At 36.3% G+C, this 72,089-nt stretch overlaps 1 long non-coding RNA gene across 1 annotated transcript; it reads right to left on the bottom strand.

The window, feature by feature from the left end:
• Nucleotides 1-15,894: 15,894 nt before the first annotated feature.
• On the bottom strand, nt 15,895-62,177 carry LOC131401343 (uncharacterized). Its single transcript, XR_009217647.1, has 3 exons — nt 62,092-62,177; nt 19,865-19,952; nt 15,895-17,369 (listed from the first exon to the last, which is right to left on the bottom strand). It is a non-coding gene; the product is annotated as an uncharacterized LOC131401343 (long non-coding RNA).
• Between the last annotated feature and the right edge of the window lie 9,912 nt (nt 62,178-72,089).

Genomic DNA, 72,089 nt, shown 5'->3' with positions numbered 1-72,089 from the left:
GGAGTGTGTGGGGCTCCTGCTGTGGAGATACTGGGTCCACGTTGGGAGGTCGGGGTGTGCACACAGAGCAGGATTGTGTTGACTGTGTGTGTAGACCTGTGGGCGGCAGGGCTTGTCAGCTGCAGAAGACTTGTGCTTCTCAAACACCCACAGAGGGGGTTTGCCCCACCTTCCAAAGCCTGAAACAATTGGGTGCTGCCATGCTTGAGGCCAGCCCCACCCAGCTGCAATCTTCAGAGAGCTGGCAAGAGACCTAAAGGCTGGAGGCTTATAGCAACTGTAAGGCCCTGAGCCTAACAACCTGCCACGCTGGGGGCCTACTCACTTAAAAGAAATACTGCAACACAAATGTGGTATTAGAACTTGAAGCCAACTGTGCTGGGGCTCCCCACACCTGATTAAGAGACTGAAAGGTCCACAACAGCTACAAACACCTGAGCATTACAACAGCTGACCAGGAGCATAACTCGGCCTCCCTGGGTGCAAACAGGGAGAGCAAACAGGCCACAACAGAAGGACACACGTAGCCCACATAGGAGTCAGCCCTGGAACATTGAGAACTGAAGGAAGCACACTGAAGACCTCCTAAGGCATCGCTTATATAAGGTCACCTGTCCAAGAGCAGGAGACGTAGCTAACCTACCTAAAACGTAGACACAAGCACAGGGAAAGAGGCAAAATGAGGAGGCAAAGGAATACATTTCAAGTAAGGGAACAGGACAAAACCCCAGAAAAGGATCTAAGTGAAACAGAAATGAACAACTTACCCGACAGACAGTTCAAACAAAGAGTGTTAAGGATGCTCACTGATCTGGGGAGAAGAATAGATGAACTCAGTGAGAATGTCAACAAAGAAAGGGAAGATATAAAAAAGAACCAATCAGAAATTAAGAATACAATACTGGAAATGAAAAATTCACTAGAGGGACTCAAAAGCAAAGTAGGGGATACAGAAGAATGGATCTGTGAGCTGGACAAAAGACAAGAAGAAATTACCCAAGGTGAACAGGTAAAAGAGAAAAGAATTAAAAAGAGTGAGGACAGTCTAAGGGAACTCTGGGACAACATCAAGCGCACTAACATCAGTGTTATAGGTGTCCCGGAAGGAGAAGAGCGAGACAAGAGGGCAGAGAATCTATTTCAAGAAATAATAGAAGAAAACTTCCCTAACCTAAGGAAGGAAACAGACATCCAGGTACAGGAAGCACAGAGAGCCCCAAACAAGATAAACCCAAAGAGGACCACACCAAGACACATCATAATCAAAATGTGCAGAATTAAAGATAAAGAGAGAATCCTAAAAGCCACAAGAGAAAGTCAAGTTACATACAAAGGAAACCCCATAAGACTATCAGCTGACTTCTCAGCAGAAACCTTACAGGCTAGAAGAGAATGGCATGATATATTTAAAGTGCTAAAAGGAAAAAATCTTACAGCCAAGAATACTCTACCCAGCAAGGTTATCATTCAAAATGGAAGCAGAGATCAAAAATTTCCCAGACAAGCAAAAATTAAAGGAGTTTGTCACCAAGAAACCAGTGTTCCAAGAAATGTTAAAGGGACTGATTTAAGGGGAAAAGAGAAGACCACAAATAGGAAAATTTATCTATTTCCATGATAAGAGGGTAATGGATACAAATGCACCAAAAAGAGGTTAGATATGATATCAAAAACATAAAAGGAGGGGGGCCGGCCCGGTGGCGCAAGCGGTTAAGTGCACGCGCTCCGCTGCGGCGGCCCGGGGTTCGCTGGTTCGGATCCCGGGCGCGCACCGACGCACTGCTTGGCAAGCCATGCTGTGGCGGCGTCCCATATAAAGTGGAGGAAGATGGGCACAGATGTTAGCCCAGGGCCGTCTTCCTCAGCAAAAAAAAGAGGAGGATTGGCGGATGTTAGCACAGGGCTGATCTCCTCACAAAAAAAAAAAAAAAAAAAAAAAAAAAAAAAAAAACATAAAAGGAGGGAGGAAGGGAGTTATAGAGTAGAGCTTTGAGACAGGGGTCAAACTAAAGAGACCATCAATTCTGTATAGAAGAAGAAAGGAACAGAGATTTAATCCAGGTATGCAGGGATTGTTTAACATTCGCAAATCAATCAACGTGATACACCACATTAATAAAATGAAGAATAAAAATCACATCATCATCTCAATAGATGCAGAGAAACCATTTAACAAGATCCAGCATCCATTTATGACAAAAACTCTGAATAAAATGGGTATAGAAGGAAAGTACCTCAATATAATAAAGGCCATATATGAGAAACCCACAGCTAATATCATCCTCAATGGTGAAAAACTGAAAGCTATCCCTCTAAGAACAGGAACCAGACAAGGATGCCCACTGTCACCACTCCTATTTAACATAGTATTGGAAGTCCTAGTCAGAGCAATCAGGCAAGAGAAAGAAATAAAAGGGAATCAAATTGGAAAGGAAGAAGTGAAACTGTCACTATCTGCAGATCACATGATTTTATACATAGAAAACCCTAAAGAATCCACCAGAAAACTTTTAGAAGTAATAAACGAATGTGGTAAAGTTGCAGGATACAAAATCAACATACAAAAATCAGTTGCATTTCTATACACTAACAACGAAGTAGCAGAAAGAGAAATTAAGAATACCATCCCATTTACAGTTGCAACAAAAAGAATAAAATACCTAGGAATAAACTTAACCAAAGAGGTGAAAGAGCTGTACAGCAAAAACTATAAAACATTTCTGAAAGAAATTGAAGAAGACACAAAGAAATGGAAAGATATTCCCTGCTCCTGGATTGGAAGAATTAACATAGTTAAGATGTCCATACTTCCTAAAGCCATCTATAGATTCAATGCAATCCCTATCAAAGTTCCCACAACATTTTTTCACAGAAATAGAACAAAGAATCCTAAAATTCATATGGAACAACAAAAGACCCCGAATAGCTAAAGGAATCCTGAGAAAAAAGAACAAAGCTGGAGGTATCACACTCCCTGATTTCAAAATATACTACAAAGCTATAGTAACCAAAACAGCATGGTACTGGCACAAAAACAGACACACAGATCAATGGAATAGAATCGAAAGCCCAGAAATAAACCCACACATCTATGGACAGCTAATCTTTGACAAAGGAGCCAAGAACTTACAATGGGGAAAAGAAAGTCTCTTCAACAAATGGTGTTGGGAAAACTGGCTAGCCACATGCAAAAAAATGAAAGTAGACCCTTACCTTACACCATACACAAAAATTAACTCCAAATGGATTAAAGACTTGAATGTAAGACCTGAAACTATGAAACTTCTAGAAGAAAACATAGGCAGTACGCTCTTCGACATGGGTCTTAGCAACATATTTTCAAGCACCATGTCTGACTGGGCAAGAGAAACAATAGAAAAAATAAACAAATGGGACTACATCAAGCTAAAAAGCTTCTGCACAGCAAAGGAAACCATCAACAAAACGAAAAGACAACCTAACAATTGGGAGAAGATATTTGCAAACCATACATTTTTTCACAGAAATAGAACAAAGAATCCTAAAATTTATATGGAACAACAAAAGACCCCGAATATCCCCCGAATTTGGAGATTAATGGCTTAATCTCCAAAAAATATAAGGAACTCATGCATCTCAACAACACAAAACTACCAACCCAATTAAAAAATGGGCAAAAGACCTGAACAGACATTTCTCCAAAGAAGATATACAGATGGCCAACAGACACATGAAAAGATGTTCAAAATCATTAACTATCAGGGAAATGCAAATCAAAACTACAATGAGATATCACCTCACGCCCGTCAGAATGGCTATAATTAACAAGACAGGAAACAACATGTGTTGGAGAGGATGTGGAGAGAAGGGAACTCTCATACACTGCTGGTGGGATTGCAAACTGGTGCAGCCACTATGGAAAACAGTATGGAGATTCCTCAAAAAATCAAGGATAGAACTACCATATGATGCAGCTATTCCACTGTTGGGTATTTATCCAAAGAACTTGAAAACACCAACGCATAAAGATACATGCACCCCTGTGTTCATTGCAGCATTATTCACAATAGCCAAGACTTGGAAGCAACCTAAGTGCCCATCAAGGGACCAATGGATAAAGAAGCTGTGGGATATATACACAATGGGATACTACTCAGCCATAAGAAACGATGAAATCCAGCCATTTGTGACAACATTGAGGGTATTATGCAAAGTGAAATAAGTCAGAGGGACAAGGTCAAATACCGTATGATTTCCTTCATTAAGTAGTAGATAATAACAACAATAAACAAACACATAGAGACAGAGATTGGATTAGTGGTTACCAGAGGGGAAGGGGGATGGAGGAGGGCGAAAGGGATAATTCAGCACATGTGTGTGGTGATGGGTTGTAGTTGGTGTTTAGGTGGTGAACATGATGTGGTCTATGCAGAGGTGATGTGAACCTGAGATTTGTACAGTGTTGTGAACCAATGGTACTGCAATAAACAAAAAATTTAAAAAAAGATAAAAAGAAGATTTAACACTGATCTTTCACAAACTCTTCCACATAATAGAAGAGGAAGGAACAATTTCAGTTTATTCTATGAGGTCAGTACTACCCTGATACAAAAATAAGACTAAACATTACAATCAGAGAAAACTATAAACCAATATCCCTTATGAACATAGAACGAAAATCCTCAAAAAAATATTAGCAAATCAAATCCACCAACATATGCACAGGATCATATGGGAGTGAGGCCAGCAAAATGGTGGAACAGAAACATTGAAAAACAAGCAGGAACCGTCAGAATCAATTTTGTTAGAACTCTGGAAAACAGTCAAAGGTTTGCAGCAAACAAGTGAACATTAAATCAGGAAAAAGCCAATTTAGAAATGGTAGGAAATCTTTTGTCATTTTTCCTTGCCCTTACTCCACCTTCTCCCTGGCTCAGCAGTGTCAGGCCCTTGCACCTGGTTCTGGAGAGAGCAGAGCTGATCTTATTTGCAAATTGTAGTGTTTATCTGTTCTAATCTGCACGGGGCTACCTGAAAGACTGACATAAGTTGCCATCTCTTTTGTGCCCGACTAAAAACTCACTTAGGGGAGAAAAATGGCAGGCATTACTCAAAAACATTGTAAGCCTAAAGAAAAATCCACAGCCAACTGGGGCCATAGCTTACGGTTGCGCATACAATAGACCACCTACAGCCTGGCAGGAAAAATCTGGAGAGAGAGTCCCTTTGGGAAATAAGGACATTCAACAGCACCTGTGTACACATGCACGTCCCAAGACAAGATGCATGCTCAGAAAAGAGGATGACATGATTCAGCTAAATTCTCTGGCAGTATATAAAAAAAGATCATCTTTCCTGTGGTTTCCAATAACATGTTCCTCATTTCCTTCTGAGCCTTAGCCAGAAGTGCCTTTAATGTTCATATTTCCACCAACATTCTGTTTATGATGACAGGCAATATATGTATTTCCTAAGGTGATACAGGCTTTCTCGACCATGTTTCTCATTTCCTCCTGAGCCCTTTCTGGAGGAATCTTTAACATCCTTATTTCTATCAACACTCTGTTCAAGGAAATCTGAGCTTTTTCTATGATGTTTCTCAAATTCCTTCCAGCCTCTACCCACAACTCAATCCCAAAACCACTTCTACAGTTTTAGTATTTGTTAGAGCAGCACTCCATTTCCTGGTACATAAATCTGTATTAGTTTCCTATGGCTTCTATAACAAATTACCACAAACTGCATGGATTATTTAAGAATAAAAAAATTTATCATCTCACAGTTCTGGGGGCCATAAATCCAAAACCAAGGTGTCAGCAGGACTATGCTCTCTCTGGAGGATCTAAGGTAGAATCTGTTCCTTGCCTCTTCTAGCTTCTGGTGGGTGACAGCATTCCTTTGCTTGTGGCCATTTCACTCCAATGGAATCTCACTCTACCTCTCTTTTATAAGGACACTGGTGATGGCATATAGGGCCCACCTGGATAACCCAGGATGAGCTCCTCATCTCAAGATTCTTAACTTAATTGCACCTGCAAAGATCCTTTTTCTAAATAAGGTAACACTTACATGTTCCAGGAATTAGAACCTGATGTCTTTTGGGCCATCATTCAACCTGCTACATTCTTTAAAAGAGGAATCAGCTTTAATTAGAGAGAAATTATAAAGCAAACCCTTGGCCCTACAATCACTTGACCTATTCAGTTTCTCTGTTGTAAATAGCTGTCTCTGAGCTGATAAGCTGAAAGATACAAATTATTTATAATGCGTGGATATAAACAAAAAAATCACTTACTATTAAAATTGAGAAAAAAATTAAAATAAGATTAATTTGGCCTATTATGTGTTCTTAAGTTTACATAACAAATTTCTCTTTACTGAATGTTTGCTAATTGAATGTTTTTGGCATTCAATAAAGTTCTCTTATTGTTAGATTGTTTTACTTCACTTCCTGTCTTTATCCACATGAAACGTAAATATCTAAGCTTTAGTGAAACCAAGGCTATCGGATTGGTTTATTATTTTATTATCGAAAATATGTTTTAGATAATTTTGAAAAGCCATAAAATATGGCTGGTGTAAAAGATAGTAATAGTTCATATATTGTCCCTATTGTTTATCATTTCAGATATATATAAACAGTCTGGTTTTTCTCTCTTCTTGTCTAACTTAAACTGATTTTTTTTGGTTTCATATACTATAAAACTTCAATGTAACTTGTGATTGTTGAAACAGTTATTAAAATTGTTATCTCCCTGCTATTTATAGCTATTGATATGAAGCTTGAATTAAATAAAAAAGAGCTTATGATAGCTTCTAAACCTAAAACAAAACAGGAAGCTTTGTTAAATTTTGACAAATACAGACAGAATTTATGGATTTTCTGCTAGTTCCAGGACACTGGCGGTTTCTCAGGTCATTGCCATCATCTTACTGCTAAACAACAGACAACAGAACTTTACTTAAGGTCTATTTGATAGAAAGGTATCATCACCCAGGACACCCACAAGAATTGAAGAGCAGAGCCGGAAAGTATCGCATAGGACAGGAAAAGGTTATGCACAGGGCAGGGTAGCACACATTGGAAAATGTAGGGTGGGTTCAAGCCAAAGAGAATAAAGAAGGTTTGGAAAAGGCCAGGAAGTGTTGAGCAGGACCTTTTGGTAAAAGTAAAATTGAGAAAGAGAAGGAAAAGGTGGGGTATGGCACAGATGCCTAGGACAAGGAAGAGCTAAGCAAGTTGGAACAATGCAGGACAAAACAGGGCATAGCACAGTATATCAAGGTGAGGTAGCATAAGGTGGGTAGGGCACAGCAGAGAATTGGTCAGGATAGGGTTGAAAAAGTAAAATCTGTATAGTGCTGGGAGGGATAGAGTAGAATAAGGCCATTGTAAAGTTAAGTGTAAAGTGGGTTGTGGTAGGGCACAAACATACCTGACAGAATGGAAAGGCTAAATAGGATAGAGCAGAATGGGGCACAGAAGGCTCAGGTAAGGTGAGACGAGGCAGGGAAGGGCAATAAATAAGTTGTCTGTAAAGAAATCTTGAGTCTATGATGAAACTAAAAAGAGAATATTCCCATTAATTGATTAATAAGAATTATGTGGAATATAGTTGTAATTGATATGAGTTTTCAATATTGGTAGCACATAGTAAACATGTCTAAAGATTGATTATTGCCAATTTTAAGAGTCCTATATCCAGGTGCTCATCAATACTCATGTTACCAATCACAGAATTTTGTTTTACCATTTGTCCTTAAACCCATGAAGTTTGTTTTAATAGTATACTATAAATAAATCCATGTATATTGTCATAGCTAATCTCCATATATTCATAATTTAATAGTGTTTCTCAACTTGAGTGTTAATAATCACATATGGAATTTGTGGAAATGTATATTCTAAGTTTTCTCCTGTAACAACAGGTGTGATAGGTTGGTGCTATATTATTCTCACCATATTTTTGCAATTAGGAAAAGGGAAAACTCATTTTGTTGTGCAAAGGTCTAGGAGGAGCCATTAATATCACATCTGTCATTAGCTACATCTATTACAAAGGAAAGAATGTTCTTCTCTGAGATAGAGAGTTGGAGAATAGGAATATATTCAGTGGGTGAAATTCCCTCTTTCCAACTAGTAGATGTATTTTCCTCTTTTTTAATGTGCCTAGCATTAGGCAACTAATGCTAGTGTACAACTTAGTATAAACCACAAATGTAGGCTACTGCCTTGGTTAAGGACTACATCATCTCATCCTTGGACTATTGTAAAAATGTTCTAAGTGGTCTCCCAGAGTATCATCTCTCTCCCATCTGTTCTTCATAGCACTACTCTGTGTAAAATCTTTCAGTAGCTCCCAGTGCCTACAGGATAATCAAAACACCTTAGAATGGAATGGAAGAGCTCCATTCTAGACGACTAGTTATGCCCCAAAATCTAATCTCCCCTTCTTGGCCAAATGGCCACACACTCAGTAGAATCTACATTTCCCAACCTCCTGTGCAGCTAAGTGTAACCATATGACTAAGTTCAGGCCAATGGAATGTGAATGTAAGTAATGTATGCAAGATCTGAGTCATTTTCACCTGAAAGACAAATTAATTTCTCTGGATTTTGATTTTTTATCCTTCTCAAAGGCTAGCTTGAACCTGTGGAGAAGATCAACACCTTAGGAGAGGGTGGAGCAATACGATGGAAGGAAACATTTTTTTCTTCTCTCTGTCCACCAATTCTGGAATTGAGAATTAAATAAACATAAATCTGGTATTGTGAATACCATTGTGGAATCCACTGTAATTGTGGATGTCTTTGTTAGAGTAGTGTAACCTTTAAACTAACTAATGAATTAACTATTTTCTGATGCTCTTCCTTATTTAGCTGTGTCTGGCTCACAGTATGTTTCTTGAATGAATGAATGGTGATGACTATTACTGACCCATCATGTGGGGGCAGGCATATGCTATTGAATACATAAAAACAAATATTATGTGTTATATTTTGTTATATTCAATTCTTATTTCTAGTTTATACTTCAATTACTGTAGATGTTTTTGTATGATTGCCACTTTTTCACAAGATCTTTGTTAGGTGTCCAGCTTCTATAAAAATAGATTTGGCAGTATGACCAAGAGTATTAATCTATCCCCATTCTCCTGCCACAATCTGTCTAATGGTACCATTGGAATTATATCCTCTGTATCAATTACAGGGTCTCTAGGAGGTTCTAGTTTAGATGACAGTTAACACATTAAGTCACTCTCACCCATCTACACTCTGAAATGAATTAGTCTTGATGTTACTTTCAAATACTACAGTTGGGGTTCACAGGCTCCAAATAATAAGGAATATGACAGGAAGATTTGATTAGATGGAAAGTCAGAAAAAGCAGTCCAGGCCATGGAGCACTGCTGGGAGAACACAGATCTAGCCAGGCCCCAACTCTGTGTTTGTCACCAAGTACTGAATGTCCAAAACTTCTACATAATACATACTCACTAATTCTTATCACTCATATTGAAAGTTATTTGTTATTGGTAGGTTGAAATTTTTCTTTAAGAATAATATTCAATCTTTTGAATATTATCTCACAGACTTTATCCATATTATAAGGGAGCCAAGAGAGAAACTTAAAAAGTAAAAATATGATGGCAATTAAATATAGAAGAAAAAGAGAAATGTTTGCTAGACAATGGTTGATAATATCTTGAATTTAAAATGATATTTTAGTTAAATTAAAAAGATAAAAAAATGAAACATGAACTGGAATAACACTGTCAGGAAGATCATAAGCAATTTACGATGCTGATTCAAGAGCATGTCAAAAAGTGAAAAAGATGAATACATTTTAAGAAACAAATGTTTCTTATTTTCATTCTGAAATTGAAGAGTAAAATGATCATATTTGCAGTTTGAATAAAAATTGCTCTGACCTTGTCCATGAATCAGTGTATTAGACAGTAAAAGGATTGACCTCAAGCCCTGTTTTCCCCACTGACAAGTTACTAAATAGAAATAAAATGATTGGGGGCCTTCCCAGTGGCGTAGTGGTTAAGGTTAGGCACACTCCACTTTGGCGGCCTGGGTTCGCAGGTTTGGATCTCGGGTGCAGACCTACACCACTTCATTGACTGTGCTGTGGCAGTGACCCACATACAAAATAGAGGAAGATGGGTACAGTTGTTAGCTCAGGGACAATCTTCCTCAGCAAAATAAATAAATAACAAATAAACAAACAAATAAATAGATAATTAAAAAAATAAAACAAAATGATTGTCCATAATAAAGTTGTTATTCTCTTTAAAGGATCTTGACCTTTCCATACAAAAAAAGAATAGTCTTACTGGTGAATTTTCAAAATATATTATTGGCCATTGATTGTATTCATTTAAAGTTAGTGTTAAAAACCTCATTATGAGATGATAAATGATAGGCAGTTGGCAAGCTCACTGATAGGTAATTTTTACTGTCAATTTTAAGTGGAATAACAAGTCACAAATATCTTCCTAGAGATGTCAGAGCCTGTTGGTCATTAAGTATTCAAATCGAGTCCTCTTCCCTGGCATTGCTCATTGATGAAATCCCTCCTCTTGTCTCTGGTCTGCCACAAGAACTCTTGAGTGTTTTTTTTGTTTGTTTGTTTATTTTTTTCCTCCAAAGCCCCAGTAGATAGTTGTATGTCATAGTTGCACAGCCTTCTAGTTGCTGTATGTGGGACGCGGCCTCAGCATGGCCAGGGATCCGAACCCGGGCCGCCAGCAGCGGAGCGTGCACACTTAACCGCTAAGCCACGGGGCCGGCCCTCTTGAGTGTTTTGTACCAACTTACAGTTTTCTCTTACCCAGATCTTACCCATGAGATCTACTGAAGAGGATCAGTGATTTTGATAAGTATCACGATACCAGTAGAAAGAGGAAAGAAGATTTAGGTCTTCTTTCTTAGGTATCCTCAACTCCACATAGCCTTTAATTGGGCATACCCTATCACATCAATAAGAGAAACAAATAGTGGCAATCCTCTTTCTCTACCCCAAACCCCTGAATGGTCAACATCATCCCAATGAGAACTATTCCTGGCCTAACTATCCAATAGCCTGCTGTTCACTAAAAAGAATCCTCAGATTTAATCAGTACAATCTATCACCTTTACCACAAACATACTTCCATTATTCCATCTGTGACTTACTTTCTTTTGCCAGGAATGCCAACCCTTCTCTATTCTACTTACATATCGTGCATCAACTCAATTCCCACCTCCTCTATTGAATCCTTCCCTTAAAATATCAATTATCAATATCTTCCTCCTTTGAGATTCTATAATATTTACAATCTTCACCACTCATGCAGCATGGTTGCATATTTATCTTCTATTGATAATTAAGTGTTTTATATTAACTAATTCTGTGTTCCAACTACATTGTGTTTGTGTACTTCTGAATCCTCCATAGTATCTAGTACAATGCTCAGCTAATTGACACTCTTGTCCCATGATGATCTATTATCACAAAGCATCCAGAATAATCTTTTTGTAAACATAAGTCAAGTTATTCTGCTCTCCTGTTTTCAAATCCTCCAATGACTTTCCATGACAGGTACAAAAAAAGCAAATCTTCTTACCATGGCTTACAATATCCTGTGTGATCAAAGTGGAAAATGATATTAAGGATCAGCCTTAATCCTATGATTAGGACTCCTCTACCAAATTTCCTTCCAATCAAGACTTAACTGTACAACATACCATTCAAATGGAGCCCAGTTCAGCTTGTTGCCCCACTAGGAGGAGTTTGACCAATAAACACATAGAGTGTTATTTTACCAATTCTTTCATTTAAAATATTTATTGAACACCAACTATATACTAGGCTCTGTTCTAGATACTCGGGTATAGTAATAAACAAGAAAATGTCCCTGACTTCTTGGTGCATTCTAATGAAGGCGACCAACTGTCCTGGTTTAAGTAGGAAAAAGAGCTGTCCTGAGATGCGGGACTTAGAGTGCTAAAACTTAGAAAATCTCAGTGCTAAAACCTGGGATGAGTTGATCACTGTAATTCTAATGGAGGAAACAGGCAATAAATATGTACATACAGAGAAAACATCTAATAAATATCTGTTGAATCAATAAATCAATACTAATTGATAAAGAAGAAAAAAAGCTTTTACATATTTCTTAAAACCTCAATTAAAAATCTTGAATTCTGCCTTGTGATTTTCATACAAAATTTACCACATGTATTACTGCATAACAAATTATCCCAAAACTTAGTGGGCTAAAAAAAACCAAGCATTTATTTTCTTATGGTTTTTGAGGGTCAGGAGCCATCTAGGAGTGGCTTAGCTTCGTGGTTCTGGTTCAGGATGTGTCATGAGGTTGCTGTCCAGATGGCAGCTAGGGCTATGGTCATCAGCAGTCTTGACTGGGGCTGTGAGATCTTCTACTAAGATCACTTGCTCTCTTATATTCTTGTTGGAAGGCCTCAGTTCTTCACAGGTTGTTAGCCAGAGGCCTTGGTTACCTACCATGTGGGCCTCTTCATAGGCTGCCTGAGTATTCTCAGCTGGCTTCTTCCAGAGCGAGTGATCATAGAGAACCCCCAAGGTGGAAGCCCTCAGTCTTTTTATAACCTAATATAGGAAGCAATATACCATGTGCCATCATTTCTGTCATATTTTATTGGTGACACAGATCAAACATGATCAAACGTGTGAGAGGACTATATAAAGTTGTATATACAGGGAGATGGGGTTTATTAAGGACCAATTTGGAGGCTGGCTAACACACCTTGGTGCTGTCCCTGATCATCTTTGCTTCTTCCCATACACCAGCAGTTTTAAAATTTAGTGTGCTAAGAAATCCCCTTTTCAAAATATAGAATTTCAGGGCCCATTCCTAAAGATTTTGATCCAGTATGTTATGGTTCAGCATCTTTATGAAGCACCCTTGGTATTTCTGATGTAGACGGTGTGAAGACCACACACTGAAAACTATACTGAGAGCACGCCCCCAGAACATATCTATTAGTTCTACAGTTTTAAACTACCTCTTAAATAATGACGACTTCCAGATATACTTTTTTCTAGTCTACCTTCAGCATCATTTCATAGAGATGTTTCACAGGTAGCTCAAATCCATTCATACTACTCCCTACACACATCATTCCACAGTTGCAACTATCCCTGAATTCCTGAAATTGATTAATAGAAACACCATTTTTTTCAATAGCTCAAGTGAGAACTCCTTCGCTAAAACCCCTCATATCAACAAATCACAAAGTCTGTTGATTCTATTTTATTATTGTTTTTCTACTGGTCCTCTCCTTTTCCCTTGCCAATGCCTTAGTTCAGGCACTTATTTAGTCCTAGATTGCTGCCAATAACCTTTTAGCCAGTGTACCTACTGCCAATCCTACCCTTTTCTAATCTGTTCTCTATACTGCTGCCAGAATTTTTTTTCTAGAATGCTAATTTGATCATCTTATTTCCTGCTTAAAACCATTCAATGTTTCCCATTAACTTCTGGATAAAATACAAACTTTATATATAGAAGGTTCTTTTTACCAAGCCTCTGCCAAAATCTCCAGTTTTGCATCTTGACATTCCACCAATTCTCCAATAACCATAACAGAACTATGTGAAGTTACATAATTCACTGCAATATGTCAAGTCTCCCTGATCTTTTGAAATCTGTAAATTGCTATTCATCCTGGGACTCAGTTCAGGTATCATTTCTTCCAGAAATCTTTTACTACAGTCTTCCACAAAAAACAACACCCTCCTCTTAATCTCTTTCTTTGAATTTGTAGTTTCTTAATTGAGTGCCTGTTAATTAAGAGTAAATGTTCCATAAAATCTTGATTATTGATTGACTGATGAATGTGATATGTGAATTATTATCAGAGAATAGAAGAGGAATTTTTAAAAATTATTTTATTGAGATCATATTGGATTATAACATTGTGTCAATTTCAGATGTATATTATTATGTATCAATTCCTGTATAGACTGCATCATGTTCTCCACCAATAGTTTAGTTTTTATCCATCACCATACATATGTGCCCCTTTACTGCTTTCACCCTTCCCTCACCGCCCTCCCCTCTGGTAACCACTAATTTGTCCTCTATCCACATGATTGTTTATCTTCCACATAAGAGTGAAATCATATGATGTTTGTCTTTCTCTGTCTGGCTTATTTCGCTTAGCATAATAACCTAAGAGGACTTTTAATTTAGGTTAATGACACATCTTCTTTGATTCTGCACTTAGAGTCATAGAACAATGAAACAGCAGAAATGAAAATGACCTCAAGCTCAGAGAACATCTAGTTCTGGTCCCATCCTCATTTTGCACATAAGCAAACTCAGATTTGGAAAATTAGTCTGGTTTGAAATCCATAGGAAGTTGGTGAGAAGATGAGACTAGAATATATTCACACAGACAGCATACATGTATGGAGTATGAGGAATTAAAAAAACACACATATACATCCTTATGCATCCACAATAGAAGACCAGCTTTCACATAACCTGGGATTCAGATATATTTGAGCATATCTGGTAATGACTGGTGAGCAAACTTGAAAAGACATAATTTGCACAAAGTTATGAGGGGTTTTGTTTTTGAGTGTGTGTGAGTCTGTGTGTGTGTGTGTGTGTGTGTGTGTGTGTGTGTGTGTGTCTGGCTGAATGAAAGAAAGGGGAGATGGAGGCGATATACCATTTGTTGGAAAAATTGGTCCCTTGACCTTGCCGTATGAGTTAGCATTTGAGCCTTGTAGAGAAATGGGCTTTAGGCAACAGCTCAAGTAGCTGTTTACTAGGGAGACTCTGTGAAATATGGGGGAATCAGTAATACTATTTCAGGACCTGGATGACAAAGCATAACACATATCAGAAGGAAGGACATTTTCCAATTTCTGCAAGGAGTATGACATAGCTTTGGCTCAATCAGGATTCCAAAGGGCAATGTATCACTTTAGCACTCCATGGGCTTGCAGCTGGGAAAGAATTAGGAGATAGTTCCCTGTCATTCATACTATGGATTTGGGAAAAAGACACTGTCAGTTCAGGCTGCAATAACAAATTATCATAGACTGGGTGGCTTAAACAATAAACATTTATTTCTCATAGTTCTGAAGGAGGAGAAGTCCAAGATCAAGGTGGCAGTAGATCAGCTATCTGGCGAGAACTCTGGTTTGCAGATGGTTGTCTTCTCATTGTACACTCACATGGCGGAAAGTATATATAGAGGAAGCAAGTTCTCCCATGTCTCTCCTTATAAGGGCCCTAATGCCATTAGGAGGGCTCTACCCTCATGACCTAATCACTTCCCAAAGGTTTCATCACCAAATATCATCATGCTGAGGATTAGGCTTTCAGCATACGAATTTTGGAGGGGACACAAACATTCAGCCCATAGCAGACACCATGACCAGGTATTATCTTCAAGTTTTTTATTAGACATGGTTCAAAAACAAGGGTGTGTATATAACATGGAAATATTGCTTTTGTACATGTGTGAACACCTCAGTTTGGATAAGACTTTTAAGAGATTTGGAGGTACTGAATCAGTAATTGAGGCCATAAGTTAATAATATGGATTGTAATTATTAATTCAACAATATTAAAGGCTGGTAAGGCCTGGAGAAGCTTGAGTTACAGGCCATCTCTGTGCAATCTTTGTGAACCCTAGAGTAGCATATAGTAAATTTGGTGTCTTTAACAGCAGTGACACAATTGTGACTCAGAAAACCTCAGAAAAACCCATATACAATCTTGGGTTCACCTAAGATGTACTTGTTACACCTCCTAATAAGTCAAAGATGTATTATTTCAATTGATCATCTGCTGTTTGCACAGTACTTAAGACTCAGCAAAGGTTCACAGCTACCATAAAGCCATTCTTAGCTAAAAGAGCCTAAATGTATATCCTTATCTCTAAGTTCCTCAAGTACACATTCCTAGCACCACTACATGTAACAACTTATTAGGCCATTTTGCATGTTTTATTATTATTATCGCATTATTACTATTATCATCATTTTTTTACTCTTGGCTTTCCAACCCAATCCAAATCCTCTTTAAGGGAAACGGACTATCCTATACCCTATTCAATATTGTGCTTCTTTGAGAACTACTGTGTAGTTGATCATTCCTTATATATCCTATATATTATCTGTCCTATTCTCCAGTTTCTTTGTGCTTGTGATCAATCTCTATTTTGCCTCCCACCAACCTGGATGCAGAACTGAGCCCACCACCACAACAATTGAAAAGAATCCAGTCCTATCTCAAACCCTATTCTTAATTTGATAGTACAGAGTCCTTTCTATAGGCAAGGTAGTAAATTTGTACAAAGGCAATAGTTTATAAGTTGGAGCTACAAAGCAGATACCTACATGATACAATTGTTCTTTATTAAGAGTTCACAATCCATTCAGCTCTGAAGTCCTAATGTTCTTAAACATGCAGTAATCCAAAATGCAGCACTCACAACGAATTCTGACATGTTGCAATAGATTTCATTTTGAGGGCATGCAAGTGTGAAGAAAGTGCATCGTCATTGTAGTATACTGCCTATTATAACTAGACTGCAATTCCATTTCTCACTGTATCTCAAAGGGGGCCATATTGGAATTTCCGGGTGGGAAAAGTGTTTGTTATCTGGGACCCTGTCCAATACTCACTAAATGCTAGTGTTGTACTTCTAGTCAATGGACAATGAAAAACACTACCAAAAACTTCAAACTTCCCCAGATATGCATGATACCTCTTCTTTGAGAATTACTGCAAAGTTAGTAATTTCTGCTAGTTAACAAAGCCTATCTATATTCAATTACTCTGTTGAGGCAACAACCAAGAGCAATGGTATTTAAATGACATTGTTTTGGTGGGAGCTACTAAAAATAATAGAAAGATAGACACAGTTTCAAACAATGTACATTAGTCTGTCAACTCCTCAGCAGCATAGTAAAGCCCTTCATAAATAACAAAAAACTTGAGTTTTCCTTATCATTATGCCTTTGATGCAGCTGAGAGAGTCATTAGGGAGTTGAGTAACTCTCCAAAGATGCCAAAATGGTGTGTTGCAGTGTACTTTTGCCATTTTTGCTTCTTACACCTTACATTTGAATATCACTTACAGAGTAATTTAAATGTAATTTGAAGGACAACAACGACTCTGCTAACCATCATTATCGGGCCAGGTTTCCTTGGATTAAGCAAACTCTAATGAATGCTATTTCATTGTTCTTCATTTAACTGATAGTCAACTTGGAACAGCTTAATGAAGTACCTAAAGAGCAAGAGATGCTGAATCTAAGCTCAAAAATCAATTTGCTACAGGCAAGACAGTGTTTCTCTCATGTTGTTACAGATGTCAAGGTATCCAGACTCTGGAATAAACAGAGAAAAAAACTAATTTGCATATCTGTAGGTATCATTTCAAAATATAATGACCATTCCTGTTGGTCATTATGTTGGAAATTAGCATTACAAAATGTGGAGTTGGAACACATCATTCAGAGACCAAACCTGGTAGTTACTCTTGAGTTACTTTCAAAGATGATAAATTAAAATTTCCTTGGAAAAGACACAAACTGAAATGAATTTGAGAATGTGGTCTTTCTAACTTTCTAAGATCTTCTACATCAGACCCATTTGGTCTGGAGAAGGCTGAACGAGTAATACTTGTATTTGTAATATGTGTCATTCAGACTTCAGTAGACTATGATAAATGTTCTGTACCTTTATATATAATTTGAAACAAAAGTAAACATAGCATGCCTCAGGGCCTTGCAATGAAATTAGCCTTGTTGACTGATGTCCAGAGGGGATGAATACGTGTATATGTGTATGGGGTGGGAGGAGTGCTATAAAATGAGAACTATTATGGCCAAAATCTTCATGTAATTATATTTCCCTCAGTATGAGATATGCTATCTATGGAGGCAGCAAAACTTTTATGACAAATAAGAATTAAATGAGGCTATACTCTAAATAGAACAGATGTCTTTGTTTGTAGCCCAAAACATTCAACTGTCGAAATACTTTTACTCCACATTGTGCAAAGAAGATTTATTAGAATTTATTACTATGTGAGACAAGACAATGTTCTGCATATCTGAACAAAAGTCAAAGAGAGCTGTCAAAGGTTCTAATAAAGAAGCTCTCCAAAAGTCCTCCCCTCCATAAAAGCAATGAGAACACTGGAAAAAAATGGTCAAAATCAACTTTTTTAAAACTCTGAAAATTAAAGACTTACAATAATCCAAGGAGAATTTCTTCAGGAAAAACAGTTTAATCTCAGTAAAAACAGCAAGCTTTGTGGTGTTTTAGCTTGCTGTATTGCTATCCCCCACTCCTCAGATCTATGGGAACCTTGAAAACTAACAGCCTCACAACTATAGTAGCCATGAAAATCAGCACTCTAGCAACCACTGGAGGGAACAGAAACAGGTTTAGAGTTCCACAAAATTCATCTCCTGATAACTGTCACTATTTGACATGTCTGAAAGCTCCTTGCATTGCTCCATTCTCAGGGCTGTCTTTAATTGACTTGAGCCCAAGCTCCCTTTGTACAAGCAACCCGATGCCTAGGGAATTTGTTGGAAAAAAAAATAGTGGTAATTGTTTAACACTGCAGCTACCTGACATAGTGATACTAGTTGGAGTTAACAAGAGGCTGACTAAAAAACTTAAAAGGAAAAACTGATAAATGAGGTGTTTGTAGCAGACTTTGGAAAGCTCTATATATTTTGGGGACTCTAGAAGGCCACATGGTGTGCAAAGCTGTAGGCATGCCTAAGAAAGACCTCAGATGGCCCTAATCTCTTACCTCTGACTAACCTTAAGGCTCTGAATAAGCAGGAAGTAACACTAAGGCAGAGTTGTAAACTGCAGAAGCATTGAAGGTATGTGTCAAGGAGCATACAAAATCCTTTTGCAAAGGCTGGGAGAATTACTGGTTCGTGGCATTTAAGGAAATCACTGTCTGATTATTAGCTGACCCCTGAACTAACCAAGCAGACATTTTACTGGCTGCATATGACAAAGACTTTAGAGAATTAGTCCAAGAAAGTCACTAAACAAATGATAATTGACAACAATAACAACAACAGCTAACAGCAACAGTAAACCCTGGGAAGAGTGAAATTCTAATTTTCAGAGTGACCACATTACATTATTTAAAATGTCAAGTATTCAAAAAAATTAGAATATATGCAAAGAAATAGGAATGGATGGCCCATAAAAAGGAAAAAAGGCAGTCAACAGAAAATGTCCCTGTGGAAGTCAAGATGTTGGACTTACTAGACAAAGAATTTAAATCAGCTATTATAAAAATGTTCAAAGAACCAAAGAAAACCATATCTAAAGAATTAATGCGGTGTAATACAATGATGTCTCACCAAATGGAGAATGTCAGTAAAGAGACAAAAATTATAAAAAAAGAACCAAATAGCAATTCTGTAGCTTAAAATCACAATAACTGAAATGAAAAATTCACTAATGGAGTTCTATAGCAGATTTTTTTTGAACTGGTAGAAGAAAGAGTCAGGGAACTTGAAAATAGATTACTTATGATTATACTAGGAAACAGAAAAAAAGAAAGAATGAATAATAATCATCTCAGAGGTCTGTGGGACACCATCAAATATACCAACATACATATAATGGGAGCTCCAGAAGAGAGAGACAGGGCGGAAAGAGTACTTGAAGAAATAATTGCAAAAAATGCTAAAATTTGATGAAAAACATGAATCTGCACAACTAAGTAGTTCAATGATCAACAAGTAGGTTAAATTAAAAAATATATACACATATAGACAAACTGCCCAAGACAACGAGAAAGAGAGAATCTTGAAAACAGCAAGTGAAATGTAACTCTTACACACAAGAGATCCTCAGTAAAAATAGCAGTTGGCTTCTCATCAGATATCATGAATGCCAGAAGGCAGTTGGATGATGTATTTAACATCCTGAAAGGAAAAAAAAAAACACTAACCAAGAATTCTATACCTAGCAAACTATACTTCAAAAACAGAGATTTTAAGACATTAAAATTAACAGTAGTTATGACTATCTTGAAAAAAAGAAGAACAAACTTGGAGGACTCACAATTCCCAATTTCAAAACTTGCTACAGAACTACAGTAATTAGTACTGTGGTACTGCCATAAGCTTTGACATATAGATCAATGGAATACAATTGAGTGTCCATATATAAACCATATATTTATGGTTAATTGAGTTTTGACAAGAGTGCCAATACAATTCAATGGTGAAAGAACAGTCTTTTAACCAAATGGTGGTGGGTCAACTGGATATTCACATGTGAAAAAAAAATGCAGTTCAACACTTAATTCACACCATATAAAAAATTAACTAAAAATGGATCATATATCTAAATGTAAGAGTTCAAACTATACAACTCTTGGAAGAAAACCTAAGTGGAAATCTTCCTGGGATTTGGCAATGGATTCTTAGAAATGACACCAAAAGCACAAGTAACAAAAGAAAAAAATTGATAAAATAAAGTTAATCAGTCAAAAACTTTTGTGCTTCAAAGGAAGAAAGTCAAAAGACAACTCACAGAATGGGAGAAAATATTTGCCAATCATATATCTTATAAAGGACCTGTATCCAGAATATATAGTAAATTTTTTAAATCAACAACAAAAAGATAGATAACCTAATTGAAAAATAGGCAAAATATCTGAATAGACATTTCGTCAAAGAATATATACAAATGGCCAATAAGCACATGAAAGGTTGCTCAAAATAATTATCCATCAGCAAAATGCAAATAAAAGTCACATTAAGATACCACTTTACACTACAAGATTGGCTGTAATCAAAGGGAAAAACAATAACAAGTGTTGTTGAGGATGTAGAAAAATTGGAACTGAAGGTGATCAGAATATGCCACTGAAAAATATGTCATTTTGGCATAACGATTATTTTGAGCTGAAATCAAGAAACAGCAGACATAGGAGGAACTCTTTGCCCTCCCCTTTTTACCTAAAAGCAGGGCATAAATTTCCCTTTTGAAGGTTTCCTCCCTCTCCTCTCCTGTACCAGGAAGAGGAGACAACTTGACACTGGAGATGGAATTGACTTGAATCTGCACAATTAACCTTACTAAATAACCCTTACCATCTTCCATTAATTTTTTCCTGCATTTTTACCTTCACTCAATTTACTGCCTTTAGAAGCCCAAACCACTTTTCCTCTGTCTTGTCACTTTTCCACAATTCACCACCCTTTGTTAAAGTAGTATATAATCCCGCGGGTCCAACCACTTCCTTGGGGTTTTCATTTCTTTCCTGTGAAGCTCCTGTGTGCATGTGAAATAAACTTTTTTTTCCCATTAATCTGTCATTTATCAGTTTAATTCACAATCTCCAGACCCTTAACTTAAGAGGGTAGAGGACAAGTTTTTTTCCTCCCCTACAGAATCCTTGTCCATTGCTGGTGGGAATGTAAAATGGTGCAGCTGCTTTGGAAAATAGTTTGGCAGTTTCTCTAAAAATTAAACATAGAGTTACCATACTACCCAGTAATTTCACTCCTAGGTATATACCCAAAAGAATTGAAATAGATAAGTGTACACAAAAACTTGTACAGGAATGTTCATAGCAGCATTACTCATAATAGCCATAAGGGGAGGGAAAATGGTAAGTGATTGCTCAAGTCTACACTTTTCTTTTCGAAGTCATGAAAATTTTTAAAATTAAATACTGGTAATGTTTGTACAAATCCGTGAATACACTATAAACCACTGCAGTATATAATTTTAAAGAGTGAATTTTATGATATGTGAATTTTATCTCAATAAAGTTGTTACAAAATTGCTAATAAGTCTGATTTAAAAGAATATCCAAAAATTTTCAAAGATATTCATCTGTTGCTGAGAAAAACAGAGTTAATATTTGTCTGTCAAGTGACAGTCTTTTGTATGCTAATTATTTATAATTCCATTAGAATTCCAGTATTTTTTCTTTCACATGTTAATCAGCTATAATATTCCAATTAGATATTGGAATCCCTAGCTAAGAAACAAGGCTTTCAGTGAGTTCCAGTGAATGTCAGGAATATGAAAAGTTTGAAATCACAAGGAAATACATGAGTACTGAAGACATTTATGAGTGCCAAAAGAAGCCAAGCCTATATAGGCCTACCATCAGGTCTGGCTGTTTTTATTCAAATTTTGGTATAGTCATGTAATAATAATAACAATAGGTAACATTTATTGAATACTTACTACATAACAGCAAATGAAATAAGGAATTATTACCATGATTTTTACGGATATAGAAACTGAAACTTAAAGTGGCCTAAGGCAGAGTCGGGATTATTTGAAGTTGTCCATATACTGATATGCCTAATTTTAAACTTGCTTTTCAATGACCAGTTTATAAAGCAATTATTTCCCTTAATAAAGTAGAAAAACAAAGTAGCATATTTTTTCTGACTCTTGAACTGAACAAAGATAGGTATAGCATAAAATTAGGCTTCTATTTTTTTAAAAAAACAGAAATTTAACAACTGGGATCTTTCAATCTCAATTTCCTCAGGGGATCAGATTTAAAGAGAAAAGTATTTTATAGTAGTGAATACAATCATTTCAGTTATTTTCAAATCCCCTCCCAAAATACTTAATAAGTGTATAAATATATTTTTCAAATATGAATAAAACATTTAGTTTGATGCATTGGGTGAATAGACCAATGGCCTACTGCATTCCCAAGTTAAAATCTAGTATTGACACAGTACTAGTTCTGTGACAGTTTCTGATTTATAAGTACCCATGAATATTTATAAATTCCAGATAAATCAGATGTATGTTAATTTTTTACAATGATATGGTCAGAGAATCTGGGGAAAAATGTTGATTTACTGACTGTAATGAGTATTTCTTAACTTATTAGCAACATTTATATTCCCTATATTTATAATTTATAAACTTTGGCTGAACAAACAGCCCAAAGCATCTTATAGTATTTTTTAAAATAATGTGTTTTTTTATTATCTCAATGCCTACTAAGGGAGAATGTTTTCATTGCATAGATACAAACATTTCAGAGTCAAAAGTAGTGGGAAAAAATGAAAGTACTCATGTTCAGAAACTCCTCAAATAGTTAACATATATACTTCATAAACAGACAAATCTTATGCTTTCAGATGACGTCCCCAGAATTTCAAATAGTACCTGAGTCATGGGAATTGCCACAGTAATTACCTACATTAGAGGAAAAGGAGTTATAAGGCATATATCTTACAGTTCCTGTGTTGCTAGGCTTTTGATCTACCACAACATGCTCTCAAGGTAGTATCACGCAAGGTACTAAATTGAGTTATATCGGCAGTCCATGAGTATCAATTATCAGTAATATTTTAGGAAAAAATATCTATGATAAGTTTTAAAGGCTATATCTTGGAAATTTTGCCTTGAGACTTACATCTGAACATCTCAAAGAATTTTTTGGAAAACATTTTAGGAAAATTCATATAAAATGATAACTTGACATTTTTACTTTACAAATATATGAACTGCCTTTTGAATAGCCTTTTTAATAAAATGAGATTAAGTATATCCTCTTTAAAGTAGGGATTTTACCTCAAAATATGGATCTATTATGAAAATCACATATAAATAACCTAGTATCCTTTTTGGGCAGGGAGATGTTACATTTAGGTATGTGGCCACCTACTGTGATAAGCTCCCTTTCTGCCCAAATATTAACTCTTCTGCTCCTTCCTGTCTAACGTCTGAACTCCCTTCCATATTGGGAAAAGTTTGATAGATTTATTAAGTATCCTGTATTTTCTTACAGTACTGCTGCCCGGTGACCTGCTTGTTTGTGGTTCGTATGATTGGACAGCTAAGAATTTCTTTGAAAATAACATTCTAATGTTATTGTAACAAAGCTAATTACACACACACACACACAAAGTAAAGCTGTAAAGCAATTAATTCAGTTCCTCAAATGAACAAGACAAAAAAAGCAAACGAATGATAACTATCAGTTACATTCTTCTCTTATTTGACAGATAAATTTATTTTTATTCACTCTCTATTTTCTTCTCTCAGCCTACTCAGCAACGAAATTGAATTTTTACGTGTTTTTTTCTATAATTACTTTGTGAAAACCCACGATATAAGGGCAACTAACTTCTTTTGTTTTAAGAATGAGAACTTTCTCTTTTCAGAAGGGTTGGAAGCAATTTTTCTCTCTAAATAAAACCTCTGCTCTGTGGTTCATGTCCAGATGTGGGCTTCATTCAAACCTGCTTCCCTTCTTCTGAGCTGCTAATGGAAGCACATGGTAACATTTCTGCCTGGGCTAATTTAAATCATCTCCCTTAAAGTGAGGCTGAGTAAATAATTTAGCAAGTTATCTCTTTAAAACAAACAGACCTATTCTGACACAGTGTATAATTGTATATGTACAATTGCATAAATACAATTTTAAAATACTAGATTTTCTTCTCATACATACTGAATTGAGTTCACTGTAAGGAGAAAGTGACCGACATGTAATCATTTTCTGAGAGCACCAGTAGCCAGAAAATGTGGGGATAGATCAACAGACTCCTGGGCATGTACGTCAGGAAAGGGAAAAGCATTGTGGGGGTAGAATTTACATGAGTGTTATTTTAAATATAGTTTTGCCTCGGGAAATGAGCCATAATAGGAAGCTTGTATTCCACTCCTCATGTAGAATGTGAGTTCTTTTATCTATGAGTAGGGAGAGATGTACAGCATATATTAACAAAGAATCCTGTTGCAACATTTTAAGTGTCAAAAAAGGCATGTCTGTATCCAGTGAGGTTTTTTTTTTTTTAAGATTTAAATCTATTCCTACTGCTAAAAATTAGACTATTCAAGCAATTCAAGGCTCATTCATGTAGTCTCATGCTTTTGAAATGTAAAGCTTTCAGTCTTGTTTGCTTATAAAATCAGTCCAATTTATGTTGCTTTGGTTCAAATAATGGAAATTTTAAATCACGTCATGTCTATTTTGACAGGTATACAGACCATGGTAAAATGGTTTTGGGCATGTCTTCAGAATTCTATAAGCAGGGAAAAAATAAGAAATATAAAAGATTCCTAATTCACAATGGTTGCTATTTGCAAGAAATTTATTTATAAGCAATTATTTTATAAGATCTTTATATGACACACTAAAATAAACATATAAATATGTTGAACTTCCTATTAAATTTAGTTGTTATATCAAAATTCTCATAAAAAGATGATGCATTTCATTTGTATAGAGAAAAAGAGCAATGACATTGTCAAGTTAGAAGACTGTGAGTCCTGATTCACAACAATTCAGTTAGTGAGTTTCTAAAGTTGTATATTCCAATAGATTACAGATATTTGGACTGAAAGTGAATAACTCCCTTGATCCTGACAAGGTTTGGGTGTCTTAGCTACACAGAGAGTTTCCTATACAGTACTCAAATTGATTGACAGGTTTGTAGATCAAAGTTGTTTTTCTTTTAACCTTACATTATGTCTCTTCAGAGGTTATTTCAACCCCAGAGGCTCACTGACACTTGCAGAATGGTAGTTATAATTATTGAATTTTGAACAGTTTAGCATTCTGGCCATTACCACTTGATAAGAGCTCAAGTTAGGGCTGGCCTTATACTCCAGTTATAATAGGAGTTATACTCCAGTTATAATAACTCCTATTATAATAGGCAGTTGGGATATAAAGATTAGAATCTCCTAACTTCTGTACGTACCCCTTCTTTCATCGAGATTCATTAAAGTACAATTCCAACCAATAAGGATTTCCCCTTTAGAAGCAGTCTCTTTCAAAATTTCTCTTGGAAAGGTAACAGATTAGATATCTGACACCTTACTGACAATTAATTTACCAGATCCCTTTCCTTTATGACTGGGAAGACCCAGGCTCTCAGGAAGGCACTGGACACCTTAGGCTGAGGCATTACACAGGGGCCAAAGAGAACTTAAAAGGGTGGCAGAACAAATCTAAGGATCAGCATTGCCTCCTTCACAGTTTGGCTAAAGGCTCACCCCTGAGCAAAAATAACCTCTCTAATAAACAGCTGCGTCCATAGGGTACACCTCTGAAGGACAATTGTTTCTGGCTGGAATGTACAAAACTAAATAGCTTATTTTTCCCTCTCTTGTTCCATTTAGGTGATAAAATCTTAAATCTAAATTCCAAAACAAAGGTCTTTAATAAGAGGAAATTCCTCTGGCATTGAGTAGTTAAGATTAGCAGTAGCTATTATCCCTTTTTATAATCATGTAGCTACCTAAAACAAAATGAAAAGAAGACCCCTTGCCTTGCTTACATTGTAAACACATGGGAAAGAATGAGATCACATGCCCAAGCAGGCGTGTACGTGCTTAAAGGGCATTGCAAGGTCGTGCACTCCCACCTCCCAACTGGCTTGGCATTCACACCATTCAAGTTACTCTAGATCTGTTTTATCAAATGGAAGAAAAGAATCTGGGGACCTAGGAGCCCCCAGGGTCATCTCCTTCTCAGTTCTAAGGTAGCTCTGTGACATCATTGAATGCTTTACTACAAAGAATAACAAAAAGATAATATTTATTCAATGCTTATTATATACCTGGCACTTTACATTTATCTGAGTTAACTGTGGCAACAATTCTGTTAGGTATGCTAATTATCTTCATTTTGCAGATGCAGAAATAGGCAAGGAAAGGTTACTTAACTTCCATAATGTGACACAGGTAGTGAGCAGATGAAAAAGGATTTGGACCCTAGTAGTGTACCCACATTGCGCATACTTTTTACCATTATACTAAGTTATCAGTAGATGAACAAGACCCAGTGAAGTGGAGGTGGCTAATGATATAATTGAGCAGTTTGCTGAGGAGTTAAGCTTCTTACTGGACACAGTATTTGCATTACCAGTGCCAAAACATTCTGAAGGGTCAAGACAAATGTCATTGATAGTTCATCACTTTGCAAACAGTTATATATTTGGTATCATGGAGACAAAATATCCATATAAAAGACTGAATATTTTATTTTTCATCTGGGTATTCTGGCATTATAGGAAGAAAGAAATAGGAAGTGACTTTTATTCAGTTATTTACCATTTGTGGCAATATCAGCACTCTATAAACAGAAGGAGAGAAAACAAATGCTAGTGTTCATACTATATATATGTTGTGCTGAAATGCGCCTGCAACTTCAATTGCTTGCTTTCACAAATTTCAGTGAGATGTTACCAGGAGCAGCCTCAGCAAAACTGCAAAAGTTAGATTCATCTTCAGTGCTCTTTTGTATCTTCAGGGATGCACCATCCTTTTGTCCTCACCAGGTTAAAGGTGATTTCATGCTTTATAAATCCTCCATTCACAGCGTGCTCTTAAAAACAAGCCATTCATAGCAAAAGCAATTTGAAAATGGTCAAAATTTTAAGTAATTATGGTGCAAATTGATGGTAGAATTTCAGGCACCTGTTATGGGTGACCAATTTATTAGCATAGAGGGCTTTTGAGGCCCTTACAAGCCCCCTAAAAAGCAATTGAATTATATGATTCCCAGGCCTACAAGTCTTGAAACCCCTGTACAGGAAAAACACGGTGATAAAATCAATGACTGATTAGTTACTAATTATGTAACTTAAGGAATGGGGGACACAAAGACTACACATGGGAGTGGTTTAGACTAGAAGTATTTCTTTGAAAATATCAGCAAGCAAAATACTTTCACTATGCTACTGCCTTCCAACGTCAGTAATTGAAGATCCGCTGTAAAGGCAACACAGGTGCCAGTTACTATAAAACATAATCTCTTAATCAATCTCTCTTTATGTCTATTTCTCCCTCTCTCTCTCTCTCTCAAAATTGTCTTAGAAATACAGCTATTCAACTCTGCTGTTGTAGCACGGAAGCATCTATCAAAAATATACAAACATATGGGTAGAATTTTTTTCCAATAAAATTTTATTTACAAAATCAGGTGGCCAACACCCAGGTCATAGATTGCTGACCCCTTCTCTACAAGTGTTATGTTGACGCAAATAATCCATAATCAATCTATAAATCAAAATTAGGGTGAGTTTATTATAAGCCAGGTCCCAGGACTATAGCCCAGGGGCTTCCTTCCCTAAGGAAGGAAGCATTCCAAAGAATTGGGGTGTAGAGAGTGGTTATATACTGTCTTGGAACAAAGAGTATACATCACATATGACAGGAATACCCCTTTTACAATAGTCATGAGATTGCTTTGCTGGCACAGCACGTCAGTAGTCACAAGGTGAACACAGCAGGTTGGTAATTAATCCTTAGTTTCTAGAAAGAGATGCTTATCCCTAAAGAAATGCCAATATGGGAGGAAGCCATATCCTTTAACGTTGAGACGTTGTAAATGTTTAAAGCAGATGTACAATGCATGCTCAACGGGCCACGTCAGGCCTTTTTGGAAAAACAAGGTCCAGCCAAATTAGTTTTAAATCAAATGGCTTCCTCATATACTCCAATATATCCTATTGCTTATCATTTATTCATCATTTTCCCCCTTGTGATCAATAATCTTGTGATAGAAAACACTGATGATCAAAATATTGTCCCTCGGTGCCAGAGTGGTGACTGCCTGCCCTAGGTCAATCATGTCCCTTGGTGCTAGGCTTTTATCTCATTTATTTGCCCAGTTATCCACGTTGGGGGGGAAATAGTTGGACAACCATAGAGGTATATATTAACAGGGGAAGCATTTCATAGGTTATATAATTTTTCAATTGATTTTAGATTGTTGCACAAACATTGTACATGTGCTTTTACATGACTCCTCATGCTTACATTGTTTACAATTATAGAATGGGAACAATAACAATGACGACAATTCAATATTTGAAAAGATTAGTTTTAAAATGTGTTCTTTGCCATAGTCTTTATCAGAAAAGGAAATTTTTCCAGGGTTGTAAGATTGATCAACCATCTCGAGTTGCTGAGCAATCATTACTCTAGCCTGCATGTTAGTCTTACAACACTGAGTAAAGAAAACAGTACTAATACAAGATTTCTAAGGAGTAATAGAAACAGAAATTGCAACCTAGATCGAAAAAGGGAACCAATACCTGAAGGGGGCGAACCAAATAAATAAAGACTGGATGTAGAATCACTTAAGGCATTCACCTGTTTTTCATGTGACGACCCATGGGAAAATTCATCAGATATAAAAACACAGCATTCAGTTTGAATGATTGCATATGTATCACCTTGGGATGCGGTTAGATTATCTAAGGCCACTCTATTTTGAAGGACAGCCTTTCTCATTAAAGACACTTCGGTATTTAATAAGGCTATTCTTGCTTGACTACTGTTAAGAGCTTGTTGTGTAAATTTAGTCAGAGCTACTATACGTGATATGACATCTTCTAGCCCCAAAGAAGGAATAAATATAGCTGTTAGGTGGCCATACCATTGGAACACTACATGAGCCCATCTGGCCTTAAGGAGAAGGCAACTGATGTCAGCTCAGGGAAAATCCTTCCCTGCATCCAGGGGAAGCCCAGAGTTCAGTGTCCTAGCCATCTAGGCAATAGCAAAGGTCAGAGGTTTGTTCCACATAACCACTGAATTCCATTAGGAGCCACCCAATAAACGCCCAGACTTCAAGACTAGTCTGTTCCAAACCAATCACTTTCTTTAAGTATAATAGTATTCTGAAAACTTTAAATGGAACAATTATAAAATGGGTATAGGGTTTAAGCATTACAACGGTTTAAATGAGGAGATATAAGGTTGGGATTACAGGCCTGGTCCAGAGTCTTGGGACAGCTGTCTACACCAGATGCCATCTTCTTCTCATCTTGCTTTGGAGATATTTGCATTGGTCAGTTGAAGTCAGGTATCAGAAACAGGAACTGAAACCTACTCAGATGGAGAAGGCTTTTTTAAATGAGAAATGTGAATCCATGAGTCTATGCCTTTTGATTCCGCAGCACATGAATTGGTTAAAAGTACCTGGTATGGTACTTTCCAACAGGGCTGCAAAGAGTCTTTTATTTGGTGTCTTTTCCAATAAACAAAATCTCTAGGTTGAAGTCTATGAAGCTCTTCTTCTCCTGAAAGCTCACCGTGAAAAGAATCATCTACCAACCTCTCATTTCTTTTAAGTGTCTCAATGAGACCTCGACAATAATAATGTAAGATGCCTCCTTTAAGCTAAGTTGGTTCATACATTTCTTTGTATAATTGCAGAGGCCATCCAGTTATTATCTCAAAAGGGGACAGCCAATTATTACCAAAGAGTGTAAATCTAAGACTGAGGAGCACTAGTGGAAGAGCTTTTGGCCACAAGTGATTAAATGCTTCTGAAAGCTTTGCCAATTGAGTTTCGATTGTGCCATTAGTTAAAATGTTGCATTACTGGTCAAATGTCACAAATAGATTTAGTTATTTGTCTGGTAAAATGAGTTCCCTGGTCACTGTGTAACTCAGTAGGAATTCCCCAAGCAAGAATTATCCTTTCCAATAATAATTTACCTAAAGCTGCCACTCTTCTTCAAGGAAAGGCCTCAACCCAATGTGAGAACATACAGATCATTATGAGCTATATTTATCCTTGAGATGTTAGCATTTGAACAAAGTCCAATTGCCATACCTCAAAGGGTCCCTTAGGAGGGGGAAATGAGCATTGTGACCCATGAAATGGTTCCCCTACATTATATTTTGGGCATACAGCACAATAAATATAGGCTTTATGAGCCACTGTGGGAGAAAGTTTCCAAAAGTACTGTTTTCTCCATAAATCATATTTTCAGGTGCCCAATGGGTTAATTGATATATGCTGGGGCAATGACAATTGTGCTCCAGTAGGGACTATGGGTTTTTTTGTTTTTTACTCAGACCCAAATCATGTCTGCAATATGCTGGGGCAGTGGCAATTGTGCTCCAATAGGGACTATGGGCTTTTTTTTTTTACTCAGACCCAAATCACGTCTGCATGCTGGGGTCAAAAATTCCTCCTCTTTGTTGCCACCTTTGTTGCAATTCTCCCATGGCAATTTCCTGAACCTGTAGAAGGAAATCTTTTCCTGGGTTAGTAGAGTTAATATAAAGTAGCAGGCATTCTTGAAGTTGGACAGCATATCTAGCTTGATAATGTCCTTGCTTATCCTTTAAGTAAGACCCATCTGAAAATCAAATTAGATAATATAATGCAGCCATGGTCATTTTCCTCCTGTGATACTGGAATCAAGGTAGCAAGGTTAAGATAGTGAATAATATTTACCTATGCAATATAACCTAAGAAGGTTTATCATCATTTACTTGACAATGCTTCCCATGCAATTTAGCATATCAAACAAGCCTAATTAGTTTAGTATCTCCTTCTTTATAGGAAGAAAGAACAAATTTCTTTGAGACGTCCCAGGGGCTCTCTGGAGATTCTCAAAGAAATTTTTTTTCAGGTCAAAAGAAAAACTTCGTTTAGGATTTGAATTTTGGGGAATCTAGTTGAAAATACCAAAAGGTTCTAAAACACTTGGTCAAATAATATCAAGTGTTTGCTGATCTTGTGTCTCTGTGAAACAATGGTCACTGTGAAACAATGCTGAGTCATCCATTTAACCAAAGTGACAACAGATGTTAAAGGCAAACATATAGAGTTAAACAATTAAAAAAAATCCTTAGTTCTCTTAATAGAGAGTTTTCAGCATTTTAGAACATAGGAAATTATTTTGACAAAACACAGAATTTCTGTCTCTTAGGTAGATTTACTCAAAGGTAAAGAAAAATCTTTCATAATCTCATTATCAAGAGCCAACTAAAAGTCCAGGAAAATTATCCTTTTAAGAGAGACAAAACCAAATTCTAATTTTTGTACCAGCTTCCTTTTGGTATTAAAACTTATTCATTTAATTAAATTCATTTTAATCTTAGCCTACTTGAATATGCCCAAAACTCTTTCCTCAGGGTTCCTGTTCCACAAACCTTCTATAACTTTCTTTTTACATTCACAATTTGTTCTATGCCTTCTTTCTTCTCTCCTAGTACTTTAGGACAAATTTACCTTTCTTAACAAACAAAAATATCTTCATTCCTTTCAATCTTCTTTACCAAGAAATACATTTTACTTTCCTTAACTTTTTATATATTGACATCTTGTGGATTGGAAGATCCACAAATACTGTCTAGACATGTGCTTTCTCATAGAAAATTTCTCAACATGGCACAAGACACGTTTATAAATAAAAACCAAGTATTTTTTCAGTTTCTCTGTAATATAAAGCCAAAGGTAGATAAATCTATGCTTAGTAATTAATATCTAATATTACATCTTATGTGGGAATGACCTAGAAACTCAATAAATTTTATCATTTAACTTAATTTAGCAAAACTCTAATGTTTCAAGTTACCAAAAGGTTTTGAAGTTAAGTACATATACCATAACATATAATTATCGTTAAAAAGTTCACCCAACGCTTTTATCTTTTTCACATCTATTTAGTTTACTTGCTTCCAATAATTATTTAGATTGTCTATACAACTTCATGAGGCATTAGGCAAAATAAGCTATTATTCTAAGTTATTTTCTCTGCTGACAAATTTTGTAACAGAGATAACATGTCTGTATCATATACAATGTTAATAATTCTGAAAACATATTTTTTAATCAAACCAACAAACTTAAATAAGCTTTTCATTACCAAAGATTATTTTATATCACATTAACTTGAAAGACATCTTGGTTAGTTTCCATCACATTTATATAAGTGCTTACTTAAAGCCAACTAAATAGAGCTCTTTTAGAAATTATACTATCCGAGGTAAAAAAAATCAGACACATATATAACATATACATGCACACACATACACAGAGACTCCACAGCTATAGTTTTAAAATTACTGCCATGAATCAGGTACAGCAATACAAAGTTCCCTTTTTCTTTTTTCTTTTTCCTGAGTCTTAGGAATTGGTGATGGTCTAGATAACAGTTCCCGGAGAGGTTATAAGCCATTTTTTTTTATTGATGTTTTAATGGTTTCTAACATTGTGAAATTTTGGGTTGTACATTTTTGTTTGTCCATCACCATATATATGACTCCCTTCACCCCTTGTGCCCACCCCCCACCCCCCACCCCCAGTGCCCCTGGTAACCACAGTCCAGTTTTCTCTGTCCATGTGTTGGTTTATATTCCACATATGAGTGAGATCATAAAGTGTTTGTCTTTCTCTTTCTGGCTTATTTCACTTAACATAATACGCTCCAGGCCCATCCATGTTGTTGCAAATGGGACGATTTTGTCTTTTTTTATGGCTGAGTAGTATTCCATTGTATATATATACCACATTTTCTATAAGCCATTTTGAGATAAAGGAAATGTGTGGAATCTGAACGGCCTCTAGAGCTGCTTTCAGGTGTTGCAAAGGTTTGTGAGTTGAGGACAGCTGCTTTTAACTCCTTATAAACTTGGGTTGTAACTTAAATGACATTATAGGTCAATCTACTTGTCCAACTATATCATCCCTAATTTGCTTCTTTCCCTCTGAGTACTTAGTTTTATTTTAACTTAGGGAAGAAGGCCTCAAAAAAAAATTCCTATCATGCTCTGAATATCAGCTTCCAGTTTAGCTGGATTTCTGATCATAAGTTGCTAAATCCTTTCAAATATCTCATCAGGTTTCAGCAGGACAAACTAATTATACCTGGCAGTATTGAACAACTCTATTAATCTTTAACATAGCAGTCCCAGAAAATCTCTGAGTCTCATTAACTCTGGGAGGGGCTCATATTGGGGCCTCTTTGAAGGTAGATAATGAGGGTGTCTGTAAAACCATGACCTAATATATTTTTCTTTCAGGTACCTTTTATAACTTATTTTTCTGTTGGCTTTTTGTAACAAAACTTTCAATAAGGGTATTTTGGCATTTTGAAGTTTTTGCTTTTAGGTCCACTTATTAAATTATCTTATCTAATCAGAACATTCCTTCTAATGGTCAATGTAATTCCCCTGAGGCTGGTGGCAGCTTGGCAGGAGCCTTAGCCATGAATGGAGTGCACAACCCACATTTCTGTCTGACCATCACTGACTACAAAATGGGGTGTAACCACATTTTTGTCCAACTGTATTTTGGGACCCCAAACTGACGGTTATTAAGCCAAGCCCTCAGGACACAAAACAAGCTTGGCAAGATTTTTGCTGTTCTTTGTAAATATTTACAGTTTCTGGAACCTTTATTTTGAGCAATTGTGCCAGAAGGTGGTGAGTTCGACTCTTTAAAGATTTCTCTGTTATTTGGCTCTTAAAAAGGAGCCCCAGGGGCCAGCTTGGTGGCATAGTGGTTAAGTTCATGCACTCTGCTTTGGTGACCCAGCGTTTGCAGGTTGGGATCCCAGGCACAGACCTACACACCACTAATCAAGCCATGCTATGATGGTGTCCCACGTACAAAATAGAGGAAGATTGGCACAGGTGTCACCTCAGGGACAATTTTCCTCAAACAAAAAGAGGAAGATTGGAAACAGATGTTAGGTCAGGGCCAATCTTCCTCACCTAAAAAATAAATAAAAAAGTAAAAAGGAGCCCTGAAGTGGCCATTCTAATTTTAAATTATCCCAGGTTATCCTGCCAGCCATTTACAGCTATCCCCATTTTGTTAAGCACTTGTAAGTCTCAGCATGAAGCCAGCCAGAGTTCTGAGGGGAGGCTGCCCATTCAGGAACTGGTAAGCTTTTAGAAGCTTGATTTCCTGTTTTTCTTTTAGTTTCCTTTTACTATAAAGTCTGAACAATTTCTAGGGACAGTGTAGTGGGTCAGAAATGCGCTGCTTGTGAGTGTTATGCCCTAAAGAAAGGTCATAAACATTCTCTCACATGCCTTAGTTTCTCCTGCTGGCAGTTTGAGACTGCCATGGGGGCTCAAAGTGCTGGAAAAACACTCCTCATTTGTGTGTCCCCAGGTAAGTCTTTAATTAATTAACGTGAATGATAGTCGAGTTCCCCATGGGACTGCTACGCGTCATGAGGATTGATCCTCAAACACTTCCATGTGGTTCTCAGTCATCTGAGAATGCCTTTAGACTGGAAGGAGCTGGTGTCCCTTCTCTTTGGAGCTGAACAAGTTCAGACTCTCATTTCTCCATCAAGCAGTTTGTTCAGACTTTATTATACAATTCTTTCCAATTTAAAGCCAAATTAAAAAGGTCAGCCTGCCCCATTCACTCCAAAGTTCCCCTTAGGGTCTCCTGGCCTAGGAAATACCCCCTAGGTTTTTCTTTCCTAGGAATTCTTCCTAGGTTCCTCTTACCTAGGGTATGTACCAGTATTCCCTTAAGATACCTACTCTTAAGGTTTGAAACAGCTCATATAAACTCTGGACCATCGACTTAAAACAAGGAGGTTCGGGTTTCAGGAGAATGTACCAGGGTCACCTGAAGAATGTAGTGATCTGGGAGAATGCTCAATGGGCCCCTATTGGTACTGAACACTGGTTCAGTGTAGATTCCAGGTGGTCTCTGGTGGGTTTCTCTGAAATTCTGTCAACTACACCAAGAGCTATAATTTTAGGTTTTACATTTAGGTCTATGATCCATTTTGAGTTAATATTTATATAAACTGCAAGATACGGATCAAAGTTCATTTTCTTGCATATCAATATCTAATTGACCAGTAACATTTGTTAAAAAGACTTTTTTCCATTGATTTGTCTTTGCACCTTTGTCAAAATCAGTTGTCCATGTACTTGTAGGTCTCTTTCTCAGCTCTTTACTGTTTCATTAATTTATTTGTCTTTCTTGAAGGCTAAAATCACAATACTTCATATGTTTTAAAATTATATAATGAATCTTGAAATCAGATAGTATTAGCCCTCCAATTGGTTCTCTGGCTACTTCTAAGATTTTCTCTTCATTGGTGGTTCTAAGCAATTTGATACTGACATGCCTTGTTGTACTTTTTCTTGAGTTCTTGTGTTTGAGGATCCTTGAACTTTTTGGATCTCTAGGTTTAGAGTTTTATCAATTTTGGAAAGTTTTTGGCCATTATTTCTTGACTTATCTTTTCTGTCCTCCTCTCTCTCTCCTCTCCTCTAAGGACGTGAATTATATATATATTAGGCTCCTTTTGGAAAGTTTCTATTGCTATGTCATCCAGTTCATTAATCTTTTCATCTCCAATGCCTAGTCTGCCATTAATCACAACCAGTGAATTTTTCATCCCATACATTATAGTTTTCATGCTTAAATGTTTTGTTTGAATCTGTTTAAATATTTTTTCATGTCTCTGCTTACATTTATGCACATATATAATACAATTATATCAAATTGTTTAATGTCTTTATCTGCTACCATCTAATATCTAGGTCAATTTCAATCGTTTGATTTTTCTCCTTATTATGAGTTGTCTTTTCCTGCTTCTTTCCATGCTTGGTAACTCTTCATTGGATGACAGAATTTGTGAGTTTTACCTTGTTGAGGTAATACGGATACTCTTATAAATATGTAACATTAAATAAAATTGTATATATAGTTGAATGTCAATTTCATTAGTAATGCATAAATATACATTTTAAAATTGGATGAAATGCATTAGCTTCTTAATATTAATGGTGGTTATCTCTGAACGTTAAAATCCATAGTCATTAATTGTCATTTGTTAAAATTTCAACCTTCCCAACACATAACAGGATTGCATTTCCTGGCCTCCTTCTGGTTGGATGGTGTCATATAACTACTTCTGGCCAGTGGCTTGTGAGCAGAAATAATAGAATGTCACTTCGGGGATGCAGCTGTTAGTTGGCATTGTGAGACTCTCCAAAATCCCTCTGCCCTCTGACATGACTAATAGTAATGTTCAACTCAGTTGCTGCTCCAACAACTTTGGTCCTTGAGAAACTATTATGAGTAGAGACTCTCCTTGCCAAATCACAATTTACAGGTAGAATGAGCAAGCAATAAATCTTTTGTTTTAGCAACTGATATTTGGGGGTTGGTTGTTATAACATGAATTAGACTATCCTGACTAAAACTGAGGGATTATGGAAGATTTCATTTTTCTTCTTGATACATTTTTGTATTTTCCAAAATATACACGATGAGCTTGAATTAATCTTTTGATATGAAAATTCCTTACTATTAACTTATTGAATGAAAGATGACATCAATAGTAAGAAACATCATTACTTTATGTACCTCTAAGAAAAAAAAACAAATGTTGTAAACTATGACTTAATGTTTTAATGATAGGTCTATGTAGTATTTGAATTGGTCACATCAGTCTCTTGCTGCTTTGCAATTTCTTTTATCAGCTCCAAAGGATTTGGTGATTTATTCTGTCTTCTGCCTTCAGTTGCATTACTAGGTATGTGATAAATAATCATTTTCCACATATATCAAAAGGAATGTAATGTGATATAATGCAGGTTCATCTACATGTAGGCATCTTTATTTCTTAAGTTTCATAAAACTTTTGGTTTGTTCTTTGAAAGATAATTAGGAATTTATCATTTCTCCACTTATCACTAATATAACTAGCTTCCTATTGCTGCTGTAATAAATTGCTAACAAATCAGTGGCTGAAAGCAACATAAATTTATCTTATAACTATGGAGGTCAAAAGTCTTAAATGGGTCTCAACAGGCTAAAATCAAGTTGTCAGCAGGGAAGCATTCCTTTTGGAGGCTCTACTCGAGAACCTGTTTCCTTGCTTTTTCCAGTTTCTAGAGGCTGCCCATATTCCTTGGCTCATGGTTCCATTCAAAGCTGGCAATGTCGGGATAAATTCTCACACTATCATCCTCTAATTGTCTCTTTTGTAGTCCCATCTCCTGCTAACTCTGACTCATCTCTTGTCTCTCTCTCCCACTTTTAGGTATCCTTGTGATTACACTGGATTTCCCTGATAATCCAGGATAACCTCTCTGTTTTAAGGACTTCTGATTAACAACTTTAATTATCCTTTGCTATATGAGGTAACATATTCACAGGTTCCTGGGATTAGGATGCAGACATCTTTGTAGGGGAGACATTATTCTGCTTACCATAATGACTAATATCAGATTCATGACCCCTGATCTTTTTCTGCCCCTTCTTGCATATTCAGTAACTTTTGCCTCAATGAGAAATCACATTATAGTCTTTCTGGAGACATTTTAGAAATAATGCGTACATTACCAAGAAAGTATACAACACATTACAGCGATGACCATGTAGATAATGACAACCAACTTACACCTGGTTGATAGTAAGGCACCATAGAGTTTTAGGAAGCATCCCTATATGAAAGATGTTGAATGTAGAAAAACAATATGTCTTAGAATTGATGAAATAAGTGTATGCAAAGGAATAATCAACAAATCTGCCAGCTAATCATCTGACAGGGCTCTAAAGAATGGAACATATATAAGGTTAACTTTCACAGGAAAAGTAGAACAAGAACAAAGGCATAGTCCATGTTGAATAGTGAAAAGGAGGCATGAGGACACTGCATGCCTGTGTCACGAGACACTGAAATATGGGCTGAGATGATCAGCATAGGCATTGACTGAAATGTAAATAATGTCATGCTCATTCGAAAAAAAGAACACTTCAATAAATATTCAAGAAAGTTTTCCATTTTTTATAAACATAAACTAGGCTTACTTTCTACATATGTTTATCTATTTTGACATTTTGAATTGCACAGGAATGAATGTGCTTTGGAGAATGATTAATTTAAAAACAAATCATGTGCCATAAATCAGAGTATAAAATGATTTCACAATCTAAAGTAAAAAGTCTTCAAGTGCACTCTTCTAAAAATCATTTTTCATAGTCAATTTCCTTTCCCTTTATATCCATGGTAGGGACACTGATTTATTAACTATCTTGAGGTGATAAAAATACCAGGAGAGCAAATATAAACAAAACTGTACCACCGTTTACTAAATTCCTACTTTGAAAAATAGCAAAGCTTAAAGATGCAACCATAGATAAACCATCAGTAATTAAGAATAATTGAGAGGAAGGCAATTCTGATTTTGTAAAAAGTCTAAATCACATATGCTTGAAAAGACATATACCAGAGTTACTTTCAAGCAGTCTAATAAGATAAACTTTTAAAAAAGCTAACCAATTTTTGGCAATTGATAGGACTTGTTTTAGTAAAAATATGATTGTCATTAGGCTCTAAACAAATAGTATGAAAAAAAGTGAATACACCCAATGGACTAGGAGTCAAGACATATGTACCCTGCTCCATATCTGCTACTAACAGTGCTCTGTTTCCTCATCTATAAAATGAGGAGATTAGAATAGGCAATATTTGAGATTTCTGAAGCTCTACAATGTTTTAAGTATTTATTTACCAGTAAATAGAAGTTGCTAAAGCGAGTCTAGAACTAAGAGCTTGAATCAGTGATTTAGGAATTCCTCCTATAATCCTTGTGAAAATATTAATTTGTTTAGCAATGCCCTTTTCTAGACATAGCTCAAAAATAAGCCAGTCTCTGGCAAGGCTTTTTGCTTCTGTTTTTGTTTTTACTTTGGAATTATTCTTATGGTATTCTGAAAGCTTACAGTAGTTTATATTCACAGATAAACATCAACTGAAGCAATTAAAAAAAATTAACACTGTAATGGGAAATACAACAAAGAAAGATGTCAGTGTTTCAACCTACGTTCATCCTGGCAAAGCATTAAAATTGCTCATTATTAAAAATGATGCAATGCAGTCATTTTATCATCAGTCAAAATCTGCTCTGTGCTTTAAACTGAATGACAGCAAAGATTAGAGGGACTCATTTAGTTTGAAATGTGTGTGTGGGAAGGAGAGGGGATAGGGGAAGGAGGAGGAGTAAGCTCAGAAGAAGGAGGCTCAAGTTCTTTTCAGGATGTGTGAGCCCACTCTTCCACGTTTGTGCAGCTGCAAGCTTTTCCAGACCTCTTCTTTGTCTTCTCCATCCAAGTTCTTTTCGTTTTACCCCCTTCCTTTTATTTCCTTCTCTGCCTCAACTCTCCTTCTGTAACTCCAAAGTTAAGTCTTATCCCATAACTACATTTCTTGCTTCCATCACTATTGAGAAAAAGACAAATCTAGATGAGATGAAATAGTGCCTATTTTGCCTAAAACTTGCTAAAATTCCAGTGAGAATGTGAAAATGGGATTACTCTGTCAGCAGCTGTCTCCTATTTTTTCAGGACCACTTTTAATAAAAGCAGCGCACAAATTTTCTTTTATGGTTTTACATTTAGCTCTTTGCTTGTAATGGAGGATTCTATTTAAATTGAAAGAAAAACTAAGTCATTTGCATGCAAATATAGCAATAAGGAGAGATTGTAGAAATAATGAACATGGTATATTAGCCAATCTTCCTGCAATCAGTGACCAGGAATATATTCATTCCAAATGATTCTCTAATTCATTCTGGTTATTACCATAAAAAAGTGTCCTAAGTGACACATATAAGATGTGTATATCACTTTAGATTAAATGGCAGGGACTCACAATATATTTTCCTTACAATATCATGAATTATAAGGACTGTATCTGCATTTGATATGTTTAACAGTCATACCATTAAATTATAAATTGCCTAAGTGAACCTGGATCGGAAAGCATTTGGAAAACTAACAGTATTGTCCATGAAGGGTCTGTGTACGTCTTTCTTCATAGAGTTGTCCTTCCTAAAACTGAAATATTACTTATTAGCTATGACAAAAAAAGGTTGGTATTTCTTTGACTTTGAGAACAATGAAATACGTGTGGATGCTTTTAGCTAAAGATGACTAAGCTACTAACAGCAAGATGACAAATTTGCTGCCATCCACAACAATAACCACATCTCCTTTTTGGATCAGGCTTTATGGAATAGAAAAGGCCTTCATATCTAGTGTTTGATTCCCAGCACATCCTGGCAAGGAGATAAAACCTGTGTATTTATCCCTATTTTACAGCAGGTGACTGAGGTTCTGATAGACTTTATTACTTGTCTAAAGACACTCAGCACATATTGTCATATCTGCTAAATCAGTGTTTCTTAAATGTTGTAAGAATAGATGGAAAGTGTGTTTTGAAGATAAAGCTACCCTTTGTTGCATTAACTTTAATCTGTTTTCAATCTTTACATTTAGTTTACCTTGAAATTACAAATAATATTAAGAGTAGTTTAAAATTTTGTATATGTATCAAAGGGGCATGGCTTGTAAAAGGTAGGAAAATAATATGCTAACTATTCTGATAAGTTCTGATATTTAAAAAAATGCTCAGAGGAAAATTACTGTTATATGAAATTGGCCAGGAAATCCTAGTTTTACTTTTTTTCCCGCTCATTTGTAAACCCTTGTGGACAAATATTTTTTTTTAATGAGTTACTTTGATTGGAATATAAACAGCCTCTCATTATTGACAAGTATCAACTGGATGATATAATAAAAACAGTAACAATAGCTATCATTTATTTAGTACTTTATTTGTACCAAGAATTATTCTAAAAGCTTTAAAAATTTTCCTAATTTTAACTTACTAATTCTTCTTAACAACACTATGAGGTAGGCACTATTATTGTTTCATTTTAATATGGAAATTGAGGAACAGACAATTAACATACTTCCTCATGGTCACACAACTAGCAATTGAAACAACTGAAATTAAGGGATTCAAACCCAGGCAGCTTGGCTCCAGAGCCACAACTCTTAACCATTATGTATATTGCCTAAAAAAAGAGAAGTTTCTAGAGTCTGCTTATGTGGGCTCCAGTCTTGGATCTACCCCTTACCAGCCATAATCAAGTTATTTAATGTCCCTAGGCCTCAGTTTCTACATCTGTAATATTATGATAGTAATATCAACCTCATAGGGTTAATGTAAAGAAGAAATAAAATAACAAATTTAATAAAACATAGCAAGGTCCCTGGAAACTAGTTGTTAATGAATATTAATTTTCCTTCTTTCTTTTTTTTTTTTTTTTTTTTTTTTTTTTTTTTTTTTGTGAGGAGATCAGCCCTGTGCTAACATCCGCCAATCCTCCTCTTTTTTTTTTTTGCTGAGGAAGATGACCCTGGGCTAACATCTGTGCCCATCTTCCTCCACTTTATATGGGACGCCGCCACAGCATGGCTTGCCAAGCAGTGCGTCGGTGCGCGCCCGGGATCCGAACCAGCGAACCCCGGGCCGCCGCAGCGGAGCGCGCGCACTTAACCGCTTGCGCCACCGGGCCAGCCCCTAATTTTCCTTCTTTCTTAATGACAATTTGAATACTGCCTCATGATAATTCTATTTCTGTATTTGGAGGTTATCATAGGCTTGTATTTGTAACACTGCCTCATCTATGCCTCCTGTCTCCCAAAGAATTGCATTTACAACATCTAAAAGTACTTAGCTGACATGGTGAAAATTAGTCAATCAAATGATTAACTGATTTAATTGAATGAGCTATTGATTTACCAAATTTTTTAAATCTTGACTAATTTGATTTTAGACTACAATTCCTTAAGAGGCTGCTAGATTTGGTCTTGTGTATAGGTAAAAATGTTCACCTCTGAGAAATGAATGTGTGCATCAATTAAGGTTTGTTTAGGAGATTAAAAAAATACTCTGAATGGAGAAATTTTTCAGTTCTGAACCTCTAGTACATTGACCACTTTGGCTGAACATATTTTTTTGGCATCCAACTATAGACCAACAAATATTACATTTTCAAGAGTTAAAAATAAAGTTAAATAATAATGAAACCCCTACAATAGGCAAGAAACTGGGGGGGGGGGCTCCCAAAGATTTCAGGAGCTTTGTAATTGTTGAGTCGGTTTTCTGAAATTTGTCTATGTTGTGTACTCTAGAAAGCGCATTTTGGAAGAATGGCTGGGCAGGATGTTTCTGATTGATAATAGAAATCTTATCCAAGATTCAGTACTGAGTTACCCAAAACTTAGACTAAACTCTTGTTTATGGCACCAGCAAAGTTCAGCTTTGATTAATCTATTCAAATTTTGCAATAAAAAAATCTAGAAAGAAGAAAAATATCTAGAAAAAATATCTGAAATATTTAATTTTAGCTTGTATTCAAGTTTTATGTCACTCTGAAAAACACAATTTTATTTTTAATTACATATCAATATATGGGTCACCACAATGTTTCAAGGTTTAGGACCTTAATCGAATTCTACCAAAAATTCTTTTACTGGGGACACCTCTGAGATCTGTGTGGCTAATGACTGAATGGGATGTGTTCTGGAAAAAGGTCTTAGAGCAAAGTTAGCATGAATGGGATGGGCTGCTTCTAAGTAATCTTGCCAAAGCTGAACTTTGAGTTAGTATAAAAATTATTCAATTTCTAGCTTCCAAATTTCTTCTCACTTCTTAACTATTAGAGCCTGACACACAGCAGCTTGGGAAAGGCAGTTTGGTTGATTGCTGATTGATTGCTTCAGAGGCTGTTCTGCAGCCTTCAGAAGAGCTGTTTGCCTCCTCAACCTGTGCTATTAGTGCAACACAGGCACCTGACAGATTTCCCTGCCAAAGCTGACCGGTCATTTTTCAGGGAATGAACCTCCTTCAAGCATCCTTGAAAGGCCTTTTCTCTTTGGAAAGAGCACCTTGCGAACCCTCACAATTTTATGTTTCCTTGGATGCTAATTAGTTTTTAAGCCTGATGGGTTTACAAAAGTTAGCTAAAATTCCAAGTTGCCTTTGACATATTCAAGTACCCAATAGATAGACATCTCTCGCTGATTTTCTCTTTTGGATGACTTAGGCTTCGTCTATATAATCCCAGTTTCATATTGTAGAGTTGAGGTTGAATATAGCCATTTTTGAAATGGACGTTAACTGCATGTTAACAGACTTCAATCCCTGGGGGAAAAGGCCGTTGTATTTAAGAGTTTCTTTTTAGGAGGCAGAAAATGGTTTAAGCTAACAAAAGACAAAAACAGGGTTTTTACCCCCTCACAACATTGGTTAACACTCTTGTGTACCCATATGGGCATAGGCCTTTCTGCGATTATGTAAAGAAATTGGCAACTTCTCAAAATAGTGACCCTGCCTCAGCTGATCCCAGGATCAACTGGAATTAGAACTCAGGAACTAAAATTAGTTTCCAGAAACTTTCTACTACACAAACAAGAGTCACATGTATACAGAAGTACACACACACACACACACACATACTCACACTTAAATTGTGAATACCTTATCACTTCAAAATATAGCCTTGATATTTACTTGAATTCTGGTTAAATCAACTTATTTTATTTATTGTTACTCTCTACTCCTGAATAGCTTCCCTTCAAACTTGCACAGTCTTTTCCAAGATGCTGATGGCTTAGTGATTTAGGCTGGCACTCTTGGACACGAGCAAGATTGGCTAGATGTATGCAAGCATTGGAAGAAAAGTTCATAGAATCACCCATGGTCTCTTTCTCTCATCTCAATTTAGAAAAACAAAGACTTTTTTTTTTTAGAAAGACAATTCCCAGAATTGTTCACGAGTATGGGGAAATGTTTGAAATTGCTTTAATTTTATAAGCACTAGTTAAAACGACATCCATGGGTTTTCACAGATGACAATATTATTAAAATGCTCAAGTCATTACATGTTCTTCTAAAAAGATTCCCAAAACATTAACTTTAATGTGTTTCCCCTTTTCAGCTCATTCCACAAAAAATAATTAAAAATAAAATAAAAAAGTAAAGAGCTAAATTTTAAAAAGGGAAATAAAGGAATAAGAAACTTAAAACCAAAGAAAAGCTTCCATTGAGGTAAGCAATTTTCTAATAATGTGAATATCTACTTAAGTTTGGAGAAATCTTTCCTATTAGTAGTGCTGTGTATGTGGTTTTATTAGTTATGTTCATTCACTTGAGCAAATTTTTTCATAACTAACAATAAATATTACAGAAACCTTGAAAACCTTTGAAGTCATGAATTTTCTTCACTGAATCTTCTATATTTATAGCATAAAACACATCAAAATGGTCACATTTGAACTTATCAAATGAAAATGTTGAGCAGATTAAGGTAACAGCCCATCCTCTGCTCATGTTACACTTGATGGGAAAAGCTTTGAATGACAAGAACAACAGCAATGTCGTGATTCTTCATCAGGAAATCACAATTCAAATTCTTATGAATATATTCACAATGCTGCCTGGAAAAAAAATCTAGCTTCAATATTGAAGAGTTGTCACAGACCTTTGGTCATGTTGTTGAACTACGGAATATTTTGATTTTGGCCCCTCCAATAATGTTTCAGTTATATATTTTTTAAAATACTGCATGTGGACAATGGGGATTTTGAGTGAGTATTGAAGCTGGAGGGAGGGTTCTCCACATAATTAATATAATTAATGAATCAGCCTAGCTAAGGACTGGAGAAGGACTGACAAAAAAGTAGGAAGATGGGAGTTTTTCATTAGTTAATGAAATCAAGTTGTTAGAGCTCTAAGATTAGGCTCAATTGGTTACACACATTTGGAGCCTTATTGAGAAACTCTTAAAATCCATGGTTGCTAACATTAGTAATTTGTGAAATACTTGTTTATTATAAACAACAAATAATGTCTATTCCAAGAATTTGATTTTCAAATTACTTTTCATGAATGAGAATTCTTTTCTTTACTTGTTTTTACATAGTGAGCTATGCATGCCTGAACACCTGCACATAAAGCATCTGACTTCTATTTCAGAAGTAGATTGTGATATTTTTATTCACATTTTAGGAGAGAGATTCCAAGATCAGCAAACAGTTTATTTTCTCCTGAGTACTCTGACTGCAATTAAAAGTAAGCTGCCACCAGGTGGAAAGTGATATTTTTATTACAGCTAGGATCACCATATGTCCCAGTTTGCTTAAGAGAGATCTAAATTATGCCTGTTGTCTCATATTAACTATCAATATTATCTCTTTTTAACTCTCAAGTTTCCAAATTTGGACAGTTAACTTTATGGTCACTCTAATGATAACAGCATTATTGAAGAGCATTGCCAATTCTAAATTTGGGTGAATGGGTTCAGGTTCTTGCTAAAATGGTAACTGAGATAAAGAACATAGCACTCCTGGTAACATTTCCTTTCATGTACAGCATTTTTTCCTTAGACTTAATAATTCTCTATATTTTTTTATTTGTCAAAATTTTTCAAATTATATCTAAGTTTTTCTATGCCTCCCACATGCTGAAACCAATCTAGTAATTTGTAGGTTCCATGTTTTTTGCAGCCTTCCATCTTCTAGTCTAGTCTGGACTTGTACTTTAGCTCTGCTGAATAACTGCTATCCTGGGACTTCCATTGACCATCATTAGTGGAATTCTCTTCGTCTCTCTGTTGCTCTCTCATGCGTGGAATAACCTGCTTCTTAGATCCCAATTTATTGGCTTATTTTCTCATTTTAGTAAAATACTTTATCCAGTAGCTTTAAATTTTTGAGGCTTTTCATGTGTGAAAACATGTGTGAAAATATACCCTGATCAATAGTTTGACCACATATGTAATTTTAGATTAATATTATTTTGCCTTAGAATCTTGAACATTGCCTTCTAGCTTCTGACATTAACATTAAGAAGTTTGAAGCTATTCTGATTCTTGATCCCTTGACTGTAACCTATTTATTTTTCTCTTTGGAAGCTTCTCTTTGTCCTCAGAGTCCTAAATTTTATGATTGCTTGACTTGGTGTGCATCTTTTAATTTTTTTGTACTAGACAATTAGTAGGTCTTTTCAATCAAGGGGCTGATAGCCTTCCATTCTAGAAATTATTTTTCAACTGTTCCTTTGATGATTTTCTAATCTATTTCATCTCTTCTTTTTATTAGTTGAATTAAGCTTTTACAGTGGTGAAACACACCTCTAGTATCATTGAATACCAGCTAGGGTTAGTGGCCCAGAAGAGGTCATCCATACCCAAGCGGGATATGAAGGTGAGATCAAATATAATCTCCAAAAGGTTAGCTTATTTTCCAAGTTTCTTCTGCTTTAACGTTAAAAAAGCTTAATACCACCAAGTAACATTTAAAAAATTAAAAAATTGGGTGAATTCTAGCAATGCTTGAATAAAAGTTTCTGAGAGGATATAAAAGCTATTTACTACTCAAATCCAGGTAAGGTCTCAACCTAAGTGGAATAGGCAGCCTCTTATCAAGAATTTTATGAATTGTGAGACCACTCCCCTTCACAAACAAGAAAACAAGCAACAAACTTCCCTATCATATGCCCATCTTCTACAGCATAGCGATTCCCATCATTAGAGTATTTTGGACATTAACATGGGAATCTCCAAATGATTAATTCTGGGGTAGCATGAACTGCCTATCCTCTTCCCTGTGGTAGCTTATTTATTGAGAATTGGGCCTTTGCAAGAAGCTATATTCCATAACCACCTTGGACCTTCAGAGGACCAATTCTCTTTCACCACTATCAACTCTCTCCATCCCCATACCTACACTCAATACATCCCCAATCAGATTCTCAAGCAATCTCTAAGCATAAGAGAAATAAAGAATATCTCTTCCATGGTGGTGTACTTTCCAGAAATGGTAAAAAAAAAAAAATATCAATCTACTGATTCATGAATTCAATGAGGCCTAAGTGGAGAATATAAAATATATATAAAAATAAATCCACACTAAGATACATCACAGTGAAACTGTAGATCAAAGGTAAAGAGAAGATTTTAAAAAACAGTCACAGTTAAAATCATAGTTGATTTATCAAGTGCTACAATGGAAGTCAGAAGACAATGGAATAATATTTTCAAAGTGCTAAAAAAACTGGAGACGTAGAATTCCATTGTCATTGAAATATGCTCATCCTCCAATGGTTAGTGTGAAATAATGATGTTTTCAGCCAACAAGTAGACCCTCATTAAAGGAAATTCTAAAGAATGGACTTTAGGCAGCATAAAAGTGATCCAGGTGCAATAATAATTGTAGGAAATCTTAGATACAGTAACAAAGGAATAACAAAGTAAAGGGAATAAAAAACAACTGCTCCTCTCTGTGAAAATGTGGCAATCTCTGAGTTAAAAGTTCTCCATAAAGTCTCTGTTAAAAGTAAACATGCTACAAGAAAGGAGTGACATATCACGTCATTAACATTTTCTAATACCATGTGTGTTCTAATACAGAAAGTATGTTCTCTGGAAGTTTAGTGCTCTGAGAGACATTAATAAGTGTGACTTGAAAATAAGATACACATTCAAATAAGTGTGAGAAATGGTGTTAAATAAAGTGAAATCAGATTCTTGACTGCTGGAATTCTCAGGACCTTTAAGTATACTAATGTACATTTTGAATTATCAAGAGGGTGATATTAGGAATATCATGTGTATTATATCAAAGCATTTCCAAATTTTATTTAACCACAGATTTTTTTTCAGAGTAACTCAGTGAATTGGCATTCCATGGATCGCACTCAAAGACACTGTCCCTAGCACACTCCCTGTGATTCTTTATCAAATTAGATAGATGTTAACTTGAAAAGCAACAAACAGTTCCTGACTCAGTAGGGCAGGAGATGAGTAAATCCTTTCAGAAAGAAGATAAAAGAGCAAGAATTAGAGTATGAAGTGGTTCCTGGGATGGGAGATCCAGATAGGGGAGCTACCTTTGTGAGTAGGAGAATTGCAAAAGCACTGAGGGCCAAATGGCAAAGAATAACACCGTGGTTATTACAACTTGTGCTGGGGCCTCTGTTGCTCAACTACATGGCTCATCTATGAGTATCTGCAATCTTTTGGCAATATAAAAGAAAATGGTGAAGATGTGAAATAAGCATAGGCAACCAAAACATGCAATTGATTCTGCCTCTGATGCATCTGATTAGGAAGCAGTGTCCACTGACCATTTATGCAAACCCGTGTGGAATCCTCAATGATAATTTTTGCCTCATTACAAGATACAAAACAAAAAAATCAAATGGTTTTCCACTATACAAGATTAATATGATTTTATATGTAGTGGCCAAATATTTGTTACATAAAACAATCCTCATCAGAGGCCTATGAGACTATCAATAGGTTGCTCATTCATCAGTAAGATTCATGTCTATGCTAGTAGTAAAAGTAATGATATATTCCTTAATAATAAGAATTTATCCTAAGTTTAGAATTTAAATTTTTAAAATAATTAAATTAGTATTTTATTAAATTAGTATTTCATTGATTATAAAATTTTAATGAAATAAATTTTATTAAATTTTTTACGGCAGGGAGGGAGAGTTTTACAGATTTGTGTAGTATTTTTCTACACCTATGCAAAGGTAACAATTCTGAGAAGTAGGCAAAGTGGTAGTATTTTCCCTGATTGGCAGATTATGTGATTTGCCTAAGGTCATACAGCTACTAAACGATTACAAGGATTAAAGGATTATAAAGATTATATGAAGATGTATAAGGATTATAAACTGATGTTCTACTCCAGATACTCCCAACTAAATCATATTGCCTGACTTATTTTTTTCCATGAACTAAAGTCTGTACCAGAAATGTATTCCAACTTATTTATTCATGGTACAGAGTGAAGAAGAGGTTTCTTTAGGTTTTATGTGTAACTGCCTTCTTTAGAAAAACTAAAATTATTTTAAATTCCATATATTTTCTCTACACGTGATATATCATAAATAGAGCAAATGAGCCCCAGAGAGTATAGACAAATTGCTCAGCATTACATACAAAATACATTTGGAATCTTTGACTAGAAAGAAAGGCCTGCTTTTGTACATATGTTCAATACTGTGTGGGACTGTGCTTATGTATGTTAATGAATAGAGCTAATTGTTAACAGATACACGGTCTCTGGGTCTGAGAAGAACCAATAAGTTCCTGCACCACTGATGGATAAATAGCTAGACCCAGAAATGAGGCTAAGTGGGGAGAAAGTAACTAATAAAAGAAAAATATGCACTGGTCAACTTTAAGAGGTGTAGACACCAAGGAAGGCCAACAACTAGGGGAGAAGAATTTATGCACAGGCCAAAATCCATCCTGGAGGGACCAAATGGGAGTTACTGTTTCGTCAGTGATGGCAAGAGCTCAGAGAAAGCTCAGGTTGCGTTTACAGTAGAAACATGTGGAAACAGAAAAAGAATTCAGATTTCTAGAAAAGGACTCCAATTAGAAACAGGCTGAATTCACAATATCAAACAGAGGTATTTTCTAAATTGTACTTGGATTATTCTAAATTTACCAGCAGATATTAATTGAAATACATTATAATTCTCTCAAGATCACACAAACTTAAGGACAAGTACATGTTTAGGTTCTGGCTCTTAATCTCATCCAGTTTTGTCATTGGCATTCTAAGCTTCCATATTCTTCCTTTCTCACATTGTCTGGTGATCTTTAAGTCTTCTCAAGTGGTTGTTATAGCTTGTAGATTGTACATTGCAGAATTTGTTCTCCTGTGATTATTCTTTCCTACCTTTGAAATAATTGAGTCATTGCCTTTCTCTTCTTTGCAGCTTATAATGTTAATGTTAAGGTCCTCAAGTAATCACACCTATTTCAATTAACTTTAAATTGTCTGGTCTTTATGTGGCCACAGCTAAGTTATTCATTCCAAAAGTAGCCTCTTCGAGCTTAAATGTTCCTTTTGTCTCTACCAAGGATGACACATTTATGACATGTGTAGTCACCTGTCTCCTGGAACCACAGCAAAGATTACTAATTGATTACTTGATTTCTGCCACTGGGTCCAGACAATGATAACAATATAGCACTTACTATATGCAAGGTACTGCTGTAAGCACTTTAAAGGTATTAACAAATTTCATCTCCAGATCAACCTTATAAGATAGCTATTTTCATTATTTCTGTTTTACAGATGGGACAACTGAGGCATAACAAGTATAAGTAACTTGACCAAGATTGCACAGACATTGCTTGTAAAGCTAGAATTTGTATCCAGGCAGTCTAGCTCCAGATTCTACAGGCTTTACCACTAATGCTATATTACCTCATATTCCCCAACAGAAAAAGATTACATGCTCAACCCCAAATGACCACAGGCCTTATTCCTATAGATTCCACATTTCTTCCACTGATACAGAAGAGGGGAAATAATGAGTAGCATGGTAGCCATACTCAGTCATAGTTCTCACTGGATTTGTCTCCTCCTTGGAGGTGTTAAGTGGGGAATTAATCACACAATAGGCAAGCTCAACTTTGATATACAAACTTGGTTCTTTAAAACCTTGGCCCTCAAATGAGAATTTGATACTGCTTTGTTAGCTTCCTGATGTGAAGGCTACTGTGTCTGATTCCTCAGAATTTGGTGGCTACCCCTCATATTGGAGAATCTGCAGCCCTTTTAGGCAGAGAATTAACGAAGTTGGAGATAGTACTTGCAATGAATAGTAGCAAAACAGGGCACATCGATTAAGAGAGCCTCCTAACAATTACCACTGACACAGAATTAGTTTGTCAGAAGCCGTGACTTGGGAAAATAGAGATCTGGGTTCTTCTTAGGACAAGTAAGTTTTAATGTCTGAGGTTTTATGGAGAGAGAAAGGAAAAGGAAAACAAAAGGTCAAGTCAAGATGCATGTCTGGAGATGCTAGAATGCTAAGAGATTCTAGAGGGACCTAAGCAATCAGACAATAATATCGGGGAACACTGTGTAGCTGGGAGCCAAAAGTATGTCAAAGGTGAAATCAGTCAAGAAAGCTAAAGTGGTCAAGTACTAGAGACTAGCGTAGTAGTTGAGATCTGTTATCATTCCTGGCTCTTCTGCAAGCATCGTTACTCTGCACACTTTAACATAAAATATCTCACTTCAGAGTTCTTATTTATTAAATGACAAGTACTGGACTAAATAACCTCTAAAGACTCTTCTACCTCTATCCTTCCATGATTCTATGCTTCATAAATTTGCAAAGAGCTTAGAATTCTGACTTTTCTGAACTCCACAATACCAATATAAAAGCATTCTTTTTGGCAGGCTGCTCAGTTGAAAGAATTGAATTATTACCAGACAGATCATGTCACCTGGGATTTTTTTCTTAACATCTTACTATAGGAACTCAAGTAATCTTAAGACTCTTGCCTTTGATTTTTCCGAATGGGTTTCCAAATCTGCCATTCAGTCAACTAACATTTACTGAATTCCTATAATATGTGTGGACACTAGGTTAGGCCTTAGGAAGAAAAAAATGAATAAAACAGAGGCATGGTTTTGAAGGCAATCACAGTATAGAGGGGGAAATGGAAACATATGCCATGAGGACAATATCATGATAAAGATATGCGTAGGATATTATGAACACAGAGGAAAAGAGTTTATAGCTCAACTTGAGGAGGGTGATAATGGAAGATTTCTAAGTAGAGATTTTATCTTATGTCATTCTTCAAATTGAGATATGTACTTGTGGGAAAATATTGGACAGAGCATGCCAACCAAAGAGAACAATATGAGCAGATGAACAGAGGTGAAAAATAGCATTATGAAAAAGGTAGGTTTCTATTGTTTTTGTCTGTTCTGTATGCCTTTTCCATTTCTTATTTTAGCCATATGTTTTTCTCTCACTCCAACTATGTGGTGAGACTGTTAAGCATATTACATTACCCCCATGGCTATAGGCGTGGGCATATGACCCAGATACAGCCAATCACAATATAACATTCCCCTGGGCATAGCAGTTCATACAAGGGATGGTATGTTACCCAAGCCAGATCAATCAGACGCTTTCCTTAGGGTTTTAATATACCAGAGTAGCAAATGAAAAACAGTGTGTCACAAAAGCTAGGACAATATACTCTAGTATAAGGCTGCCTGGGTTCAAATGTAAGTTCTACCACTTATTAGCTGTGTGAACTTAGATAAATTACTCAATCTTTCTGTATCTTAGTTTCCTCATTTATTAAATGGGGACCACAATAGTATCTGCATCATAGTATTGTGAGGATTAATGTGTTAATATACATAAAACACTTAGAATATTTCTTGTCACACAGTAAGTACTTATTAAATATTGTAGATATTATTGTTGTATTGTATATGCTATTGGTATATTTGTTATATACTTACTACTGATTGCTATGGGATTCTTACATTGGGATGATGTAAGATTTGAATCACCACTAGAGTAAGGTTTCTCAACACTGGCACTATTGACATTTTGGGCAAGATAATTCTTTGTTGTGGGCAATTGCCCTGTGCATTATAGGATAGTTAGCATAATTCCTGGCTTCTATTTTAGATGCCGGTAGCATCACCCAAGTTGTGAGAAACAAAAATGTCTCTAGACATTCCCAAATGTTTCCTGAGGGACAAAATTGACCCTGGGTGAGAATCACTGCAACCATTTTACCTTCTAACTGGAGAAAGATCCTTTACTATAGGAAAGAATGAAGTCAACATGTAAAGAACAACTGAAACAAGAGATGGGGAGATTTAGACAGAATGAGTCCTTAAGACAACTACATCTTCAGTTCTAGTTCCTGAATCCACTAAACTCTCCTGGTTCCTGCAGATCACCTTTTGTTTTTCTTTATCTTTCTATTAAAAATTTTCCTTTTTTTGGTAAATTAGTTTACTTGGATTTTTCTCACTTGCAACTGGAAGATATCTGAATATTGGTGCATAGGGTTTATCATTATCAGATATATACATGTATATATATATTGTGTCCCTGCTGAAATGTAAGTGTTATGAGAACAGGGACTTTGTCTGCCATGTTCATTACTGTATATCTAGGGTCTAGAACAGTGATTGGCATATATGAGGTACTAAATAAAAATCTGTGGATGAATCAGTGAAGAAAGTACAAGTAGTTGCATGTCACTAAAAGTGAAAGTGGGCACGTTGTACATTATGAGGGCAGTTAAATGGTGTTAGAAGTGCCCTAATTGCAATCATCACTCCAGGGATTGTCAAATAACACATGAAATATCACAATCAGGAATTATTACTTTAAGGATTGGTTACTTAACATTGATCAACTTAAACAAAAGCTATACCATAGGGTCTACTCCTTACCTTCAGGGATATAAGTGATAAATTTTAATTGGTGAAAATAGTGGGGTTTAAGGTAGATTACTGTTAGAAGTGATATATCAGACCTGCTTACTTTTGCATGAAGGAGGTTTTAGATTGTAACAAAGAGCTAGAGGTCTAGAGTCCATTTGATCTTATGTATCTCCATTTCTCAGTCTTCTGCTGCCTACTTCAACTACAAAGCTCCCTAGTTCTACCATCGCTACTACATTGCGCCCTCCTCAGAATGTGATTTTCATGCAAAGTGCCAGTCTTTGGGTTTAGGTCAGAGAGTGGAATCTCCCAGAGCTATAGAACAGGTTACATAGATTTTTTTTATCTCTTTCTTAATGCATGTTTGTACATTGGATAGAATTTAACAAAAGACTCTTTTTTCATTGTAACATACCATTTAATAGCCCAACTATCTCTCATCACCAGAGGCTACCAATATTAACAACAACAAGAACACACACAAAAAACTTGGCATTTGATATATTGTCCACATTGGTTTCACTCATTTGCAACACATAGAAATGGGTTTAAAAAGAAAGATAGAGTAGGTTTAGACTTATTCTGAGCTAGAGAGAGGCCACTAAAGAGTTTAAAAGAGGTGAGTGAACTAAAAAGATTTGAAATTTTGATGTCATTCTTATAACTGTGTGGACAAAGAACCTAAGAAGGGGAAGAATATGAAGGCAGGGAGATTAATTTGAAAAGTTTTAATCCAGGTGAGAAATAAAACAAAATGATTGCAGGTGAGAAGAGGAGAGGACAGATTACAAAAATACATGCAGTATTTAGAATAGGCATGCTATTGAGAAGGATGAGGGAGGTAAAGAAGAAGGGAGAGGGGGCCTGCCCAGTGGCGCAAGCAGTTAAGTGCATATGCTCCGCTTCGGTGGCCCGGGGTTCACAGGTTTGGATCCCGGGCATGCACCTACGCACTGCTTGTCAAGCCATGCTGTGGCGGCGTCCCATATAAAAAGTAGAGGAAGATGAGCATGGATGTTAGCCCTGGGCCAATCTTCCTCAGCAAAAAGAGGAGGATTGGCAATGGATGCTAGCTCAGGGCTGATCTTCCTCACCAAAAAAAAGAAGGGAGTGTCATAGATGCGTTCTAAGTTTCTAGTTTGTGTAAGTGGGGGAATGATGGTGGCACCAAATGAAATAGAAAATACAAAAGGAGGTGTAGGTGCTTGTTTTTTTGTTTATTGATTTTTTTGTTGGTTTTCTCTTCTCTGGTTCCTTATTCTATCAGCTTCCTTTGATTGCCAAATTCCATTTTAACACCCTGACTGGCTTCCTTGTAGCTATGGTAAACATTTACTTTTCAGTGCTCTTTGAGCTATGTGTGCTCACAAATCACTTTGACAATAAACAAAATAAAACAATAGTTGAATCCAGCAAAAAATGGCTATTAAAAAGAACATGGGGCCAGCCCCATGGCTTAGCGGTTAAGTGTGAGCGCTCCGCTACTGGTGGCCCGGGTTCGGATCCCGGGTGTGCACCGACGCACCACTTCTCCGGCCATGCTGAGGCCGCGTCCCACATACAGCAACTAAAAGGATGTGAAACTATGACATACAACTATCTACTGGGGCTTTGGGGGAAAAAAAAAAAAAGGAGGAGGATTGGCAATAGATGTTAGCTCAGAGCCGGTCTTCCTCAGCAAAAAGAAGAGGATTAGCATGGATGTTAGCTCAGGGCTGATCTTACTCACAAATAAATAAATAAATAAATAAATAAAACTGTTTTAAAAAAAAAAAAGAACAACATTGAAATAAAACAGCATTGAACTGCAACTACTTGTTGGTGATTTTTTAGCATCATCAACATTATTGTCAACAAATATTTGAGTGTCAACTCAGTGCTAAGCACTGTCCTGGGCCTTGAAGACACAAAGACCCAGAGAAGCAGCCTGGTAGACCACAGAACATGCTGGTTTTGGAGTTAGAACTAGAGAGCATCTCTTGTTCCACCACCTGCTAAGTTTGTGACCTTGAGCTAGTCGTTAGCTCCTCAGAGCTCCATTATTTTCCATCTGTAAAATGAGGATAATTGCATAGTACATACATCATTCAGCTGTTATATTAAGTGAGATAACAAATCTAACCAGCACAGTAGCTGATATATTATAAGCACTTGATAAATGGTAGCTTCTTTGAAAACAAAATCATAATTATCCTGTCAAGAAGCTTACAGTCTATTACATATACATATGTTTTTCTATAATAGCCTCCCATATCTTTTTTATTATCAATTCAGAGAAAAGAATTGTATTGGATCATATTCTTATCACAGAGAGGGTATAATGATTCAAAATGCTAGTAGTATCTCATAGTCCTAAAACAGCATTCCTTCAAACCTCTGAGTATAATCAATTATAACATTTCAAGCCTTTGGAGACTTACTTCAATGATCCAATGAAGAAAATGATGGGGAAGAAAACTCCTTTAGAATAGTAATAAAAAAAATGATGTATTGCAAACAAGCAGTTAAAATGTGTTAACTGGCTATAATGTAGTACCAAGGGTGTGATGGGGTTTGGAGGAGGGGAAAAAGCAGAATCACATGAAGTCATACAAACCCAGTGCAATGAAAGTTTCTGCAAGATTGGGTTATAATGAACTCACTGTGTTTTAATGAAGCTAGTAACTGAGTAACTTATTAAATTTCACTAAGAGGCCATTGCAGTCCATTTTATTGTAGCCCTGTTAAGATCTTTATGAACCCAGAATTGTGCCAGATATGGACATGAAAAGAAAACTGCATTACTTTACTCCCATCATCATATAACTCGCTAAAGATATTTGTCAGTAGTTAATAAACTGTACTCTTTTTCATCTCAATATTTTTTATATTATAATAAATGAGGAAAGTATTGAAAAATGAAAATATGCATTTAAAATATTCTTTGCTGTCACAAAATCAGAGGGATTAAATTTTGGATGAAGCTTATGTTTTAACAAAGTTTTAAGTTAAAGAAGCAAAAAACCTTTTGGCTTTGATTTTCAAAACTCAATGAGTAGGATTTTGTAAACTCCAAACTTACATATTCTATGCAAACCCGGATAAACTCTATAGAATAACAAATGCCAGTAAACCAGATGGCAATGACCCCTGTGTGGATTTGTCCAAGTGATGCTTTTCAACATTCAGCAATAGTTTTTTGGCCATCCATGTGGAAGGCCAGTGCTTGGCAGTGCTATCCAGTCAGCAAATTTTTTCTTTGTTTTCTACTATTCCTGGTTTTGTACTGTTTCTCAGACTTTTAGTGGCCTTTCCATTTATTGACAGTCAGCAGTACTGGCTATGCTACTGTCCTCAAATCATTTTAGTTGAGAATATCTCACATAAGAGCAATATGTCATTTTCCAAAGGGCATTTTGATTTCATAGGTTAATGCCATGAGAGCCTCTACTGAACACAAAACAGAAATGTACACTTAGTTTGAGTTTTGTGCACTTTTAATGGAACATTGGACATCTGTATATCTTTTAACCTGATATTTATAACTCAGTAGGTAATTCAAGGTTCTAACCTTGTCCAGAATTAATATTTTTCCTTATCAAATGCCTTTCAAATCATGATTCAAGGCAGAGCTGCAGTCACTTCTCTGTCTTACTCAGGAATGCTTTTTTTAATGGCCCTTAACTTGGACATGCCTTGCTTCGGATAGAAATGGAAGAGAGGGTGAGCTAGTATTTATTTGTATGATAGTTGAGCCAAGTAAACCCCCAAACAGATAATTCCATTATTTATAGAGCCATGCCCAAATTTGTAAGCCAAGATGAAGAAGCAAACTTGTCTATATTATTGACACTGTCAAAAGTTAGTGGACTTAATGATAGTGTTTTATATATGGGAGGTCCAGGTCAGACAGGAAGAGAAAGGAAGAAAATTTCATCTGTTCTTGGTGGATAATGGGAGATGAAGGGGAAGGCAGGCAGGGAAAGCAGGTAGTCAGATGTCTGTCCAATCGTCCCTCTCTGGGTAAAGGTCATGGAGAGGTTTATTGGACAATCTGAAGGAAATAGAGAGGGCAAGAGGCTTCTGTTCCACTTCCTACTGGAACTCTGCAAATAAACAGTTTTACAACCTGCTCCTGGCCCCTACCTAACTGCACAAGCTTTGAGAGTCAAAGATGATCAGTGGCCTCCTAGGCATACTAACTTTCCCTTTCTCTGAGGAAATAGGCCTCATGGGTAAGTTTGAGAAGTGGAAAACATGATTTAAGAAAGAACATGATTTAAAAGGAACATTAAACAAAGCTATAGTAATCAAGACAGTGTGGCACTGGCATAAAGCCAGACATACAGACCAATGGAAAAGAATTGAGAGTTCAAAAATAAACTCCTGCATATATAGTCAAATGATTGTCAACAAGGGTGCCAAGACCATTTAATGGAGAAAAGATAGTCTTTTCAACAAATAATGCTGAGAAAATTGGATATCCACATGCAAAAGAATGAAGCTGGACCCTTACCTTACATCATATACAAAAATGAACTCAAAATGCATCAAAGACCTAAATGTAAGAGCTAAAACTATAAAACTCTTAGAAGAAAATATATGGGAGCACAAGCTACAAAAGCAAAAATTTACAAGTGGGACTACATCAAACTAAAAAGCTCCTGGACAGCAAAAGAAACAAAATGAAAAACTGAAAAGGCAACCTACAGAATGTGAGAAAATATTTGAAAATCATATGTCAGATAAGGGGGTAATATAAAAATATATAAAGAGGGGCCGGCCCGGTGGCGCAAGTGCGCGCGCTCTGCTGCGGCGGCCTGGGGTTCATCGGTTTGGATCCCTGGTGCGCACCGACGCACTGCTTGTCAAGCAATGCTGTGGCGGTGTCCCATATAAAGTGGAGGAAGACGGGTACGGATGTTAGCCCAGGGCCAGTCTTCCTCAACAAAAAAAGAGGAGGATTGGCAGATGTTAGCACAGGGCTGATCTTCTCACACACACACACACACACACACACACACACACACACAAATATATATATATAAAGAACTCATACAACAAATAATATGGTTAAAAATGGCAGAGAAACAGAATAGACATTTTTCCAAAGAAGACATCCAAATGACCAACAGGTACATGAAAAAATACTCAACATCACTAGTCATACAGAAATGCAAATCAAAATCATGAGACATCACCTCACACCTGTTAGAATGGCTATCACCAAAAAGATAAGAGATAATGTGTTGCAGAGAATGTGGAGAAAAGGGAACCCTTGTGCACTGTTGGTGGGAATATAAATTGGTACACTATGGAAAACATCATGGAGGTTCCTCAAAAATTAAAAATAGAAATACCATATGATCCAGCAATCCCAATTCTGGGTATATATCCAAAGAAAATGAAAACTGGACATCAAAAAGATATCTGCACTCCCACGTTTATTGCAGCATTATTCACAATAGCCAAGATATGGAAACAACCTGTGTCCATCAATTGGAGAACAGATAATGATGTGGTATATATATATACAATGGACTATTACTTAACCATGAGAAAGAAGGAAATCTTGCTATTTGCAATAACATAGATGGACCTTGAAGGCATTACGCTACGTGAAATAAATAAGACAGAAAAAAACAAATAATGTATGATCTCATTTATGTGTGGACTCTAAAAAAGCTGAACTTGGGGCCGGCCCCATGGCTTAGCGGTTAAGTGCGTGTGCGCCGCTACTGGCGGCCTGGGTTCAGATCCCGGGAGTGCACCGAGGCACTCCTTCTCTGGCCATGCTGAGGCGGCGTCCCACATACAGCAACTAGAAAGATGTGCAACTATGACATACAACTATCCACTGGAGCTTTGGGGAAAAAAAAGGAGGAGGATTGGCAATAGATGTTAGCTCAGAGCCGGTCTTCCTCAGCAAAAAAAAAAAAAAGAGGAGGATTAGCATGGATGTTAGCTCAGGGCTGATCTTCCTCACAAAAAATAAAAAATAAAAAAGCTGAACTTGTAAAAAGAGAGAGTAAAATGGTGGTTACCAGGGGCTAGGGGGTGGGAGACCTGGGGAGAGGCTGGTCAAATGATACAAACTTGTAGTTAGAAGATGAATAAATTCTGGAGATCTATGCATTGCTTTGTGATTATAGTCAACAACACTGTATTATACACTTAAAAGTTGCTAAGAGACTAGATCTTAAGTGCCCTCACCACAAAAAAGAAATGATAATTATGTGAAGTGAAAGAGGTGTTAACTAATGCTATGGTGGTAATCACATTGCAATATATAAATGTATCAAATCAACACCTTGTATACCTTAAATTTACACAATGTTATACATCAATTATACTCCATTAAAACAGAAAAAGAAAGAAAACATATGAGAAAACTTCCTGACGTTGTATTTGGCAATGATTTCTTGTACATGACACCAAAAGTATAGGTCACAAAAGAAAAGATAGATAAATTGAACTTCATCACAATTAAAAAAACTTCTGTGTATCAAAGGACATTATCAACAGAGTGAAAGGGTAACCTATAGAATGGGAGAAATATTTGGAAATCATATATCTGATAAGGGACTAATATCTAGAATATAAAAAGAACTCCTACAACTCAACAACAACAACAACAATGCAACCCAATAAACAAATGGGCCAAGGAATTGAACAGACATTTCTCCAAAGAAGATATACAGATGGCCAATAAGCACACAAAACGATGTTCAACATTACTCACTGGTAGGGAAATGCAAATCAAAATCACAATAAGATACCACTTCACGATGGTTATTATATTAACAACAAAAACAGAAAATAGTAAGTGTTGGCAAGCACGTGGAGAAATTGTAACCCTTGTGCATTGTCCGTGGGAATGTAAAATGGTTTAGCTACTGTGGAAAACAGTATGAAGGTTCCTCAAAAAATTAAAATAGAATTACTATATGATCCAACAATTCCACTTCTGGGTTTATACCAAAAAAAATTGAAAGCAGGGACTCAAATAGATATTTGTATACTCATGTTCATAGTAGCATTATTCACAACAGCCAAAAGATGGAAGCAACTCAAGTGTCCATCGGTGGATGAATGGATAAACAAAATGTGGTATATACATACAATGAAATATTCTTCAGCCTTAAAATGGAATGAAATTCCGACACATGCTACAACATGGTTGAACCTTGAAGAAAAGGACAAATACTGTATGATTCCACTGAAATGAGGTACCTAGAGTAGTAAAATTCATAAAGGTGGAAAGTAGAATGGTGGTTACCAGAGGCTGGGGGAGGGAGAATAAGTGGTTGGTGTTTAATGGGTACAGTGTTTCAGTTTGGGAAGATGAAAAATATTCTGGAGATAGATAGTGATGACGGTTGCACAGCAATGTGAATGCACTTAATACCACTGAACTGTACACTTAATTAATTAATTAATTTATTTTCCCCCAAAGCTCCAGTAGATAGTTGTATGTCATAGTTGCACAGCCTTCTAGTTGCTGTATGTGGGACGCGGCCATGAGGCTGGAGAAGCGGTGCGTCCGTGCGTGCCCGGGGTTCCGAACCCAGGCCGCCAACAGCGGAGCGCACGCACTTAACCGCTAAGCTATGGGGCCGGCCCTGAACTGTACACTTAAAAATGGTTAAAATGGTAAATTTTATGTTACATATATTTTACCACAATAAAAAAGAGGGCAACTAAAATGAATCAGTTACATATTTTGCAAATATCGTCCTTGTCACAAGTATCTTAGCTGCTGTTCTCACTCCCAATGTTAGCTATTCCTATAGACATTCTCCTTAAGCCTGCTACCCTCCTGCCTCCCCCTTTACTCTCTAGAGACCTTGCCTTCTTAGATGCATTCATAAGGGAATACCTCCTGCCACTTTCTCCTCAACTCTTCCCCATAACTGAAAGTGCATCTGTCCTTATATCCTGCTCAGAAGCAGCAGTTTACTTCTTTCTGACAAAGCCTGTGTTCCCTTTTGCAGAATAACAGTTATGAAATCCAGGAATGTGTGTGTGCAGGAGAGAGGAAGAGAGAGCTATTAATATCCTTAATTCCTTTTATTCACAATTAACATAGCAAGAAGCAAAGACACTTGATCTAGAGTTTTATATAAAAGAAGTAGTCATGGTCAGCTAAAGTGGGAAAGGGAAAGTCTGATCCTACCAGCCCCAGTGGAATACGAGGATTAGAAGGGAGATGTAGGGAAAGAGGGCAGGCAGATACATACCTATCTGTCTCACTTCTTGTTTGGGATTCCAGAAGGTGTTGAAAGGAGGCCTCAGAGGTGGTCCCTTCACCAGTCTTCCTGAGAGCTTCTCTGTGTGGTGAAAGATATACATACAGAAGTTACTGTTTCCTGTGAAGAGTTGTAGAATATAGCTGAGGGTTCTGAATGGGAAGCTTGTCCATGAGGGTTGTGGCAGAGATAAAGTAGCCCCGGATCCCATGGCCACATGATACTATTCTTGAGCCCTTATTGTGCCAGACATTGTTCTAAGTACTTACACTTTTGTACCCAGTCATTACAATATTCCTCTGAATTAGTACCATTATCATATTTCAAAGCCCCAGATATTATATAACTTAGTCTTAAACATCATGCCTACACAATAGATTCAAAATACAACATCAGCAGGAGAACAATGTATAGTCTATTTCAGAAAGTATGATGTTGGCAGAGGTCATGGATATAAAGTTTTACTGCGTTTATCTTATACTTCACGTCACTAATTAGTTACTGAACTAATGTAGTTCAAAGTTACTGAACTAATGTAGTTCATTACATTTCATTTCCCACTTCACTGGATAATTGCAGGAACCTTGGCTTTTATATTCCAAGTGGTAATCATATCCTTCAAGTAGGGTTACATCTTTCAGTTGGCTGACTGTTATTATCTTCTTTCAGACTAATTTCCCACTGAAGGAATGTCCATTCTTTTCGCAGACTCACCTATGTATTTCCAGGTGCCAGTACACTCAATCCTTTGTAATGTTACAATTGTATCTCTTCTATCTTTGGCAGAAAGCTCGCCTTACTTCTTAATGCAAACAAAAACCAGTTTCAGTAGCACCGATCCCTTTCTTCAATTCTTAGAGTACTATTGACATTCCCTAAATAACATTCCCCACAACAAATTTTACTTAATTCAATTACGGAATGATATTTGGAGACTTGCCAGAGCTATTCCTCATTTCCATGTTCACTCACAAAGAGTGAAACCATGAAGTATAAAATCCCTCCCTACGTCAAAGAAGACTCTGCTTCCCCAACCCCAGATGGTTCTGAATAATACTCTTTGATGGAGCACTCATCTTCTCTCACTGATTGCTTATTACAAAGATGTTATTCTTGTTCCCCAATTTCAGTGCTATAATTGGGTTCCACTACATTCTTTGCCTTTGTTTTCAGAAAACCAATGAAGATTACTCAATTGGACATCCCTCTGACTTGGATCCAAAATCACTCCAGATAACATCTGTGTGGTATTTGACATATCACGTCTCCTTTCCAAATCTGACCTACACACACACATCTTCTTGATCTTTATCATCTTTTCTGCAAACTAAATCGATTGAAACATGTTGATGCTTTTATATTTTTATATAATTTGTTTTGACTTAGCTTGTATGAAATTATCATCCTTAACTAACTTATTACTTGTTAATTGATCGCAATTCCTTGGAAGTAGATGTATTTGTGTTTTTTCCAGCAGTATTGTGGAAATAAACTGTTTTTTCTGTTATCTCATTTTTTTATGCTCCCAGACAACTTTATCTCTATCTCTATTTTAGCACAAACCACAGTCCGCTTTGCATTATTTTCATATATAAGTATCTAGCTTAAGTGATTGCCCCATATCTCTGTGATTTGCTAGAGGGTAGAGACTACGTCCTAGTCATTTCTCAGTACATAACACAGTGTTGTGAATACAGAAAGTATTTAATAAAGCAGTAGGTGATTTACACTGAGTTGTGCAATTTCGCTGACAATGAGCACATAGCAGTATCTGTTTCTTGAAATAGCCATTATTTCCCTCTCCTTCTACATTGCTTTCTACTAACATATTTGGTCAAATACCAATACTTGCTCTATCCCATGTTCATTTTGGTGGCATGGCTCAGCACAAGAGGCTAAGCTATTTATTGGTCAGAGTGGAAGGAGTTTGTGGTCCACTGTGTGGTTATCTCATGTGTTTTATTATGATTGTGGTTCATAATCATTGTAACAACTAATCTTTTTGTAACCCTTTGCAGTGCTACTCATTGAATGCCAATTATGTTCTAAGAACTTTAGATATTATATCACTAATCTTCATAGCAGATATAAGGAAGCTATTATTATACCAATAACAATATAAACAACAATATTTATTTATATACCAGGCATTGTGATAAGTGCTTTACACGCATTTTCTCACTGACCTCTCATAAGAACCCTATGAGGTTAGTATTATCAATACATCTATTTTACACACAAGAAAACTGAGGTTCAGACAGGTTAAGTAACTTGTATAATATTACACAGCTAGTAAAAATGAACCAAAACAAAGGGAAAATAATGAACAAAGAGAATTAAAGCTTAATGAGTTGAATGGAGAACTAAATTGACAAGCTGAAAGGACTTAGAGAATAGAAAAATTAAGAAAATAGATTAAAATCTAAACTAATCTACTTGAAAGTTTTAAATTTTATGAACAAGTAAAGTATTCTAAAAGGATCCAGTACCCTTGCTCACAAATCAGATTACCTTAATGGAATAAAGATCAGGCTGGCCTCAGAGTTAGTCATCAAATGCCAGAAGACAATGCAACCACCTAACATTTATCAGTGCTTATTAAGTACTAGGCATTGTGCTACAGAGTTAACATTGCCTGTCTGATTTAATCTTCACTACAATCTTATGAATTTGGTATTATTTTTTATTCTCATTTGAGGTTGAAGAAAGTTGAGGCACTACGTTAAGTAATTTTTCAAGTTCTCACAGCCAGTAAGTTGCAGAAACAGAACTTATACCTATCTGTTTGAATCCAAAACTTATTCTCTTACCAATTCAATGCTCTACCTAACATGGTTTTACATCTCTGGTCTCAAGTGCTTAAAGTTCTGTCTTATGCTAGCTCTTGCTTGGTTTAACCCAACACATGGAATATGTCTTCACATCAAAATTTGGATGTTTTGCTTTAACAGATATTCTTCTACCACATCCTACACTTCATGTCCAAAATGACCTTAGGTTTAGACTTTAAACCTATTCTTGATGTTTCCTATTTTATAAGCAATATGGTCTGAATGTTTGTGTCATCCAAAAATTTATATGTTGAAAACCTAATTCCTAAGGTGATGGTATTAGGAGGTGGGGTTTTTGAGCTGAGTGTGACAAAAAAACAACAACAACAACAAGGACTCATCTCACTAAATAAAAGGTAAATTCTGAAACTCAGGTAATGGAAAACACCACCAGAATAAGGAGGCTCCTGGACCCTAGGATAAGCTGGGCATCAGCCTGTGTGTACCCAAGTCTGTAGGTACAGATTAGCCGTAGCAATGATGGATGGCATGGCATGCTGTTACCATGAGTCGGTACAGCTCCTCTTGCAACCTCGTTTCTTACCAGCTATATCTCTGACCTCAACACTGTTTATGCAAGTGAATATCAGCCAGATTGGCCATGGGAAACTCTTTTGCTAGTCTAAAGTAATCAATACTATCGTGACATAGGCCCTTGCAACTGAAGAGAGAGCTCCATCCAATATGATTAGCTTTAATCTCTTTATTGGGACTCAGATAATATTACTGGTACCTAAACAACACTATCAAAATAGAGACCTATTGAGGACAGTATTCCCCAAGCTACGACAGTGCTAGGCACTGAGTAGGCTGCACCCTTGTGAGAACTCAAATATAAAGCTGGGGTGCACTGTTTACCTATGCTAGGCCCTGCTGTTTTCTTCCCCTTATTTCATTTATCTGTGTTCATCTATGATTCTCTGCCTCTAAACTGATTCCTTCAAAAGATATCCTTACCACTATCTCCACTATAATCCATCTCCTGCTTGTCATTCTCCATTTAGAAGGGATAGCCGTAAGTGTCTTCACCCAGGCCCCTAGGTAGCCAAGGCTCCATACTGTGGTTTTCCATCCTGATTATCTTGATCTAGACATTAATCTCATAGTTACATCCTTTCTCTCCACTCACTACCAATCAATTATTTTTTTTTCCTGAGCTAACATCTGCTGCCCATCTTCCTTTTTTTTTCCCTCCCCAAAGCCCCAGTTGTATATCCTAGTTGTAAGTCTTTCTATTTATTCTATGTGAGCTGCCACCACAGCATGGCAACTGACAGACAGGTGGTGTGGTTCTGTGACCGGGAAACGAACCTGGGCTGCCAAAGCGGTGAGAACACCGAAATTTAACCACTAGGCCATCAGGGCTGGCTCTCCACCCATCAAAATTTATCTGTTCCGTGTCTCACCCAAATAGAGACCAAATATGGCATGTCACACTGAAAGAATTTGATCAACTAATACACTAAATTATAAATTGTTTGCACCTAAATTATTGAGGATCTACCTTACACAAGGCATATTCTAGGCAATGAGTTTATAGCAATGAACAAAATAGATAAATTCCATGCTTTCAAGGAACTTACATGTTAGTGGGGAAGGCAGAAAATAAACGGATAAACAAACATACAATATAATGTCAAGTAGTAAAATCCCTATGAAGAAAAATAAAACTGGATAAAAGCATAGAGAATAATTGCCATTTAGAGGAGGAGCTCAGGGAGGTGCCTCCCTGAGTTGATAATATTTGAACAGAGACCTAAACAATTTGAGGGAGGAAGTCATGGGAGGGAAGAGAGCTCCAGGCAGAAGGAATAGCAAGTGCAAAGATTCAATGAATATTAGTAAATGACTGCATTAGATCCTTGGCATTCTCTAAGGACGATAACAAGACCTTTGTAAACTTCTGTTTCTATGAATATCCCTCATAATCTTAATGCTCTGGAGGCCCCATACGATGGTGGGTTGTAACAGGTCATAGTAGGAGCAAAATTTAACTTTTCTGAAAGCTTTCTTCCTCTCTGCACCTGCTGGATGTGGATGAATTCTGCATCTAATCCCTGCTATTCTCCAAATAACCAGAATCGTCAATGAAACACACTATTTTCTCCCCAAAGGGCCTGAGGGATCTTAAACTGGTCAAAGCTATTTTGTTCTGCTTTATTATATAAAGACATATTGTGTTGACTGCCAGTGACAGTCACTTTTAATCAACAAAGATATGAAGTGACAGAGTGACAGTCTTGCCACATCTGAGCTCCTTTTAAACTAATTGGTTTAGTTCTTAATACTTGAGCTCGAAAAGTTTACCTTCCCCTAAAAAAAGACCTACATGCAAAACGTTACCCTTCTTTTCAACTCCTCTTCCTCCAATTTCTTTGCCAATGTTTCTTTTTTTCTCCTCTCCATTGATCCTGATGCCAGGACCACCACTTCTATTTTATGTGAAATACACCATTCTTTCTGTGCTAAAATATCTCATTTGGTCATTCTGTGCCAAAAAACCTCATGCTGATTATGAATTCCCTAGGACTCTGCCCTTGGTTATTTGCAATTATGGCTGAACAGAATCCTGGGCAATTAGTCCTGGATTCAATTATCATATACATGCACATAGCATACTTGGTTCAGGCAGGTATAATATCCAAAGCATTTGTATCAAAGATTTAGGGTTCTATAAGGGAAATATGGTTGTAGTAATTAATTTGGATGATCTCTTTAAGCTGCCATAAAATTTTATTTTTAAAGAATTGACAACTAGAAAAATGCATATGGATTCTTAATTGTGAAGTCTATCTTACCTTCAGCAGTGAAGAACCAGACATTTATAATGCTTTTATTATACACTGCTATTCAATCAAATAGCAGTTTACAAAGACAAATTCTTCCTAAAGAGTCTAAATACTAATCAAGGAATGGATATTCCATGATTTGTTCTGTTATTCCCGACCCAGTGGAAGTATGGTTCTGTAATAGAATATAATTGGGTATATAGGTGAGACATTAAAATTTAAATTAAGCTGCATTGTTTTGAACTCAATTTAAATTAATTGTTGTCTTTTATCGTGTATAGGACAAATTTCCACTCTTTCCAATAGTTGTGAAATCTGAATACACTTGAGATAATAAAAGTAACATTATTATGAGTCAGTCTCCATGTTGATTTGACATAATTTTAATTTGTTAAAGTGTAGGGTCAGAGGCCCTCAAAGTATTTGATACTGAGTGACAGTTATAGTTAGCATTTCCATTTTTGAACATAATCTTAATATGATTGATAAAATGACTTCCATGTAGTGAAGATAATAAAGATAAAGGATTTCTCTGTTCTGTACAGCTCCCAAAGTATACTCTAATTTTATTCTAACTTTGTTGACGCCCGGTTCCTAGAATTATCTCTACTTTGATACAAGTTCCTTTTGCTCCTGTCTCTGCTTCTATAGTACTTTATTCATCTCTAGTAAAGTGTCTAAGATATTTCATCATTTTTATCTCTTATAGGCTCTCCTTATCCAGTAAATGTATAGATCATGTTCTGTGTTCTATTCAGTTTTATATCCCCTTGCCTACTTCAGTGCTTGGTGTCAAGTAGGAACCCAGTACATGTTGATGGAATGAATGAATGAACAAATGGATACATAAGGACAGAATACATGTCACTGGAACTTTTCCTTTCATTGTAAATCACTTTCATGATACGATATTTTCTGGTAATTAGAATATTGATTACCCTGGAAAACATGAGGAATTCTTAGTCCCTGCACATGAAAGACATATAGATAAACAAATCATAAAATCTATACTAATTTTCTCAGTTATAAATCATTTAAACTGACCCTGAGGACATGCTTACTGATATGATTAGAATCACTATTTCATGCTAGTTTATTATTGATCCACACAATTATGAAGAACACCAATAAAAAAAGCAGAATATGATATCAAGTTGTAATGGGATACCTCTGAAAATGTAATAAATTGTGATACTTTCTTCCTTCTGAGGTTCAAAAACTAGAAATTACATTCCTCTGAGGGATTGTTGATTTATACAAAATAGTTAACTCATTTTGGTAACTTGGATTGATAAAATCATAATTGGAAAAATGCCATGGTGCCTTCTGTTCAGAGAATTTCGTCTGAAATTGGAAATTATATTTAAACTACCGATGGGAGAAGTACTGCCCATTTGTTTAACTATTTAGAACAGTGAAAATACCCTGCTTCTTGCCAAAGAATATAAAACTACAACCTCAAAGTGGTAGAACAGGGCTGACGCAGTCCTTTAAAATGAGTCTGTAGATCACTGCTCCAGTCCGGTGCTTTAAGACAACATTCAAACCATTTACATGATTCACACTGTGCAATGTTCAAATATTATTTAACTATTCTGAATAAACTGTACTGACTCAATTAACTTGGAAATCAAATTACTCATAAAAACCCTGTCATGCTTAAAAGAAGTATCAGAGAATTAAAATTGACTAGTAATTTGGTTTAGGAATTCTGGATTAGCACAAATATGATTCATGATGTTTGAACTAGAACTTTGAACTAGAACTACCTCTTGCCTTGTTAATACTAGAAATATACAGTAGATGGATGAAAGAGGTCTAGACTATATCATAACTTTGATAATAGAATGAGTTCTAGTAAGTTTATTTTAAAATGTAAATATTTTTTAAAAAGATTGAAAAAGAATTACTTCATAACAATATTGTCTCATAAACAACAGACACTCCCTGCCTTTCCCCAGCAGTCCTCTAAGAAGGATGCAGGCGTAAGCTAAGCTTTTTCCCAGGTATGATGCCAGGTGAGGAAGAAACCACATCTGTTCATTTTACTTCTTTTTTGATATTTTGTAATGGACTAGATTGGCATTTCCAATCTTTGTTTTATGAGAATCCACATTCTGCAAAATGTTAATATTTGTATGTATGTAGGCATGTGTGAGAGAGAAAAAGAGAGGGAGAGAAATGAAGGAAGGAAAAGATCTGTGGTCAAGCATATTTGGCTTTCTCTGGGTTAAAAAAAGTTAAACAAGATTCTCCTCATCCAATAAATCTAAAAGTTTTCAATGTTTTAAAATATATTAACTATATTGGGAATATCCATTATTTCAAAGATCCAATGTCTCAAGGGATATTAAAATTTCAAGAAACACATGTTAGAATGATAGAGTAAACAATAAGCTCCATTGAGGGTAGGAACAATTTCTAAATCACTCTGGCATCCCTATTGCCTGGCACAGTGCATGAATTCATTCTGATTTGCATATTCTTAAGTACATAGCATAGCTTATAAGTTTAGAAGGATAGATCTGTACCTCTCTGCATAGCCAATGGCTACAAGCCAAATCGAAAGTGGAGAAAATAGCCACTCTTACAAAAGTAGCCCAACAAGAAAAATTTAAACTGTGCAAATGCCAAATATAAGCCCATAACAGAATACTGGGATATTCAAATAGACTAGTAAGAAATTTGGAAATTTTTTCTTCTAAACATCTATTTGCATTGCTAATATTTTATAACCAAGCTTGATCTTACAGCTAAATGGCTTAAACTCATTTTGATATCATGAGTGCCAGTGTTAACTGTAAAAATGGGAACCCTGTTATTTTTTGAAATGGATACTGATCAGATTAAAAAGTAGAAGCAAACTAAGAAACATGTTACTGACAACCTAGGCAGCTTTCTGAGCTGAATCTCATCAAGGGAGCAGAATGTGTCACTCAGGAGTCCATTAAGGAAACAAAAATAGAGCAACTGTAAGATGAGCTTTAGTTAATTAATTGTAACATGTCACAAGTCATGTTAGCAAAACAGAAGGATGTGTGAACACAGATTTCAAGTAAAGGAGTGTCAAAGAGAAGTATACATTTGTATGTCAGGAACAGAATTCTGAAGCGTGCAAAACTAGAGACCAAATCCCTAGAATTATCAGGGCAACATTGAAGCACAGACACTCTAGGTAGTATGTGAGAACATAAGCCCTAGAGTGAGGCAGATCTTCTAGACAGGCTCTGATGCATATAAGCTGTGTGACGATGGAACATTTAATTAACTTTCTAAGCCTTAGTTTCCTTAATTTATAAAATGAGGGTAAAACTACCAACTGCATAGAGTTAATATGAGGAATAAATATAAAAATGCATGTAAAATACTTTGTGCAGGGCCTTGCTCATAGCATGGTTGAATTACATGGTAGTAGTATCATTACTTCTACTCTAACTACCAGACTGTCTAGTTGTCTTTCTCTCAACTTTTTTTTTTTTTATGAGGAGATTAGCCCAGAGCTAACATCTGTTGCCCATCCTCCTCTTTCTGCTGAGGAAGATTGGCCCTGGGCTAACATCCACGCTCATCTTTCTCTACTTTATATGTGACACCGCCACAACATGGCTTGACAAGCAGTGCGTCGGTCTGTGCCCGGGATAGAACCTGCGAACCCCGGGCCGCGGAAGCTGAGTGTATGAACTTAACTGCTATGCCACTGGGCCAGCCCCTCTCCCAACTTTTAATTGTAGCACATGCCATCACTCCACTTTGTTTACATGGTAGTCTAAGTTGCATTAGTTCTTGATTAGCCTCTGTGACCCTAAACATTCCTACCATTTCAGAAAAGTTAAGATATCTCTGGGTACAAGTCTTCTCATCTCCAAGTTTTTTTCTGCAATGTTTTATTCCTGGAATACCCTTTGCCCCCAGCTTGCTAAATGAATTCCCTAGGGTGAGAGATTTTTGATGTCTCTGCTTCCTGTGCTTAAAAACCCTGTTAAGTTTTGTTTAAGTGGGCTTTTAAATATGCTGTTTCATTTTCATGTCATTTATTTATTATTTATATGCCTCTCTCTTCCAGAACAGATTAGAAGTGGCTAAGTAATGTTCCAGTGAGCTTGATTTTAGAAATCTAATCTCTGTATTAAAAGTAATTTATTATGTCAACAACAAAAGGAGTTTTTTGGGTGGTGGTGGGGGGGAGTCATGTTTACAGGGAGGAAATTCAAAGTAAACAAGGAATCATAGAGTTTCTATTTTTAAAGTACAAAGGTATAAGGGTTGAGCTTGGCAAATAAAATTGGAGGCCAGGGAAGGACTTCAGGCATCAGGTTGCACGAAAGCCTCATTTTTTTGGTGAGGAAGATTAGCTCTCAGCTAACATTTA

The sequence above is a fragment of the Diceros bicornis genome, chromosome X, assembly GCF_020826845.1.
Source record: "Diceros bicornis minor isolate mBicDic1 chromosome X, mDicBic1.mat.cur, whole genome shotgun sequence".
Classification (NCBI taxonomy): Eukaryota; Metazoa; Chordata; class Mammalia; order Perissodactyla; family Rhinocerotidae; genus Diceros; species Diceros bicornis.
Note: the sequence above shows the minus strand (reverse complement) of the source record. Positions and strands in the feature narration are given on the sequence as shown.